Raw genomic sequence first — 72,089 nt, forward strand, 5'->3', positions numbered from 1 at the left:
CCAGTTTGGCGCCAACATCTGTCACAGGTGCACGTGAGCGCTGACGAGTAGGGATGAGCTTCGCATTCGTTACGAACGTATGTTCCATACGAGCGTATGTTCGACTCGAACATCAGCCGTTCGATCGTTCGCCGAAATTCGAACAAAACGGGTCGTTCGCGCCAAAATCGAGTGACGCAAAATGGCCCATAATTCACTGCTGCGTTGAGTGCTGATGATTGGCCAAGCATGCCGTATGTCCCGCATGCTTGGCCAATCACAGCGCGCAAAAAACGAAGAGCCATAATTGGCCAAAGCCTGGGTTGCTTTGGCCAATTATGGCTCAGGGCTTTAGCACACGCCCCACACTATAAAAGGCCGCCTTCCGGGCGGCCTCGTGTAGTGTGTTCCGGCTTGTTACAGAGAACAGTTAGAGAGACAGAGAGATTATCTTTTTAGATAGATAGATAGAGTAGGGTAGTCAGTTTAGCTTGAAATACAGTGTGTAGAGAATATATATACATCCCTAGGAGTTGTACATATATTTATACACTGTATAGCTTAGCTAGATCTGCTCTTAGTATTTGTCAGGCAGGAGATTGTGCATAGCTGCAGTGCTCTAACATGTTGAATTGCCTGCCTGTGTGCTGTGTAGTTTACACAGAGCAGGGTAGTCAGTTTAGCTTGAAATACAGTGGCCCAGATTCAAGAAGCAATTGCGCCCGTGTAACCATAACACTTATGCCTCGCAGATTTTAGGCTGCATTCTTGTGCTTGCCGCTAGGGGGCGCTCCCATTGTGATCAGGGTGTAGTATGCAAATTGCATACTACCAACTGATTCACAAACTTGCGCAGGCCCCGCGCAAGCCAGGTACGGAGTTTCCGTAAGGCAACTTTAGCGCAAGGCTGCCCCTTCTAATAGTAGGGGCAGCCAATGCTAAAGTATAGCCGCCGCTCCCGCAACGTGAAATTTGAATTTCACGTCGTTTGCGTAAGTGCTTCGTGAATAGCGCTGGACGCCATTCACGTTCACTTTGAAGCAAATGATGTCCTTGCGACGTCATTTGCCGCAATGCACGTCGGGAAAGTTTTCCGACGGAGCATGCGCTGTACGCTCGGCGCGGGACCGCGCCTAATTTAAATGATTCCCGCCCCCGGCGGGATCATTTAACTTGCGCGCGCTTACGCCGGGCAAATTTGCCGGCGCGCCCTCGCAGTTTACGGAGCTACTGCTCCGTGAATCGAGGGCAGCGCAAAATATTTGCGTGGGCGCAGGGCAAAATTGTTGCCCTGTGCCCGCGCAAATATAGCGCAGTTCTACCTGAATCTGGGCCAGTGTGTAGAGAATATATATACATCCCTAGGAGTTGTACATATATATATATACACTGTATAGCTTAGCTAGATCTGCTCTTACTATTTGTCAGGCAGGAGATTGTGCATAGCTGCAGTGCTCTAACGTGTTGTATTGCCTGCCTGTGTGCTGTGTAGTTTACACCTAAACGTACTGGGTGTTACTGCACGTGTCCTGTGTATTTGCAATTACGCGCATTTACTGCAAGTGCAATTTTGCTCTTTAATCGCACGTAAGCGCATTTACTGCAAGTGCAATTTTGCTCTTTAATCGCACATAAGCGCATTTACTGTAAGTGCACGTGTCCTGTTTATTTGCAACTAAGCGCATTTAGTGTAAGTGCAAGTTTGCTCTTAAATAGCACGTAAGCGCATTTACTGCAAGTGCAAGTTTGCTCTTTAATCGCACGTAAGCGCGTTTACTGTAAGTGCACGTGTCCTGTTTATTTGCAACTAAGCGCATTTAGTGTAAGTGCAAGTTTGCTCTTTAATAGCACATAAGCGCATTTACTGCAAGTGCAAGTTTGCTCTTTAATCGCACGTAAGCGCATTTACTGTAGGTGCAAGTTTGCTCTTTAATAGCACGTAAACGCATTTACTGTAAGTGCACGTGTGTTGTTTATTTACACCTGAACGCATTAAAATGTCTGGAAGGACAACAAACAGAGGCAGAGAGTCACGAGGGCAAGCAGGCTCTGCATGTAGAGGCAACGCTGGTGGTGGACGTGGTGCATCCTCTTCAGCACGTGGCCGTGGCCGCTCGTCCTTCTTTTCGGGAGCTGGCCGTGTTGAGCCTCAACATGCAGAGAAATTAGTAGAGTGGATGACCAAGCCGTCCTCATCCTCCTTATCCTCTCTCACACAGACTGATCATAGTTTGTCTGGCAAAGCAGCTGCCAAGGCTTCCTCTTCCCTCTGCACAATGGCATCACACAATCCTTCCCTAGTCCCACCGTGTCCTCCTGAGGAGTCCCCCGAACTGTTTCAACACAGTGTTGGGTACATGCTGAATGAAGATGCGCAGTGTTTTGAAGGCTCCGATGATGGAACACAGATAGAGTAAGGCATTGATGTGAGCCCAGGAAGAGGGGGTGGCCGAGAGGGACAGCAATCTGGCAGTGATGTTCCCCCAGCTGGAGCATACTGCCAGGTTTTCGACAGTGATGAGGAGGGAGGGGATGATGAGGTCACTGACTCTACCTGGGTGCCTGATAGGAGAGAGGAGGAGGAGGAAGAGGAGGAGGAGTATGAGGCGCAGGCACATCTCCAAAGAGGCAGGATGCCCTCCAGGGGTCAGGTTAAGGGCACACCAACTGCATTACATCGCACATCTATGCTTGTGCATGGCGCTGCTGTGTCTGAATGGTACAGCAAAAGTTCTTTGGTGTGGGCCTTTTTTGAAACATGTCCATCAGATCGTACCTTTGCTATTTGCAACATATGTCGCAAGCGTATCTCGCGTGGCCAAAACATCACCCGCTTGGGCACCACATGTTTGTCCAGACATATGTCGAGCTGCCATGCAGCTCGTTGGCAAGCATACCAGAAAGACCCACACCAAAGACCAAAGCGGACCTCCCCTTGCCCTTCTTTGACCTCCAACCCCACTAGACCCCCAGTCCTCTCTGAAGCCTGCACTGAAGGTGTATAAATAGGTGTGTCACAACCTATTAGTGGTAGTACATGCGGGCAATCTACTGATAGTACCAGACAAATTTCCCTGCCCCAGCTGCTGAAGCGCCGAAAGAAGTATGCTCCCAGCCATCCACATGCCCAGCAGTTGAATGCTAGCTTAGCAAAATAGCTAGCACTTCAACTGCTACCTTTTCAGTTGGTAGATTCTGCCCCCTTCCGTGAGTTTGTGTAATATGCAGAACCTCAGTGGCAAGTACCCAAATGCACTTTTTCTCACGGAAGGCGATTCCGGCTCTCTACCGGCATGTGGAAGGCAATGTCTATGCCTCGCTGGACAGGGCGGTCAGTGGTAAGGTGCATCTTACCGCTGACTCATGGTCCAGCAGGCATGGACAGGGACGTTACCTGTCTTTTACGGCCCATTGGGTGACTCTGCTGTCAGCTGGGAAGGACGCAGGGCAAGGTACAGTAGTTTTGGAGGTTGTTCCGCCACCACGCCTCCAAAACACTACAACTGGTTGTGACACACCTCTCTCCTCCACCCCCTCCTCTTCTTCTTCCTCTGTGGCCTCTTCCTGTGGTGATGTTTCCTCAGAACCAGCCGTGCTCCGTAGGCGTACTAGGGGCTACACAGGAATGCAGCCCAAGAGATGCCATGCGGTGCTAGAGCTGGTGTGCTTGGGAGACAGGAGCCACACTGGGGAAGAGGTTCTGTCAGCTCTACAGGGGCAGGCTCAGAGGTGGTTGACGCCAGCCCAGCTGAAGCCTAGAATGGTGGTCAGCGATAATGGCACCAACCTCCTCTCTGCCCTGCGACAGGGAAAACTCACCCATGTGCCCTGTTTTGCGCATGTCCTGAATTTGGTGGTGCAGCGGTTCTTGGGCAGGTACCCGGGCTTACAGGATGTCCTGAAGCAGGCCAGGAAAGTCTGTGTGCATTTCCGGAGGTCATATAATGCCACTGCTCGGCTGACAGACCTCCAAAGGGAATACAACCTGCCCAAGAACCGCCTAATCTGTGACATGCCCACCAGATGGAACTCTACGTTGGCCATGCTGCAGCAGCTGCACACGCAGCAGAGGGCCATCAATGTGTACCTGTGCCAATATGGCAGCAGAACTGGGTCAGGGGAGCTTGGTTTTTTTTCACCACGTCAGTGGGCCTTGATCAGGGATGCATGCACTGTCCTGTCACCATTTGAGGAGGCCACGAGGATGGTGAGCAGTGACAGTGCATGCATCAGTGAGACTGTTCCTCTTATTCACATGTTGGAGCACACGTTACGTGGAATAATGGACAGGGCCCTTGAGGCAGAACAGAGGGAGGAAGAGGAGGACTTCCTTACCTCTCAAGGCCCCCTTTATCCAGACACTGTTCCTGCTTGCCCACCTAGCACACAGGAAGAGGAGGAGGAGGAGGATGATTGTATCAGCAGCATGGAGGTGGAGCCTAGCACTCAGCATCGACAGCAGCAGTCTTCAAGGGATCATTTACAGTCCCAAGGAACACGTGGACTTTTACGTGGCTGGGATGAGGTGGCTGCGGATCCTGTCGTCCTCAGTGAACCAGAGGACTGTGCCCCAAATGCCTCTGCAAAGCTACGCTGCATGGCCTCCCTGATCCTGCAAAGCCTGCGCAAGGATCCTCGTTAACGTGCTATCAAGGAGAGGGATCATTACTGGCTGGCAACTCTCCTTGATCCACGTTACAAGAGTAAGGTAGCGGACCTTATGTTGCCATCGCAGAGGGAGCAGAAGATGAAACTTTTGCGGTAGGCCTTGCAGAAGGGTCTGTGTAATGCGTTCCCAGAACCGGGGGGATTACCAAAACCTGGCCCTGGACAACGTCTTGCTGAGGCTTCGGTGAGTCAGAGAAGGAGCGGTGGAGAAGGTGGCAGTCTGACCGATGCGTTCAGACAATTTTTTAGTCCACAGCCCCAAGGTCTGACCGGTTCCAGCAACCATCGCCAGCGTCTGGTTTACATGGTCCGGGAATACCTAGGGGCAAGATCCGACTTGGACACCTTCCCCACCGGAAATCCTCTGGCTTACTGGGTCTTGAGGATGGATCACTGGCCAGAGCTTGCACAGTACGCAATTGAGCTACTGGCTTGCCCTGCATCCAGGGTTCTTTCAGAACGCACATTCAGTGCTGCTGGAGGCTTTGTGACTAGGGTTGAGCGAACCCGAACTGTAAAGTTCGGGTTCGGTACGGACTTTGGGTTTTTCCCGGACCCGAACCCGAATAATTGGAAAAAGTCCGGGTTCGGAGTTCGGGTATGTTTTGGCGCGCTGCACGGCAGCCCACCATTCGTGTTACTACTGTGACTGGGAACTGATCACAGCCATGCCTACTTATGGCATGGCTGTGATTGACCAGTGCAGCATGTGACCCATCATGTGACCAGTCTCTATATTAGATAGAGGCACACAGCACAGATTGTCACTCTGCTTCACTCATGATAGGGAAAGGCTGCTGGAATCTGCTGCTTAGGGAAAGTCTTAGGTGTATCTGGCTCATTGTCACTGTATTTCACTTATGTGAGGGAAAGGCTGCTGAATCTGCTCAGGGACAGTGTTAGGTCTATGCTGGTATGCTGCTCCAGAAATATCAAGAAGCACACTTTATTTCTTTGATATCTGCATCATCTTATGGCATCTGGCTCGTTGTCACTGCTTCACTTATGTGAGGGAAAGGCTGCTGAATCTGCTTAGGGACAGTTTTAGGTGTATGTTGCTCCAGAAATATCAACAAGCACTCTATTCCTGTGACATCTGCTGTGCTTCATATAGTTTAGAAATTTTGTTCAGCTATAGGGGCAGTTTGCAATCTATAGGTGACTCTGAATATTTCAACAGCAGTACACCTGCCACACCACCTGTGCACCTGTGATATACTGGGTTTCTGTCAAGTACATAGTCACGGAGAGTTTCCTGAAATATTTTTCCTATAGGGGCAGTCAGCACTCTATAGGTGACAGAGTATTTCAACAGCAGTACACCTGCCACACCACCTGTGCACCTGTGATATACTGTGTTTCTGTCAAGTACATAGTCAGGGAGAGTTTCCTGAAATATTTTTCCTATAGGGGCAGTCAGCACTCTATAGGTGACTGAGTATTTCAACAGCAGTACACCTGCCACGCCACCTGAGCACCTGTGATATCCTGTGTTTCTGTCAAGTACATAGTCAGGGAGAGTTTCCTGAAATATTTTTCCTATAGGGGCAGTCAACACTCTATAGATGACTGAGTATTTCAACAGCAGTACACCTGCCACACCACCTGTGCACCTGTGATATACTGTGTTTCTGTCAAGTACATAGTCATGGAGAGTTTACTGAAATATTTTTCCTATAGGGGCAGTCAGCACTCTATAGGTGACTGAGTATTTCAACAGCACTACACCTGCCACACCACCTGTGCACCTGTGATATACTGTGTTTCTGTCAAGTACATAGTCAGGGAGAGTTTCCTGAAATATTTTTCCTATAGGGGCAGTCAGCACTCTATAGTTGACTGAGTATTTCAACAGCACTACACCTGCCACACCACCTGTGCACCTGTGATATACTGTGTTTCTGTCAAGTACATAGTCAGGGAGAGTTTCCTGAAATATTTTTCCTATAGGGGCAGTCAGCAATCTATAGGTGGCTGAGTATTTCAACAGCACTACACCTGCCACACCACCTGTGCACCTGTGATATACGGTGTTTCTGTCAAGTACATAGTCAGGGAGAGTTTCCTGAAATATTTTTCCTATAGGGGCAGTCAGCACTCTATAGGTGACTGAGTATTTCAACAGCACTGCACCTGTCCCCTGTGATATACTGTCTGTGCAGTACATTGTTTAGGGCTGGGTTCCTGCTTCTTGCTATAGGTGGAGAAATATATAGGTGAATCTCTGCCTATTTCACCAGCTTACACTTTTTTGTATTTAACATTTTTCAAAATTAGGGCAAGACCCTAAATTTGAGAAATATATAGGTGAATCTCTGCCCATTTCACCAGCACTCCACCTTTCCCCTGTGATATACTGTCTGTGCAGTACATTGTTTAGTGCTGGCTTCCTGCTTATTGCTTGTAGGTTTTCATTCTGAATACAATTACAAATGTACACTAAATTTCCTAAAACCCTTTACAGCATTGGGGGGTTCAATAATTTTGAACAAAACTGTATGGACCTCGTCCTCAAAGGTCAAAAATCATTATATTTTTTATTTTAATTTTTTTTATGTTATTTTAAGTTATTTCATTATCCACATTTATTTCCAGAGTACTTTCCATGCTCTTCCCGACATTTTGCTGCCATTTGCAGCCCTCCAGACCTTTCCCTTAGTTTTTTAGAGACATTTTTGTAGTCAAAAGTCCGGGTCCCTATTGACTTCAATGGGGTTCGGGTTCGGGTCAAAGTCCGGGTTCGGGTTCGGTCCCGAACCCGAACTTTTTTTCAAAGTCCGGGTTCGGGTCCGAACCCGAACATCCAGGTGTCCGCTCAACTCTATTTGTGACCAATCACAGGGTGCGCCTCTCCACCGACTCTGTTGATCGACTGACCTTCATCAAAATGAATCAGGCTTGGATCAACACCAGCTACCAATCACCTGATGCTGATGTTACTGAATAAGAATTTTTTGTTGAAATGTCAGATCCCTTTGAGACTGTGTATGCTGATGCTGAGTGACTGTCCTGTTATGCTGCTGATGGAATATCCTTCTCCTCCTCACTTTTCTTGCTGATAGCTAGTAAGAAATGTTGTGTTTCTGGGCTCCGCCACCAGTGCCTAAGGCCTAATTTTTCTGCCCCTGTTTAACAGGGGCACCTAATAACAATTTTTGATGCAATACTTTGCACGTGGCTCCTTGTTGCGCTCCAATTACAGTTATTGGGAGGGGTTGCAGTGTTGTGTTGTGCCTAAGGCCTAATTTGTGTGCCCCTGTTTAACAGGGGCGCCTAATAACAATTTTTGATGCAATACTTTGCATGTGGCTCCTTGTTGCGCTCCAATTACAGTTATTGGGAGGTGTTGCAGTGTTGTGTTGTGCCTAAGGCACAATTTTTCTGCCCCTGTTTAACAGGGGCGCCTAATAACAATTTTTGATGCAATACTTTGCACGTGGCTCCTTGTTGCGCTCCAATTATTTATTTATTTATTTATTTAAAATGCTTATTGAGAGCGCAGTCATTACCAGCAGGCCTCGATGCGCTCATAGAACCAACATATGAAAAAATACAGAACACATCTCTCATACTATAAGATAACAATATAAAATACATAATAACATTTAAAAAAGCTAAAATACCATACCAATACTAATATCTTACCCTAATTAGGGCCATACACTTGAACAAATAGGAACGTTTTTAAAAATTTCCTGAATTTTAGTAAATCCTTCTCACGTCTTATATATAGAGGTAGAGAATTCCAGAATATTGAGCCCTGCGCATCCAACGTCCTCCCTCCACATTTAGTTCTTCTAAATTTAGGGACAGTCAGATTTGCCTGATCAGCAGATCTCAGTGATCTGTTGGGAACGTAACAGGTAAATTTTTCTTGCAGATACCCTGGGCCTATCTTATGGATGGCTTTATGGACGATACAACCCACTTTGAACAAGACCCGCTCAGCCACCGGTAGCCAATGCAGGGCTTTCAGAGAAGGTGTAATATGGTCCCGACGACCCACACCCGTTAATAACCTTGCTGCGGCATTTTGAATCAGTTGAAGCTTATGCAGAAGGGTTTTTGGACACCCCATGTATAACGCGTTACAATAGTCCAGCCGACTACCAATAAAAGCATTGATCACTTGGACTTTATCCACCTCGTCAATGAAATGCAATGTAGAGCGCAGGAGTTTCAGTTGGTAGTAACATGCGCTTACCACCTGATTTACCTGCGCCTTCAATGACAATTTGGAATCCACAATGATTCCCAAGTTCCGAACTTGGGTAGCCCGGGTCGGGGATGGCATAAACGAAACCGGCCAAGACGGAAAATCAGTCACACTGATTTTGCTCTGATTACTGATAATAATACATTCTGTTTTGGAGCCATTAAGTTTTAAATAATTGGCTCCCATCCAGGACTGTATTTCCTCCAGGCAGGATGCCAAATCTACCTGAACTTCCTCATTTTTAGGTAGCCTAAAATAGATTTGCGTATCATCTGCATAAACATGAAAGCTAAGATTATGGCGCCGAATAATATATAGTAGTGGCCTTATGTAGATATTAAATAATATCGGCGATAGCGCAGAACCCTGAGGAACCCCGCAGGACAAGGAGCTATTAGATGAATAATATGTCCCTAGTCTTACCCTCTGAGTTCTATTCTGCAGGAATGAGGCCATCCATGTCAATGCCATGTCCTCAAACCCGGGCACAGACACCAGCCTTTCCAAAAGTCTGGCATGATCTACAGTATCAAATGCAGCCGACAGATCCAGCAATATTAATGCTGAAGCCTCATCGCTGTCCATGGCCCATAGGCAGTCATCCTTAACTTTAATCAGGGTGGTCTCTGTGCCTCTACCAGGGCGGAATCCAGACTGATATTCATCAAAAATATCATTGGACTCCAAGTGCGGTTGAAGTTGCCACACAACAGCTCTCTCCATTATTTTAGCTAGGAAAGGCAAGGTCGAAATAGGTCGGTTATTACTTAGATCGGACCGTGGCACGTTAGCCTTCTTCAACAAGGGGATTATAACCGCCTGCTTCAAAATACTTGGCACTGTTCCAATAGCGAAGGACATATTAATAATGTCTGCTATAAATGGTGCCAAGGTAACAGCCGAGTCCTTCACCAGCTGCGCAATGCAGGGGTCAAGCGCTGACGACGAAGCTCTAAGTGATTTGAGAATAGTCAGTATCTCTACACTAGTTACCGCCGAAAAACAGGTAAAACGTACCCCTTTATATACAGGAAAACTTTCTGTGTAACAAGAGTCATGTATATTATTTCTTATGTCTATTATTTTTTGCTTAAAATACTCTGCTAATTTCTCACTTAATTCTGGAGAGAGTTCTTCCTTGGTATCTAAACAAATTGGATTTGCAAGAGTGTTGGTGACTTTAAATAATTCTGCGGCCTTGTTTTCCGCCAACCTAATTTTCTCCGTTAAATAAGTTCTTTTTGCTTTTTTTATTTCAGCTTTATATATTTTCAACGCCGCTCTATATGCCTCTAATTACAGTTATTGGGAGGGGTTGCAGTGTTGTGTTGTGCCTAAGGAACAATTTTTCTGCCCCTGTTTAACAGGGGCGCCTAATAAAAAAAATGTAATGCAATACTTTGCACGTGACTCTTTGTTGCGCTCCAATTACAGTATGTTTGAGGGGTGTCCTTTTTTCTACAATTTTGCTTTCACAAAAAAATAATGGCCCCCCACCACCCCTAAAATAATCAAGATATTGCTGCCACACAGCACATGCGCAAGCAGTATTAAATTATTTTTTTCTTATAATAATTTCATGTTGTGCAGGGACATTTATAAACACGTGCCACTACTATAGACACACAGCAGGTGTGATATTTAAAGGAATTTTTTTTTTTTCACTTTAAGCATCATTAAAATCGCTGCTCCCGAAAAAACGTCAGTTTTTAAAACTTTTTTTTCCATTGATACATGTTCCCTGGAGCAAGACCCGGGTTCTGAAAGACGTTTTCCAACATTAAATTGAATATTGGTCTTTAAAATGAGCGTTTTTGAATTCGAACGTTAGAGTCCCATAGACTTCAATGGGGTTCTAAATGTTCGCGCGAACCCGCGGTCTGTTCAAACATTCTGGTGCGAACCGAACCAGGGTATGTTCGGCTCATCCCTAATAGCAATTTAACAGGACAGGCTCCACTCAGAGCAGGCCTTGCCATGGTCGACCAAAGAAGTTGAGTGCACATGCTCAGCGTCATTTCCAGAGGTTGCCTTTGGAAAACGGACATATCAGTGCTACCAGCATTGCTGCAGAGGTTGAAGGGGTGGGTGGTAGGGGTCAGCCTGTCAGTGCTCAGACCATATGCCGCACTGGAAACCCGCAAATAGGTTGCTGAAAACAAGCAAACTAAGGACATGGATTACTGGAACCATGTCCTGTGGTCTGATGAGACCAAGATAAATGTATTCGGTTCAGATGGTGTGAGGCGTGTGTGGTGGCAACCAGGTGAGGAGTACAAAGACAAGTGTGTCTTGCCTACAGTCAAGCATTGTGGTAGGAGTGTCATGGTCTGGGGTTTCATGAGTGCTGCCGGCACTGTGGAGATACAGTTCATTGAGGGAATGCCAACATATACTGTGACCAGTGTTGTAAGTAACGGCGTTTAAATAAACGCTGTTGCCTAACGCAGCCCCTTTTGAGGGGAACGAGTAATCTACCTGATTACTCTTCCCCTCTCGGCAACGCCATTCCCATTACTTGGGCGGCGTTACCGTAATTACATTATAGCGTGCGTGTGGCCACAGAGCTGGCCTGTGTCTGTGATTGCTGGTGGGCGGACCTCCCAATCCGGCTTCAGAGAACACGGATGGAGATGCTCATGCCTTCCCTCTAACAGCAGCGTTGCTGGTGCGGGCTGCACCGGGTAACTTACAGGCACAGTGAGGCATGTTACCGGCACAGTGAGGCATGTTACAGGCACAGTGAGGCATGTTTACAGATGGCACAGTGTCATCTTATACGCCGGCAAAAAAAAAAGTCAGTTACTTTGCTGAGTAACTAATTACTTTGCCAATGAAGTAACTGAGTCACTAACTCAATTACTTTTTCAGACAAGTAATTTGTAACTGTAACTAATTACTTTTTTAAAGGAAGATGAGCAACACTGACTGTGACATACTGAAGCTAAGCACGATCACCTCCCTTCGGAGACTGGACACTTATCCAACATGTTAACGATCCCAAACACACCTCCTAGACGACCACTGCCTTGCTAAAGACCAAAGAAGTTGAGTGCATGTGCTCAGCATCATATCCGGAGGTTGTCTTTGGGAAATGGACATATGAGTGCTGCCAGTAGGGATGAGCTTCGAGTTCGAGTCGAACTCATGTTCGACTCGAACATTGCCTGTTCGCCTATTCGGCGAACAACGAACAATTAGGGGTGTTAGCGGCAAATTCGAAAAGCCGCGGAACACCCTGTTAAAGTCTATGGGAGAAATCTAAAGTATTAATTTAAAGGCTAATATGCAATTTATTGTCCTAAAAAGTGTTTGGGGACCTGGGTCCTGTCCCAGGAAACATATATCAATGCAAAAAAAAAGTTTTAAAAACTGCCGTTTTTTCAGGAGCAGTGAATTTAATAATGCTAAAAGTGAAACAATAAAAGTGTAATATTACTTTAAATTTCGTACCTAGGGGGGGTGTAAAGTCAGCATGTGAAAAAGCGCATGCTTCCCATACATAGAACTGTCCCTGCACAAAGTGTCATTTCTGAAAGAAAAAAGGCATTTAAAACCGGCTTTGCGGCTCTAATGAATTGTCGGCTCTGGCAATTCAGAGATGATTCATTCATAAAAAATAAAAATAAAAAAGCTGGGGGTTCCCCCAAATTCCATTAACAGGCCCTTCAGGTCTGATATGGATATTAAGGGGAACCCCGCCGTCAATTTAAAAAAAAAATGACATGAGGTTCCCCCCAAATATCCATACCAGACCCTTCAGGTCTGGTGTGGATTTTAAGGGGAACTCCACCCCAAATTTAAAAAAAAATGTCGTGGAGTTCCCCCAAAAATCCACACCAGACCCTTATCCGAGCACGTTAACCTGGCCGGCCGCAGAAAAGGGTAAGGAAGACCGGGCTTTCCCAGTGACATACGAGGGTGCGTCAGAGGGGGCGGGGTCACGTGACGGGTGGCCACTTCCCCTATATAAGAAATGTCACAGCTCCAGCTCGTCATTCCGCTGGGCTGTGTCCAGCGGAGAGTGGAGCTCGCCTGCTGCGCTCTTCTGGATGGATGGATCTTCTCATCGCTGGACCGGACCGCTGATCACCCGTCGCTGGAGAGATCATCCGTCGCAGGATAGAAGACAATGTTGGAGCGGGGCCTGGGCCGAGAGTGGATTCACATCGCTGGATTATTTTTTTCTTTTTTATTAATAAAAGATTTTTTTCTACGGTGTCTGTGTTTTTTTTAAACTATTTACACTTCCTTTGTGAAATGGTAGAGGTACAGTGTACCCCATTACCAATTCACACAGGGGGGGGTCAGGATCTGGGGGTCCCCTTTGTTAAAGGGGTCTTCCAGATTCTGATAAGCCCCCCGCCCGCAGACCCCCACAACCACCGGGCAAGGGTTGTGGGGATGAGGCCCTTGTTCCCATCAACATGGGGATATTCTCCCCATGTTGAGGGCATGTGGCCTGGTGGAGAGGGGGGGCCGCACTCTGTCCCCCCCTCTTTTATGCAGCCGGCTAGGTTAACGTGCTCGGATAAGGGTCTGGTGTGGATTTTTGGGGAAACTCCACGACATTTTTTTTTAAATTTATCTTTATGGCCCTGGGGAGGGAAGAGGTGGATGATGCCGGACATCGATGTAGATTGCTGTAGATCTGAGCGGAAGATCTGAAATGACGTGAAGCTCTGCTGATTTTATCATCCAATCATGTGCAAGCTAAAATGCTGTTTTTTTATTTCCTTGAATGTCCCCCTCAGATCTACAGCGACTGCACTTCCAAGTGCACTTTCAGTGCACTTGGAAGTGCACTTGTAGTGCAAAGTGGATTTTCCTTTCGTAAATAACCCCCACTGTATCTTTCTCTGAGATTGTAGGCCACACCCACCCACACAAATACCTTACCGAACAACTATAAATATAATAAAGAGAACAAGTAAGGTTGGCAAATAATGGCCGCAGCACTTTTATTGGATTAAAGCATTTATCAAAATTGACAAAAATCAAACATTATTATTACTGAATCATATTCAACATAACCTCAATACAATCACTCAGTTATTAGAACTCGAGCAATATAATACAGCTTATATCAGAATATAAACATCCCCCCCCAGAAATCCAGGGTGACCCATCCACATATTTTTTTTTTTTTTTTTTTTTTACTATTTTGGACCAGTTTTCATTGGACATTAAACAAAACAAAAAAAAAAAAAACAAGAGATATCCATTACCATTTGCCACCAAAAGAAAGCCCAATTTGTGCTGAAAAAAAAAAACAAGGTATAAGCCACCTGGATACACAAAGTAGCTGTGTTGATATTTACAGTTTAACTAACACATACCAAAGTTGCAAAATGGTGCTTAGGCATTAACATTTGTTTTATCCTTAGTCACTAAGGGGTTTAACCTGTACAACTGCAAAATGTAAGTTAAAGTGGATGTAAACCCCCTTTCATCCTTTCTAAACTACTGCCATAGTGCTGATCTATAAGGATATAGGTGCCTCCTGCATGTATCCTTCCCTGTCAAATGTATCCCCTCTGTCTGTTATAAGAACTGAAAAACTGCAAATTCTGTGGGTGGATCTATTGTCTGTTGTCTGGAGCTCTGTGAGTGGAGTCGTTATGTCAGTAGACTCCCCGCCCTCCTCTATACTCCCCTTGTCAACATGCATTTTCTCCTATGTATTCCTTACACCAAATTCTGCTGATCACTAACTTTCAATCAAAATCCAGAAAAGTAAACACATGACTTCAGAAACGGAGTGGGGATGGGAATTAAAAAATAATGCCTGTCTCCAGGCTAGTGCATAAGATATGTAAATAACCTGTCACTCACAGCAAGGGGGCTGAATGGACTAAGGTTTTACTCTGTAAGTCTTTTATCTCACTGAACAATAAAAGAGGATTGCTCAGAGCTGGATTAACTCTGTGTGGCAAGACTGGGCACAGATAACAGGAAATCTTATACTGTACATTGTGACCTCAAAAAAATAAATACAAATTTTGGGTTTACATCCACTTTAAAGCTGGAGTTCAGATGTACTCTGAGCCCTCTGAGTAAGTTTTTATGCAACATTTTTAGGTTACCCTTAAGGTGCTTCCAATATTCCCAATATGTCCTATTGTTTTATTTTTTTATAAATATTATATTTTATTTTGAACAATATATATACAGACATACAAACATAATTCAATTGAATGCGCATCTCAAAAAATAACATACCAATTTGGAATAAGTATAAAAAATATTTAGGCTCACCATTCCTATTTTATAGTCCTAGTAAAGGTATAAACTTTGACTTCTGCCTTCTTAAGTATTCACACAGAGAGAAAAAATAAAAATAAAAAAGAAAGAAACTCCTCTATTCCCCTTCCATTAGCGCACAGCCATATTCCCTAGAGCAGACAAAGAGGGACCATTGTATCCATGTTTTATTAAATTTCTCCTCTCTACCTTGCATAATTGCACTACCCTTTTCCATAGCATGTACTGTATTTGCTGGCGTATAAGACTACCTTTTACACTTAAAAAAAAATGGCCAAAAAGCAAGGGTCGTCCTATACGCCAGGTCAGCTGCTTGCATGCCTGCTGGATGTGCGGTAATACTGTATGTAGCTTTGGCATACATACAGTATATACCGCTTAGCCAATCCCAGTGAGCGATGTATTCAAATGAATACAGAGCCTGCTCAGATTGGAGTAACAACCTCTGCCAATCCGAGCTGGCTACATAGAGTAGCCTGCTCGGATTGGCTTTGAGAGTCAGAGAGGCATGGGGTGATGATGTTACAACCTCTGCCAATCCAAGCAGGCTTTGTATTTATTAATAGAATACATCACTTGCTGTGATTGGCTCCAGCTCCAGCAAGAAGGAAGAAGAATATTGCTCCAGAAAGAAGAAATATGAAGCGTCGGAAGCCTCGAAAGGGGGATCATCTTATACGGTGAGTACAGGCAAAAAAATCTAAAAAAAACTGTACAATTAGGGGGTCGCTTTATACACGGACAAATATGGTATATCGGCTATTTTTTAAACCACAGCGAAATCGAGGGAGGCGATTCCTGCTTCCATTGCGCTTCGATAGATCTGAAAGATGGAGGAGGTAGCTGATAGGATTAGATCCCAAATCATGATCAGTGATCTGTCCTATAATATCTCAAACTTTAGACCAGAATTCCTTCAATTTCCGACATGACCAAAAAATATGAAGCATATTACCTATTACCATATTGCCTCTCCACAACGCCAACACAGGTTAGTCCTTTCCGGAAAGATTTTATTCAGCAATGATGGAACTCTGTACCACCATGTTAGAATTTTATAACACAGCTCTTGATACTTACTGGCCGTTGAGGAGTAGTGGGCAAAGTATAGAATATAGCCCTGCTGCTCTTCAGATAGTGTAATATCTGAGGCCTCGTACACACGGCCGAGGAACTCGACGTGCCAAACACATCGAGTTCCTCGGCCAGTTCAGCCCTGAAGCCGCCGAGGAGCTCGGCGGGCCGAGAGCTCCCATAGAACAACGAGAAAATAGAGAACATGTTCTCTATTTTCTCGACGAGTTCCTCGGCGGCTCCATCAGGCCGAAAGTGTACACACGAAAGAGTTTCTCGGCAGAATCCGGCTCTGACCGAGTTTCTCGCCGAATTCTGCCGAGAAACTCTGTCGTGTGTACGAGGCCTAAGTCCCTTTCCCATTTCTGGAGAAATCCTGGAACAAAGCCCACAGGTGGATGTATTAACAATTTATATACCTCGAATACCCCATGGGCAGAAGATGCTTTCACCAGGCATAGATTAGAACGGTCTGACCAGTCTCTGCGGAGAAGGGAGCTAAGAAAGTAGGTAAGTCCGCCATGGGTCCAGTGGCATATTAAACATCGACTGTATTTCTGCCCTAGTCTTCAGCCTCAATTCTTCAAGGTAATCGCCAAGGCGAAATTTACCTTGTCTTAAAATTTGTTGAAACTACTGCCTGTATAGCCTGAGGGAAATGACGGATTCCCCAATAAAGGTGAGTAATTTCCCCTTCTGTCTTATAAAAGAGATGGCTTTGTTGCACTACTCTTATGCCGCGTACACACGGTCATTTTTTGTGATAAAAAAAAACGACATTTAAAATGATCATGTGTGGGCAAAATGTCTTCTGAAAAACGACAATTTTTTTTTTTCGAACATGCTTCAATTTTTGATGTTGTTTTTCAAAACGTTGTTTTTTGTGTCATAAAAAATGATCGTGTGTGGGCTAAAACGACGTTTAAAACAACATTTTTAAACCCACGCATGCTCAGAAGCAAGTTATGACGCAAGCTTGAATGGAACAGAGTGCCGTCGTACGTGTTGTATGTAACCGCGTTTTGCTAGAGCATTTTGAAAAAACGATGGTGTGTAGGCAACGTCGTTTTTTTAAAATGAAGTTTGAAAAACGTTGTTTTTTTTCATGAGAGAAAACGTTTTTTTACAAGACAAAAAACGACCGTGTGTACGCGGCATTAGAGTTGCCCCTATAAGGGGATGATGTCGTAGGGTTCCAAGTGCTCTTATGCCTCGTACACACAAGCAGTTTTCCCATCGGGAAAAGTGCCATAACAGCTTTTGGCCAGGAAAACTGTCCGTGTGTATGCTCCATGGCAGTTTTACTGACAGAAAAAACACCGGGAATCGAAGCAGGAAACATGAGAACATTCCCGGCAGTCTTTTTCCCGGCAGTTTCCCTATGGGAATACAGCATACACACGGCCATGATTACGGGCCAAAGCTCTCACTGCAGTTTTCCAGATGGGAAAACCTATGGTGTGTACACGGGGGAAAGTGATCGAGCAGGTTCTCGGTCCCCCCCCCCCCGGGATTCCAGGCGGCCTTTTAACTGCCGGGAATCCTGATCGTGTGTATACGGGGCATAAGACTTAGCCATGGCACACATTGAAGTGGGACCTGAGGCCAGGATTGTTCAATCGCTACCCAGGCTTTATATCCCCCATCTCTACACCAGCCTAGTACCTTAGCAAGGTGCACTGCCTGGTAGTATAAAATCGGATCCGGAAAGGACATACCTCCCTGGGTTTTAGAAATAGCCAAGAGATGGTAGGGTAAGCGTGGATGCTTTTTTGCCCAGATAAATATGATAAAGACACTAGCTTGGACACGAGCAGGTGCCAATGTAATGTTAAGCAATTCTGATTTTTGAATAATAATTTTGAAATTTGAAAGTACAGGTACCGATTAAACTCACTTAACAGATTTGGCAATGTGGTTTCTGGAGATGTAATAAAAAACAATATATCATCCGCAAAACCGGCAGCTTTATGGTCTGTTTTACCTATTGAAAAACCCTGAATATCGGTACTTCTTCGGACATATCACAAAAATGGTTCTAAGGTAAGTATAAAGATCAATGGCGATCAGTGCTATAAAAATGCACTGATTACTGTGAAAATGACACTGGCAGTGAAGGGGGTTAACCACTAGGTGGCGCTGAAGGGGTTAAGTGTGCCCTAGGGAGTGTTTCTAACTGAAGGGGGGATGGGCTGTGTGTGACACGACAGCGATCTCCGCCTCCTATTACAGGAAGCTGTGATCAGTGTCCTGTCACTAGGAAGACTGGGGAAAAGCTTGTTTACATCAGCATTTCCCCGTTCTTCCTCACCGTGACACGATCGCGGGTATGCCCGCGGACATCAAGTCAGGGGGACACGTGGTCGGAGTCACGGAGCTCACGGTGGGTGCGCACGCCGGCAGCGTCCACAATGCTGATTCTTAAAGGGGACATAGATATAGTCCTTTTGCGCAGACATGCCATTCTGCCAACGTATTTAGTCGCGCGGCGGTCGGCAAGTGGTTAATAGGGAAATAGGTTGATAATTAATACAAAGGGGCATTACCTTATTTGGGGATCACTGTAATGTGTGCCCTTAGAGCAGAGATGGGCAAACTACGGCCCGCGGGCCGTATACGGCCCGGCGGACCTTTTAATCCGCCCCCCGGGCGGATCGCTAGAAATAGCATTGTAGTGGATGGCCGTGGCGGAACTACCGCCATAGCGACCCACGCGGGCGCTATGGGGCCCGCAGCTGAGTGAGGTTCGGGGGGGCCCGCAGTCCGATATTTGTTTATGACCGGGCCGCACAGCGGGAGGTAAGCGGGGACCGCGGCCTGGAGAGGGTTAACACAGGCCGCGGTCACCGCTTACCTCCCTCTATGCGGCTGTGCCTGTGTCTCCTCTAGTCTCCAGGCTCTCCTGCCCAATGTCATCTATCATCAGAGGAGGGCTGGGAGAAGCCGGAGACACTGAACAGCATGAGTGCTGTGCAGGGATCCGTTGTTGCTAGGAAGCAGGTCGGATCCAATCAAAACAGCTATTGCTGTCCCCGCACACGCTCTGCTGCCTGCAGTAGCTAGGCAACGCCGACGCTGCCAGGGCTGGGGCCGCTGATGACGTATGACGTCTGGAGACCCCGCCCACCCAGACAGATTACGTCCATTCAAAAAACAACAGGAGGGAGGAAGACACGTGTGAAGTGAAGCCATCAGATCGGGAGACAAGTAAAGGAGACACAGAAGAAGCAAAACAGGTAAACGAGAAAGGGGGTAATGGAGGAGGAGACAGGAAAGTGTAAATCGATAAAGATGAATGGTGGCACTGGCAAAAAGGAGATAAGAAAGGGGGAAGAAGAGGGAAGAACAGATAGAGAAAAAAAAGGGGACTATATAAAGAGAAAAATAAGGAAAACAGAAAAGCAGAGGAAAATAAGAGAAAAAATACGAGTGAAAAATAAAAAGATGATAGAGAAATGAGAATAGGAAAAAAGGAAGAAATGAGTGGGAAAAGGAGACAAATTAAGAGGATAAGGTACAACTGAGAAAAATGTATGAAAATAAACTTTAAAAAAAAAACTGGTGGCACACTGGCAGCAATTGATGGCACACTGGCAGCAATTGATGGCACACTGGCAGCAATTGATGGCACACTGGCAGCAATTGATGGCACACTGGTGGCACACTGGCAGCAATTGATGGCACACTGGCAGCAATTGATGGCACAATGGCAGCAGTTGATGGCACACTGGCAGCAATTGATGGCACATTGGTGGCACACTGGCAGCAATTGATGGCACACTGGCAGCAATTCATGGCACACTGGTGGCACACTGGCAGCAATTCATGGCACACTGGCAGCAATTCATGGCACACTGGCAGCAATTGATGGCACACTGGTTTATGTATGTCTTAGTGATTGATTAACATCACAACTTCATTGATTTGAAATTGATACCCTTATTTTTTGTATGATTTTTGTTTTTGCTCATCACTGCCACACACATGCAGCCATGCATTGCACGTGTGTGGCAGTAATGAGCAAAACTAAAAATCATACAAAAAATCATACAAAAAAAAAAGCTATCAATGAAGTTGTGATGTGAATCAATCACTAAGACAATAAGACATACATAAACCATAATTTTCACTAATATGAGTCACAAATAGTGAAAAATGTTCATTGTTTTGGGAAATTTTGTTTAATAAAAATGTTTTTCTTGTAAGGCAACCTCACTTTTTCATTGTTTAACTATAACAAGTACTCGTACCAGTTGTCCAACAATGATATTTACTGCTTTTTATAAAGAAATACAATTGATTTTATGCAGTATTGAGTTTAGCCTTTTGGCCCGGCCCTCCAAAATATTTTTAGTTTCTCATGTGGCCCCATCGAAAAAATAATTGCCCACCCCTGCCTTAGAGTGTATGTCGGTATAGGCCGATCTTTCAAAAAAATCTGTTTTATAAGCTCAACATATTTGTTACAGGTGAGTTCATTTATTTCTCAAGATATATTCATAGGTGGTAGGGCATTGTTTCTGGTAGAGGTGTTCCACCAACGTGTTGCTTCCAGGTACCATAGATTTACCTTCTTTATTCATGAAATTCCAAAGATGTAAGGCATAGGAGTCATTAAAAGTTGGCAAATTCTCCCAGACGTCAAAATACCTTCTCCATGATGGATAATGGATGGGGTAGAAACGTTGAGGATGAAAATAACTGATGTTTCCACACATGACATCATCCGTAGAGTTAAATACGGGCATGCCCCACAATTTCTTCACCACACGAGTGAAAACCCCTGGTCCTTGGTGTCCCCATATTTCTCCCCTGTAGTTCTCAACAAAGTTCTCCATAAACTGCCATGTCAACTGGTAATGTGAGGAAAGGCCAAAAACACCATTGCTAATAATTGTGGCTTCCTGGGCTGCTATAAAATGGTCCTGGGGTATTGGACGAAGTGAGATGACATCAGTATCCATGTAAATTCCACCGTATTTCCACATTAGGGCAATCCTACAGGCATCTGAGCTCACATGGGTCCAGTAGACTTCTTTTTCAGGGTTTACCTGGTGATTCAGAGAAATACAATTAAAATATATCTTAGCTTATAAATCAAAAAGTAGCTTTTCTGTTACAAAAAACAACAATTTTTTTCAACAATGCTTTCTCAGTTAATATTCTTTATGGGCCATCATATAGCAAACCAGAGCCCTGGTCCACTTCATTAAAAATCAACTCATAGGGGTTAGATTTACTAAAGGCAAACAGGCTGTGCACTTTGCAAAGTTCAGTTGCACTCTATTAGCTAGATTCACATAGACCGCCCTAACTTTGCGGCGGCGTAGTGTATCGTGTTTACACTATGCCGCCGTAAGTTAGCCAGGCAAGTACATGATTCACAAAGTACTTGCCTGCTAAGTTACGGCGGCGTAGCGTAAATCGGGCGGGCGTAAGCGCGGCAAATTCAAGTTCGGCTGAGGGGGCGTGTTTTATGTTAATGAGGGGTGACCTGACGTGATTGATGTATTTTACGAACGGCGCATGCGCCATCTGTGTACATATCCCAGTGTGCATTGCGGCAAAGTACACCGCACGGTCCTATTGATTTCGACGTGGATGTAAATTACGTCCAGCCCTATTCACGGACGACTTACGCAAACGACGTAAAATTTTCAAATTTCGACGCGGGAACGACGGCCATACTTAACATTACTATTCCAGCTGTTTGATGGAATAACTTTAGGCCTTACATAAACGGCGTATCTTTTCTGCTTCAGGCAAGCGTACGTTTGTGAATTGGCGTATCTACTCATTTACATATTCTAGGCCGACCGTAATGGAAGCACCACCTAGCGGTCAGCCTAAAAAGTACACTTTAGGATACGACGGTGTAAGACACTTACGCCGCTCGTATCTGAGCCTAATTTAAGCGGAATACCAGAATATGCTTAAATTTGTGCCGGCGCAGATTCAGACTTAGGCTGGCGTATCTACTGATACGCCAGCCTAAGTCTTTCTGAATCTAGCTATATAAGTGTAGCTGCTCCAGAACTTAGTAAATGAGCAGAAGCTCCACTGATTTCTATCATCCACTCATCTGCAAGCAAAAATGCTGTTTTTTTTTAATCTGCTTTGCATGTGATTGGACACTCTTTGCAACATGAAGATTAACCTCATTAGCAACTGCACTGTGCAAAGTGCACAGTCTATTTATCTTTAATAAATCAACTTCACATTCTCCAGTTTGGAGCTCACGTCCCACCTCAGGCACAGGCCGAGTTCACACACATACACTGTGGGCCAGATTCACAAAAGAGATACAACGGCGTATCTCCTGATACACCGTCGTATCTCTGAGATACAAGTGACTTACACCGTCGGATCTTAGGCTGCAATTCTAGGCCGGCCGCTAGGTGGCGATTCAAATTGCGGTCGGCGTAGAATATGCAAATGACTAGTTACGCCGATTCACGAACGTCCGCTTTGCCCGTCGCTGTAAATTTACGTTGTTTCCGTAGAGATACGCTGCGTAAAACTAAAGCTGCCCTCTAGGTGGTCTAGCCAATGTTAAGTATGGCCGTCGTTCCCGCGTCGAAATTTGAAATTTCACGTCGTTTGCGTAAGTCGTCCGTGAATGGCGCTGGACGCCATTTACGTTAACGTTGAAACCAATGACGTCCTTGCGAAGGACGGAGCATGCGCAGTACGTTCAGCGCGGGAACGCGCCTAATTTAAATGGTCCCCGCCCCATTTGAATTAGGCGGGCTTGCGCCGGGCGGATTTACGATACGCTGCCGCAAGTTTACAGGCAAGTGCTTTGTGAATCAAGCACTTACGCTGAAAACTTGCGGCGGTGTAACATAAATGTAATACGTTACGCCGCCGCAGCGTAGGGCAATTCTACGTGAATCTGGCCCTATATTGCTAAAATGTATTGGGTCGCCTGCCTTTACACGCACATGAACTTTAATGGCATCTCAGTCTTATAGGTAGATTCACAAAGAGTTAGGCCGGCTTATCAGTAGATAAGCCGACCTAACTCAGAATCTACGCTATGTTTAAGTGTATTCTCAAACAGAGATAGGCTTAAACATATCTAAGATAGGACGGCTTACGCCGTCCTATCTTAGGTTGCAATACTGAGGCTGGCCGCTAGGTGGCGCTTCCATTGCGGTCGGCGTAGAATATGTAAATTAGTAGATACGCCGATTCACGAACGTACGCCCGGCCGCCGCAGTACATTTACGCCGTTTCCGTAAGGCAATATCAGGCCTAAAGTTATTCCATCTTGTAGAAGGGAGGCCCGGAGCAAAGACAGAGACAATAGAGGAGGGCCGGGCATGACAGTGTGTCTAGTGACACCAAAGGGTTAAGAAGAAGGGGTGGGGGGTTTAGGAGGAGCAGGATGAGCTGTGAGGGACAGGGGAGTGGCCATATAAAAGGGTTAGGCGGGGCCTATGGGGCTCAGTTGCAGCTAGGGGAGCACGGAGGAAACAGTTTTTCCCACCCTCCCTCCCTTATGTATTACCTGTTGTTGGCTGTGTGTTTTTCTTTTGCAGGTGCGGTGATGGACGGTCGTCACGACAGCCGGGATGGGCGGTAATTTCTGTTGGTCTTTTATGGTGGCAGTAGAAAAGAAGTGAAAATGGGGGTGGGGGGCTCATCAGTATTATGGGCCCCTTCGGTGTATTCCAGCGGAAGGTTAGTTGGAATACTGTAATGGTTGCACTGCGGGCGGGGGTTGTCTCCGAGCGTACTACACGGACTGGAAGCCTAAGGTTAATGTTTGCTCGCAGTGTATTGTTCATATTGGTTATATTGATTCATAAGTGGTGGAGACTGGGGGGCTGCCAGAAAAGACCAACAGCGTTGGGTTAATGTATGTTACTGATATGTTGGATATGTGCGTTTTATTTAAGTTGGAGTTATATCTTATAATGTTTAAATAAAATAGGCTGTTGTGGCCAAATTTTACTCCAAAGCAAAGGTGTGGTCTCTTTACTCTAGAATTAAGTATTGGGTTAAGTAAGGGGTTGGAGTATATGGGGTCTCAACGGTCAAGGTTATTGGGATACATCTGGACTACACTAGTCATGGAATAGTAATGTTAAAGTATGGCCGCCGTTCCCGCTTTGAAATTAGAAAATTTTACGTTGTTTGCGTAAGTCGTCCGTGAATAGGGATTTACGTTTTTTACGTCCACGTCGAAATCAATAGGCCCTTGCGGCGGACGTAGCCGCAAAGCATACTGGGAAATGTAGGCGCACGGCGCATGCGCAGTCAGGTCAATCCCCATTAACATAAAACACGTCCCCTTAGACACATTTGAATTAGGCGCCCTTACACCCGCCCGCTTTAGGCTACGCCGCCGTAACTTAGCAGGCAAGTACTTTGAGAATCAAGTACTTGCCTCGCTAACTTACGGCGGCGTAACCTAAACAGGCTAAGCTACGCCGCCGCAAAGTTAAGCCCATCTTTCTGAATCTACCTATTAGCCTGTATAGTTCAATATTGAGTTGGCCCACCCTTTGCAGCTATAACAGCTTCAACTCTTCTGGGAAGACTGTCCACAAGGTTTAGGAGTGTCTATGGGAATGTTTGACCATTCTTCCAGAAGCACAGTTGTGAGGTCAGGTCATGTTAGATGTTCATGTGTGTGTGTGTGGCAGCTGGTGGTTTATTGTATGGGGGAGGTAGCAAACAACCGACCCTCCAGGGAACTCAACCCCCCCGCGCTGTCTACCGGTAGGTCCACCGGCACACTTGCCCCATCTAGTCAGTGGGAACTTGGCATCTGTGGAGTGGCGGTGGGGATCGGGCATGTGTGGAGTGGCAGCGGGGATCAGGCATCTGTGGAGCGGCGGAGAGGATCAGGCATCGGCGGCTCTCCTCCTCTCCTCCTAGATGACCAAAGGATCGCCTGTCCTTTCAGCCAATCGTGTGACGGGTATCAGACCCGCTTACCGGTTGGGCAGGAGGCGGATCAGTGTTGTAACAGCAAATATTCATTCGCTGTTGCCACATACCTGGGTGGGATTGGAGTGCACTCTCTGCATCTCGAGCCCACCCTATTTTGAAGCCTATTAGAGCCTCTGGCTCTAATCAGATACTTAAAATAAAACCTGGCGGATGTAATTCATGAACCCGGTGACCTGAAAAGGGTCGGACGCATTAATAGGGGGCGGCCTCGGTGGCCATGAATTGATTCCTGCTATACATTAATCTATCCATTGCATATAGAAGAAAGAAAGAGGCTTGAAGAAAGAGGGTGGCGCCAGGGCGCCCCTAATGGATGGGCCGTACATTTATACTGAGATTAAATTACACACAGGTAGATTCTATTTACTAATTAGGTGACTTCTGAAGGCAATTTGTTCCACTAGATTTTAGTTAGGGGTATCAGAGTCAAGGGGGCCACACTTTTCACATATTTATTTGTAAAAAAATGTAAAACCATTTATCATTTTCCTTCCACTTCACAATGTTGTGCCACTTTGTGTTGGTCTATCACATAAAATCCCAATTAAGGATTCATCTAGCGTTACCAGTATTAGAACTTTCTCCTTAGCTCCTTCGCTGTACAACCTTTCTGGCACAATCTTCCTGGTATTCTCCCATCTCTTTCTACTCTGCTCCTCCGTGCAATATTACATTCACTGACAGACTCCAGGACCAGGAAGGACAGGATGGCGAAGGGTAAGACACTTTTTACTTCTTCTACCCGGGCTGCTGCTGCTGCAGCTGCAGTCGCTGCCTTTCAGTCTCTCTAACCCTTTCAACTAGATAGAGACAGCATGCTTTCTACTGATAAACCTAACAAACCTGAAGAGGTTGTAAAAGCAGATAAGGCAGTTAAGATATATGGAGCACAAGGAAACGTTGCCAGGCGGGAGGATGACGTGGTGCACGTGAAGCACGCACGTCTGAGGGAGGGCTTCCCCATGCTACGGGCCTGAGCCGAGAGGAGGAGACGGAAGGAGGAAGATCCGACGGCGTCTCAGCGGCAGCAGCTACGATGCAGAGCGGGAGTCTGCGGAGCTGTTAGAGGCTGAGTACGCCGGACACCTGACACGCTGCTCCACGCTGCTCTCCAGGAACCCAGCCTCCCCCAAACCACTGCCCCCCCGAGGAGAAGGTAGGCACGGTATAGTGCAGAGGAAGGCACGGACGCCTCCATCGGCTGGTCCACATAGCAGCCGCCCTCCACACCCTCTGCCTGCCGTGATATCTGCTATTTTAAATCTCTAAGCTGTGTAACAGGGAAAAAAAAAAAAAAAATCGCCTACCAGGTAATGTCAGCCCTCTGTTTGTTCCTCTCCTATTGAGATGATGTGGGACTGGGGAGGTAGATCTGTGTGTTGGACTCAGGATCGTACCCGGACAGCAGAGTGATGTGGTAAGATGATCAAGCATACCACTGCACTGTAAGGCTCATTCCATATGCAATACATGCTATTTTGCCAGAGAAACTAGCCATGGTAATAGTTTGAACCAACCTGTGCAATACTGTTTTAAGCACCTTATGACATCTAGCCGTTTAGTCTCCATTAAGATACATTAAGATACAACCCGTAACCATCATACAGTCTGTTTCTGAATGCATTAAATGAATTAAATATTCACGGACGATTAATTTGTATCTCAAAAATACCCCATAAATACTGAGGTTATTGGTAAGGGGGCGCGGTTGAAAGGGTCCCGGCTGCCTAGAGACATTGTATCCCCCTCGGCGCCAAATACCGTCAAACCACAGCGGGTAGGACCTGAAGCACGGGCGGAAATATTGGAGCCATTTATTTACTTATTTATTTTTGCCAGCTTTCTGTCTCCCCTTCCCATCCCCACCACTTGACCGTGGGTCCACTGTATGAGTATTGTCTGGTTTGTTATATTGGTTCAGTGGGGGGTAAAACATCCCCAAAATAGTGCGTGGGGGACCTCCCTTGCCCATAGCTCGAGCAACGGGAGACGTTGAACACCAGTGTAAAATCTCCAGAAGGTGAGGTTAAGGCTGCTTGGTATTACCCTCCCTTCCCAAATAAATAAAAACCACTGCCTAAAAAAAAAAAAAAGGGAGGCGGGGAGGCGACCATCTGCTGTTCAAACTGGGGAAACGTATCAGAGGGACAAAGAAGTACAACATGAATAAATCTACAAGGGGGGCCGCCCCTAAAATCCCCAAAGATAATCCCCCCACCAGTACGATCAGACACTACATGACATCTGAGGGGAGCTCTAAGAGCCCAGGCCTGTCAAAAAAAACAGAAAAAACTAGTACAACTAAAAAGGGTGTAGGGGGGGCAGCTACCCCAATCACGGACACCTCAATAGAAAGTGAACATGAGGTTAGTCAAATGGACGACTCCAGACTGGACACTCATATCCCCACAAGGGGGTAACTGGATGGGATGTTAAGGAGAGTGGAAACTGCGATAAGAGAAGAAATTAGCGCATTAAGAAAGGATTTATTCCATATGTTGGAACGGGTTGAGGAAGCGGAAAAAAAAATGGAAAAACAGGACTTAGAATTAACCGACCTAAAAATTCAACATCAGACGATGAAACAAAACCAGAGGTGGTTACAATACCGACTTGAGGACCAAGAGAACCGTAACAGAAGACAAAATTTAAGGGTGCGATCTATCAAGGAGGAGAAAGGGGAAGACCTGAGAAAAATTCTTAACGACCTATTCCTCCCCCTCTTAGATAATGGCTCGGAGGGCCCCCTCAAAATGGAACGTGTACATCGTGTAGGAAAGATGAGAGAGGGAGAAGGTAGATGGCCCAGGGACATTATTGTGAGGTTCAGATATTTTGAAGACAAAGATGAGATCTGGACAAAACTCAGGAGAAAGGCCCCCCTACGCTATGACGGGACTGATATTCAGATTTTCACGGACTTGGCCTGGGAGACTCTGGCCAGGAGAAGGTCTCTCAAACCCCTCCTGGAACAGATGCGCCAGCTTAATATTAAGTATCAATGGGGTTTCCCGGCATGTCTGATTGGCCGCAAAGAGGGGATCTCGGCAAAGTTGATATTCCCCGAGGACTTGGTAGGGTTCTGCCGCAAACTGGACATGCCGGTTTTGGAGATCCCAGGTTGGGATGAATAGTTCATTTTGATACAGATAGCCTCCTCAAGCGGTTTAACGAGGGTTGAGCTAGGATGATCAAGGGGGACGGGGGGGTAAGGGGGAGGGAGGGGGGGGATTGAGAAGGGGAGCAAGGAGGCCAGGTCCGTACCCTACCCATGTAAGATCAACCCCCAGAAGAATATCTCGGGGGGGAAAATGGGAGGGCGGGACGTTTGGAGGCCCTACCTCATCCACGAGAACACCGACGGGTAGGGGAGATCGAGGATCCCTACGGTTCAGAGGCGATGGATAGGCCTAGGTGGGGGGGGGGACGTGGGTGTTTTGGGGGGGGGGGACGTGGGAGGGGGGGAGGGATGGAGAGGGGGGTGGGAAGGGGATCATGGCTCCCAGGATCTGCCTGTAAAGTCCTTCGTGTCTAAGGAGGTGATTTAGTTAATAGAAATGACAGAGGTAAAATTTTTATCCTATAATGTAAAGGGCCTAAATTCAGTAGGAAAAAGATTAAAGGTCTTAGCAGAGATCGAACAACTTAGAGCGGATGTAGTTTTTATCCAGGAATCCCACTTGACCTTGGATACTAACGTCAAGCTCTACTCCCCGGCATACCCTATTTGGTTTTACGCTGACTCCATCTCGAAACGTGCAAGGGGAGTGGCGATTGGGTTCATAAGAGGGTTTGGGTGTACCTTGGAGGCAAGGATGACGGACCCAGAAGGGAGATTCCTGTTTCTTAAAATAAGGATCGATAATATTATGTACACATTAGCTAACATATATGCCCCAAACGTACGCCCAACTCAATACTTAAACAAAATCCTGGGAAAATTGAACAACTTTGCCGAGGGTTTTATAATCCTGATGGGTGATTTAAATTTTGTTCTGAACCCAACAGATGATAGTACGTCTCGTGGGAGGGAGACAAAGAATGTGCATTTACAGAGAATTAAACATAAGCTTCAGGAATGTCAACTAGTGGATGTCTGGCGGATTAACCATCCAAAAGAACATAATTACACGTTTTTCTCCCCCCCCCCACGGGATGTACTCTAGGATCGACTACATCCTAGCGGACCACAGGCTGATTGACTCAATCATGGAGACAGAAATTGGAATTATGACTGTATCAGACCATGCCCCTGTCTCTATGAAAGTCACATTAGCTATACAAAGGAGTCAGCGGCCGATGTGGCGCCTGGATGATAGCCTGATCCATGAGGAAGGAGGGGGAAGCAGGGTGGAGGCAGAATTAAAACAATTTTTCCTCAGGAATGATACAGAGGGTATTACTAGTGCAACCCTTTGGGAGACGCACAAAGCGTACATTAGAGGGATTTTAATCGCTGAGGACGCAAAAAAAAAAAACGAGAGAAAAAGCAAAATTATTACCCTGAGGAAAGAGATAGAGATTTTAGAACGCGAACATAAAGCGCAGAGACTTAAAGAGACTTACCATAAACTAATTTTAAAAAGAGATACACTCAAAGAGATTATGGAACAAGAAGCAAGATATAAACTAAATTGTATATCCAAAGAGAGATATATATGGGGAAACAAACCAAGTAAACTTTTAGCTAAAATGGCCCAAAAAAAGAAAGCCAGGAATTATATCGAGAAAGTTAAAGGGAAAAATGGGGAATTGGTTTATGCAACCAGTGACATCGCGGATACATTTAAAAAATATTATGAGGACCTATACACTATAAAACACCCAAGACGGCAGGAAGGGGAAAGGGAGATTGAGACACGTGTGTTCCTCGATAATGCAGGACTTCCTAGATTAGAGGAGACGGAAAGCCTTACCATTGACCGCCCCATAACCGAGGAAGAAATAAAAAGGGCCATAAATTCCACTAAGGGGGGTAAGAGTCCGGGGCCAGATGGGTTTTCCACCTTCTATTACAAGAGATTCAGTAACATTCTAATACCGAGGCTGTGTAAATATTTTAACGGATTGGGGTCGGAATTTGAAACTAGCAGGGGAGCTACAGCGGCAGTGGTCGCAATAATATTGAAGGAAGGCAAGGATAGCTCTCTCTGTTCGGGATACAGACCTATTTCTCTGTTAAATACAGATATTAAACTCTTTGCAAAAATTCTGGCGGGCCGCCTGAAAGGGGTTATGCACTTATTGGTGCACCCCGACCAGGTAGGCTTTGTCCCCAACAGAGAGGGCAAAGACAACAGCCTAAGGGCAATCCTTTTACTCCAGACCATAAGGCAGAATGAGCCCCCAGGTCTATTCCTGTCAGTCGATGCCGAAAAAGCATTTGACAGGGTAGACTGGGGGCTTATGATGGAAACCCTCACTGTGATGGGAATAGGAAGCAGGATGTCCAGCTGGATAAAAACATTATATCATCACCCTACCGCACAAATAAAAATCAATGGCTCTTTATCGGAATCTTTTGAGATGAAAAACGGGACGAGGCAGGGGTGTCCATTATCCCCCCTCCTCTTTATTCTATCCTTAGAGCCGTTGCTGGCCACCATTCGCAACGATTCGGACATCAACGGAGTGAGAGTGGAAGGGGAGGAACATAAACTATCGGCCTTTGCCGACGATATATTATTTTATGTAACCAACCCAGTTAAATCTATCCCCAAGCTTTCCAGAGTATTGCAACAATATGGCGCTATCTCCAACTTCAAAATTAACGTAACCAAATCAGAGATCTTGAATATTAATTTAAATAAAAGAGAGATAAATTCGGTTAAGGAAGTATGCGTGTTCCCTTGGACCAAAGAACTCAAGTACCTAGGAATAAAACTTGCCAATACAATACAGAAGATGTACAAAATAAATTATATTCCCTTATTAAATGAGATTAAGAACGAATTAAAAAAAACGATAAATAAACCCATATCTTGGTTTGGACGCATAAATATGTTAAAGATGGTGGTAGTCCCCAAGATCCTCTATAAATTCTTATTACTCCCAATTGCTCTCCCCCAGCAGTTTTTGAGGATCCTCAACACCCTGCTATTAAATTATGTTTGGAAAAATAAAAAGCACAGACTATCCCTCTCCATAATAAAACAGGGCAAGCCACTTGGCGGCCTTGCAGTCCCGGACATTAAAAGTTATTACAAGGCGGCGGTCCTATCGCGGGCGGTAGAGTGGGCTAGGGATAGGACAGATAAAAGGTGGGTACAAATAGAGAAGGCTCTAACAAACAATTATCTGAATAATATTATTTGGATCCCTGCACAACATAGAGCACTAGAGCACAAAACACACGATATGACACGAGACACTTTAAGAATGTGGGATAGGACGCAGGCACAATTAGAAGGGAAATTTAATTACCCATTAATGAATTTAAAAGAAAACCCCTATTTCCCACCTGGGGAAAAAAAAATAGGGGGGAACTGGATTAGGAGAAACACAGTGCACCTGGGTGATATTATACAAAACGGAGAGATAATGACCTATGGAGATTTGAAAGCCAAAACGGATTGTTGGAATCTGGATAGGTGGCATTATATCCAGTTGACTCACTTTGTGCGGCACCTCCCCCGCCCATTACGGACGGAGGCGGAGCTGACTTCACTGGAAAAAATTTGTAAATCTACAAATTCTAGGGGCACCATTACTAAATTGTACGGGTTACTGGTTAAATTGGGATCCCGGGGTGAAGCACCTTTTATAGACAAATGGGAAAGAGAGTTAGGGGTTATGAGGGGGACTAATACTGTCTCAAGGATTACTCAATTAACTCATACTTCCGCGATAGATACACGAACAGCTGAAGTAAATTATAAGTGCCTTTCAGGATGGTATATTACCCCTGACAAAGTAAATAAATTTAAAGTAGGTTATACCGCAGACTGCTGGAGGGGCTGCCTAGAAAGAGGAACGATGGCCCATATATGGTGGCATTGCCCTAAAATTCAAACGTATTGGGACATAATATTGAGCCAAATAAAGATTATCACGGGAGAGGAGATCAAGAAAGACCCATGGGCCGTCCTCTTCCATTGCAGCCAAGAAGGCGTAAAAAAATACAAGCAGTCCCTACTCCCCCACCTTTTAAACGCTGCCAAGAGACTTATCCCTAAGAAGTGGCAGGAGACGGAAAGCCCACATATTTGGAGTTGGATAGACGCTGTGGAGGAAACATATAGACTAGAGGAGCTAAGGGATGGCTATCTGGAGAAGAGCACTGAACATAGGGAGAAATGGGGAAAATGGAAGGAATATAAAAAAACATGGAGCTATGCGGAGAGAGTAAGGGTATGAATATGCAGGGATTTCACCATTCTCTGCTTCCTCTCTCATTTCTTTTTAGCAAGACACATATGTCTCTCTCCTCCCCCGCATCTCTCCTAGTCACATTCGACCTACTCTTCTCCATATCTCTATCTTACTTGCAGCCGAATAAAAGAGGACAACCTCCTTACTTAATACTTTGCTTATAGTACTGTTGGGTTTTTGTTTTTTCTCCTTTGTTTTTTTCTCCTTTTTTTTCTTATTCATAGGACGGGTAGGAGACTCCTGGGAGCCATGAGGGGAGGGAGGGGGGTGCAAATATTAAAATATATTTATATAAATATATTTAATAAAAAAAAAAAAAAAAAAAAAAAAAAGACAAAGACAGTGAACAGAGTATATACCACACATGATGCAAACCGTAAATAGAGACGTAAGAAGCTTCGGATCATGAGTTGGTCTCTAGTATATTGGTAATAAGCTGAGGTGGTAAAAAAAAAGAAAAAAAAAAAAAAGATATATGGAGCAGATGTATCTCTTACAGATAATGTTAAGCTGGTTACGCTTTCAGACACGGCTGTATCCCTGCCCTCTTTACAAATAGGGAATTGTTTGCCTGCAGCACAGCAGGGTACGTCAGGGGGTCCCTCAGGCTCCCAAACCGCGGCTTTAATTTCTGCTTTCCGTGCACATTTTGAGACTTGGGCAATAAAAATTGAATCGTCTATGCACACTGAGTTGAGTGCACTCAGACAACAAGTGACAGTGTCTGAAACTGCAGTATCTGAAATTGCTCATACACAAGAAGATCATGCTGCACGTATTATTGCTCTGGAATCTGCATCTGCTGCAAACCTTTACCACCTGCGTCAACACCAACTTCGCATTGAGGACAGCGAAAATCGCAGTCGCAGAAATAATATTTGTTTAAAAGGGATTTCAGAGGATATCGCAGAGCTGTCACTTGCAATCAGGTCCTGGGTAGGGAATCTGCTGCTAGTATTGAATTAGATAGAAGGTGGGGAGGGGGGTGAGCGATCGGGCCAGTCGCCCCAGGGATGTAATTTGCTGAGTGCATTTTTACACTTTAAAGGAAGAAATTATGCGTAAGGCTTGGAGCCATGGTCCTGTCGATTTTGAAAACTCTACTATTCACCTTTACCCAGATCTGTCTTAGAATACACTCTATATGCATAGGATGGTTTGTCCCTTATTAGATCTAATTCGTCAAGCAGGTGCTACTTATACTTGGGGTCACCCTTTTAGTATTCAAGTAACTCGCGGATCTGAGATGTTTGTCCTCTCTGATCCGGAGCACCTCCCAATGTTGTTTGATTTTCTTGGGCAAGATCATATTTTTGTTCCAAATTGGCTTGACCCTCCAGAGGAGCATCGCCAGCCAGGAAGATTAGTCGCCACTACCACCCAGCAACGAGGAAATGGTAGATCTCGACCAGGGCTACAAGATGCTAATAAAGGGTCCAGTTAGTTAGAATAAAGTTGTTATTTTTTTGGACACATGAATAAAGACTTTTTAAATGCTCTCCCCCTTTTTTTCTCCTTTTTTTCCCTTCGCCCCCTTTTTTTTTCCTTTCTTCCTGTTTTTCCCTTTTCTCCACCTTCAACCCAACTTTTCAATCCCTAGCCAAAGTCATTAGGATCTATCTTTAGATTAATATGGGGTTTTGATTTGCTATATATTTATTTATGGGGGGAAGGGGAGGGAGGAGAAAAATGAAATAAATAATCTCTCCAAATTTGGAGGGTTCCAGTGTGTATGTGTATGTGCGTATATGTATGTATATATGGGTATGTATGTATGTATGTATATGTGTATATATGCAGAGCTTTTTTTCTCAGAAAATAGGTGCAGGAACTCAACCACAACCCCGTTCAGATTTCACAAACAGTAGAAGGGTATTAAAGGGGCATTAAATACCAGGGTTGCATTACATACAGGGTGCAGAGTTCAGGGGGGAGTTACACACAGAGTGCAGAGCTGTCACTTGTAAACACAGAAACCAGACTTCTGTGTTTACAAGTGATTGTGGTGAGCAGGCACCAAAGGGTCTGAGCCAAAGGTGGTGGAACTGAGTTCCCCCAAGTTCCCCCTGAAAAAAAGCCCTGTATATATGTATGCATATGTAACAGTCTGGTTCCCCCCCCCTTTTTTTTTCTTCCTATTTGGGTTTGAGTAGGAAATGAAATGTCTTAATATGTACCTTAACTCACCCTTTCAAAGGTGCGCTGGTCTATATATTGCATTTTATTTAGCTAACTAAACTAAGAATTAATTGGGTATACTCTTTTTTTTACTTTGAATGATGTTGCTATGTCTGCTATGTTGCAGGGAACACATCTCGTGGTCTTGTTATATTTTGTTTTTGTTTTTTTATTTTTTCATATAATTTAATTTCTTACCCCTACATAGGACAGGTACAGTTGATGCCTATTGTGTGGTGTATCACACAGTGTACTGCGTTTTGCAGGCACATTAGGATCTCCCAGTGACACTCTTTTCCCCCGCTCCCCCCGTTTTTTTTTTCTCTCCACCATGGCTGCTACAATGGTGGCTCAACCACTTTTGAATATATGCTCCTTAAAGGGTTAAATATTGCTTCTAAGAGAGGGCAAATTTTGTATCAAATGCATAAATATAAAGTTAATTTACTTTTCCTACAAGAAACTCATTTTCAGACTGATTCTCTTCCTACTTGCCCTACCAGACACTTTAACCAGTGTTTTTTATAGTACTAACCCTGACCAGAAGGCTAAAGGAGTTTCTATTGCTGTTCATAAAACCTTGCCTATTGATTTAATTGACTATATAGCAGACCACCAGGGAAGGTATGTTTTTGTCAAGTTTTCCCTATGGGGAATTCAATTTACAGTGGCTAACATATACCTGCCAAACACTAATCAAAGTCAAAGAGTGATGAGATATCTGGAGACATTGTTTGGTTTCATGAAGGGGAGACTCATTATGGGGGGTGACTTTAAAGGGTCACTAAAGGAAAAAAATTTTTTTGCTGAAATGACTGTTTATTGGGTATAGAGACATAAAAGTTAACTGATTCCCTTTAAAAATGATTAAAAATTGAATTTAATCTATCATATAATGTGCCTCTAGTTTCACTTTCGGTTTTAAAGGTACATACATGAAGTTCCGGGTGAGAGGTGAGTCGGGAAGACTCACAGAACAAAAACAAACAAATCCAGGGCAGTGTTTTGTTTTTAAAATGAATCTGATTGGTTCTGAGGAGTTTTAGACACACAGTAATGACAGCTTAGACCACCGTGAAAATCTCCCAGTACCATGGTTATAAGGAAACAGGCAACCAGGAAGTGTGGAGATCACAGCAGAATTACAGCTACTTCAAAGCAAAAACGAACAATGAGGACATGAAACCAGTACTGCAGTAAGGTAAAGGAAGCTATTTAGCTAAAAAAAAAAATTCCTTTAGTGACCCTTTAATCTTCCAATGGACCCGCAGTTGGATACCTCTTCATCAAGAACTGCGGTTTCATTATCTAGTTTGAAGATGTTGAAGAGTATTTTATACGACCACCATCTAATAGACGTATGGAGGATATTGCATCCTAGATCAAGAGATTACACTTATTGTTCTATGGTCCATCAGTCTTACAGTGCCTGCCGCCGAGAATGTGTTTTTAGCACAACAGCATTGCGCTGATTCTCTGCGACATGGTGCCGACATCTCGCACTCGCTGGAATAGTAAAAGCACATTCCAGCGAGCGCGTCATAGAAGCGACGGGGATCCGACTTGGATTCCCGCCAATTCTACACGTGTGCGGCGTTTAGTATGCATTCTGAAAGGGAGAACTCCCCGCTGGATTTTAAATAAAAATCCGGCATGGGTTTCCCCCTCAGGAGCATACCGGCCCTTAGGTCTGGTATGGGATGTAAGGAGACCCCCCTACGCCGAAAAAACGGCGTAGGGGGTCCCCCTAAAATCCATACCAGACCCGTATCCAAAGCACGCTACCCGGCCGGCCAGGAAAGGAGTGGGGACGAGCGAGCGCCCCCCCCTCCTGAGCCGTATCAGGCTGCATGCCCTCAACATGGGGGGGTCGGGTGCTCTGGGGCAGGGGGGCGCACTGCGGGGCCCCCCCACCCCAGAGCACCCTGTCCCCATGTTGATAAGGACAGGGCATCTTCCCGACAACCCTGGCCGTTGGTTGTCGGGGTCTGCGGGCGGGGGGCTTATCGGAATCTGGGAGCCCCCTCAAATAAGGGGGCCCCCAGATACCGGCCCCCCACCCTAAGTGAATGAGTATGGGGTACATCGTACCCCTACCCATTCACCTGCAAGAAAAGTGTTAACACAAATAAACAACACAGGGTATTAAAATATTTTATTAGTCTGCTCCGGAAGCTCCCCCTGTCTTCTTTAGCTCTTTCAGCAGGGGGGGCTTCTTCTTCACCGCCGTCTGGTTCTCTTCCGCTCTCCGGGGGGGCTTCTTCTTCTTCCGCTGTCCGGGGGTCTCCTCCGCTCTCCTTCTGCTCTCCGGGGGTCTTCTCCGCTCTCCAGGCGTCTTCTTCTATTTTCGCCGCTCTCCGCTGTTGACTCGGCTCACCCCGGTTCTTCTCGCGCTGTCCGGTGCCTTCTCCTTCAGCGCTGGCCGCCCGCTATCTTCGTGTGTTAGCTCAATTACTAGCAGGCGGTCAGCCCGCTCTTCTGTGACGTCATCTTCTTCACTTCTCTTCTTCTGCCTTCTCCCGATGTTGACCCGCCGGCTCTTCTCGCTGCAATGACAGGTGCGCGGCTTGCATCCGACTTATATAGGCCTCACAGTCCCATCATGCTCCGGTACCTACCCACGTTGGTAGGTAACACGTGGGTAGGTACCACGTGGGTAGGTACCGGAGCATGATGGGAGTGTGAGGCCTATATAAGTTGGATGCAAGCCGCGCACCTGTCATTGCAGCGAGAAGAGCCGGCGAGTCAACATCGGGAGAAGGCAGAAGAAGAGAAGTGAAGAAGATGACGTCACAGAAGAGCGGGCTGGCCGCCTGCTAGTATAGCGGCGGCCAGCCCTGAAGGAGAAGGCACTGGACAGCGGGAGGAAGAACCGGGGTGCGCCGAGTCAACAGCGGAGAGCGGCGAAAATAGAAGAAGACTCCTGGAGAGCGGAGGAGACCCCCGGAGAGCAGAAGGAGAGCGGAGGAGACCCCCGGACAGCGGAAGAAGAAGCCCCCCCCGGAGAGCGGAAGAGAACCAGACGGCAGTGAAGAAGAAGCCCCCCCTACTGAAAGAGCTAAAGAAGACAGGGGGAGCCTCCGGAGCAGACTAATAAAATATTTTAATGCCCTGTGTTGTTTATTTGTGTTAACACTTTTCTTGCAGGTGAATGGGTAGGGGTACGATGTACCCCATACTCATTCACTTAGGGTGAGGGGCCGGTATCTGGGGGCCCCCTTATTTGAGGGGGCTCCCAGATTCCGATAAGCCTCCCGCCCGCAGACACCGACAACCAACGGCCAGGGTTGTCGGGAAGAGGCCCTGTCCTTATCAACATGAGGACAGGGTGCTCTGGGGTGGGGGGGCCGCAGTGCGCCCCCCTGCCGCAGAGCACCCGACCTCCCCATGTTGAGGGCATGCAGCCTGGTACGGCTCAGGAGGGGGGGGCGCTCGCTCGTCCCCACTTCTTTTCTTGGGCGGCCCGGTAGCGTGCTTTGGATACGGGTCTGGTATGGATTGTAGGGGGACCCCCTACGCCGTTTTTTCGGCGTAGGGGGGTCTCCTTACATCCCATACCAGACCTAAGGGCCTGGTATGCTCCTAAGGGGGGAACCCATGCCGGATTTTTATTTAAAATCCGGCGTGGAGTTCTCCCTCTCGGGAATGCATACCAAATGCCGACGCTACAATTGGCGGGAATCCAAGTCGGATCTCCCGTCGCTTCTATGACGGCTTTGTCTCCATCGCGGCAAGCCAGCTCGGCGCTGGCTCCCGCGATGGGGCTCGTAGGTGCTCAATCTCGCCGAGAAAGGGAGCGAGATTGACACAATATCGCGGTCACCCACTGTATAGTTGAATTGACTTTTTTTTGTGGACCATAACTGTCTTGACTGGTCACCAACATGTGATATTGGTACTATGGTTTGGTCAGACCATGCACCTCTCTTTTTGACATTTAAAATCCCTTCGGTTCCATTTAGAGAATGAAACTGGCGTCTGAATGATGCATTACTGGTAAATCCAGAATGTTCTACTTATATTGCGGAAACTATTTCAAACTTTCTGTCTGACCATGCCCTAGACTCTGCTACACTCCCCATTCAATGGGAGGCCCTAAAAGCAGTTTTGAGGGGGTCTTTTATTCAAATAGGCGCCCGTCTGAAAAAGAAGCGATTAGCAGCCATTACAATGGTGGTCCAAAAGCTTAGAACATTAGAAATATAACACAAGCGCTCAAACACGACAGAAACTCTACTGGAGGTTGCTTCAGCTCGGACATGTTTGCGTAATCTATATGAATCCTTGGCACGTTCATATGAGGGCAAATTGGCTCTGTATCAGTATAAATTTAGTGATAAATGTGGAAAGTCGCTGGCTCTTTCTCTAAATTCACAACAGATTCCTACTTTTATTTCACAGCTTCAGGGACCAAACGGGGAAATTATATCTTCACCCTCTTTAATTATGAAAACATTTAGCCATTTCTATCAGTCTCTATACAATATACCCCTGCACCAACCTTTAAGCTCACTTGCTACTGAAGAGGATAATGTGGCATCCTATATAACAGATACTTCATTACCTACTTTGGATGAAGATACAATAGAAGAATTAGAAAACCCCAATTACAAAGGAAGAGGTCGCTAAGGCTATCACTAACACCCCAGTGAGTAAAAGTCCAGGCCCCGATGGCTTTACGCCCACATTTTATAAGAATTTTGCCTTCCTTCTTACTCCTTTTCTGACTCTGGTATTGAATTCATTAGCGAATGGGTCTACTTTCCCTACACAAACGTTGGAAGCAGATATTTCACTTATTCCGAAACCAGAAAAGGATCTTTCTTTATGTGCAAATTATAGACATATATCTTTAATTGGGGTTGATGTTAAAATTTTTGTTTAAATTATAGCTAGTCGCCTACAACCACTACTGCCTAAAGTAATACATCTAGACCAGGTTGGCTTTGTCAGCGGTCGAGAGGCTAGAGATAACACGATTAAAGCCCTCCTGCTGACGGATTATGCCCGTACTCAAGATATTCCTCTTTGCCTGCTAACGGTTGATGCCGAAAAGGGATTTGACCGTGTTAGTTGGAAGTTTTTACGATCTTCTCTCCAACAGATCGGCATAGGTCCCTATATGATAACACGGATTATGTCCTTATATTTATCACCATCAGCTAGAATTAGGGTGAATGGATCCTTGTCCCCTGCTTTTCCTATTTTTAATGGAACACGTCAGGGTTTTCCCTTGTCACCCCTGCTGTATGTTATTACGATGGAACACCTGGCAAAAGCACTGCGAAAAAAGGATATTCTAACGGGCATTCAGGTAGGCCTCCTCCATGCAAAATTGGCTCTTTTTGCAGATGATTTGTTTCTATTTGTCACAAAACCACATACTTCTTTCCCATCTATTCTCCAAGAATTCCAGATATTTAGTGAAGTTAGCAACTTTAAAGTCAACTATAATAAAACAGAACTTCTCAATATATCCCTATCGCAAACAAATATGAAGCGAATATCGAAGAACTTTCCTTTCAGGACCTGTTCGGAATCGATTCGTTATCTAGGGATCAATATCCCAGCCTCAACATCACAATTATACTCTCTAAATTTTCTCCTGATGCTTCACAAAATTCAAATGACTTTGACATCTTATGCATTTAAGAGACTCTCATGGTTCGGTAGAATTAATACCCTTAAGATAGATATACTTCCTCGCCTCTTATATTTGTTTCAAACGATTCCAATCCACCTCCCGGCTTTATACTTCCGTAAAATTCATCGGCTATTTTCTACATTTATATGGAATTCAGCCTAGCCTAGAATTAGCTTTGGGACATTATCCCTTCTGAAAAACAAAGGCGGGGTAGGGGTACCAGATGTTTCTATCTATCATAAAGCAACCATATTAACACGTATTATTGACTGGTTTCACCATTCTTCATCTAAGTTATGGGTACAATTGGAAGGTCACATAAACCCTATAGATCTCTGTGCCCTTCCGTGGACTTCATCTACTCTATGTAAGGGCCTCTCGATTCCAGCAGATCTCACTAGGCAAACACTACATATATGAGATCGTATGATACCCATTTATAGAATATCAAAACAATTAAGTCCCATGACTCCCTTCTTTGGAACGCCGGATTTTCTACCAGCCTTACACTCAACTGTGTTCGGTCCTTGGTACAAACCGGAAAACATAGAAGAATTGCTCCAGTCCTCCAATCGGAGCCATTTTTAACGATAGACTCTACATCTACAATGCTCTCCTATAACCCTGCGCAGTGGTTACAGAGACATCAAGCTTTATGTTATATACAATCTATTCCATCAAAACATATTTATGCTAGTCCAACTGCATTTGAATATTTGTTCTTGGAAGAGGAACCAGTATTACACCCAGTCTCTGTATTATACTATATTCTCTTGCTATCAACCCATTCTGATCTTCAAAAAAAGGGAGGGGGATAATACAGCGCTACTAATTGACCAATACAAAAAATGGTTGGACACGTGAGCTTTCAACCAAAATGAAAAATAAAAACAATATGAAAATTAATCAAAAAAAGTTCATAGTGTAAGAGCCATAAAATCGAATGATTCAATTGAATTAGCAAAAATAAAGTTCATATAAAGTCCGAGTGAAATATATTCCTCAATGATAAATGATAAATGTGCAGTGAAGTCCTTAATGATAACCGTGGAAGTTAGAAGCTGAAAAATCCTCCACCAAAGAAAGAAAAAAATTGCACCCGATGTGTGGGAAATAAAATCTCCTTACCAGAGAGAAAGACCGGGTTTGCAGCGGTCTTATAGGATATGGGGATGTTTATAGTCTTCCCTGAAAGACTACTGCAGGGACTGCTACAACACCAACATAAGAGATCCAGATGACAAGGTCTCAATCATATCATATCCCCTCCGGTAATGATTTGGCGATGGTATGGATCATATAATGAAAATAATAGGAATCCACATAGTGCATTACTGTATAAATGATTTGTTTAATAAAAAACAGGTGTGCACTTACAGTTATAAATTGATAAAAACGCATGTGGGGAATGGCGTGGAAAGGATGGCGTTTCCTCCGAACCACCTCCGTCTGCTACGAGCCTCCGTCCATCACGTGCCTCTCCGTATGGCGTGATGACGTCACCTCTGCTAGGCCACTCCTACGCGTTTCGTCACTATACGGACGTCTACGGGGATAGTGACGAAACACGTAGGAGTGGCCTAGCAGAGGCGACGTCATCACGCCGTACGGAGAGGCACGTGACGGACGGAGGCTCGTAGCAGACGGAGGTGGTTCGGAGGAAACGCCATCCTTTCCACGCCATACCCCACATGCGTTTTTATCAATTTATAACTGTAAGTGCACACCTGTTTTTTATTAAACAAATCATTTATACAGTAATGCACTATGTGGATTCCTATTATTTTCATTATATGATCCATACCATCGCCAAATCATTACCGGAGGGGATATGATATGATTGAGACCTTGTCATCTGGATCTCTTATGTTGGTGTTGTAGCAGTCCCTGCAGTAGTCTTTCAGGGAAGACTATAAACATCCCCATATCCTATAAGACCGCTGCAAACCCGGTCTTTCTCTCTGGTAAGGAGATTTTATTTCCCACACATCGGGTGCAATTTTTTTCTTTCTGTGGTGGAGGATTTTTCAGCTTCTAACTTCCACGGTTATCATTAAGGACTTCACTGCACATTTATCATTTATCATTGAGGAATATATTTCACTCGGACTTTATATGAACTTTATTTTTGCTAATTCAATTGAATCATTCGATTTTATGGCTCTTACACTATGAACTTTTTTTGATTAATTTTCATATTGTTTTTATTTTTCATTTTGGTTGAAAGCTCACGTGTCCAACCATTTTTTGTATTGGTCAATTAGTAGCACTGTATTATCCCCCTCCCTTTTTTTGTATTTTTTTTGCTATGGTATCTAGTAATTAATACTGGCGGCTTCTATCCTATTTCACATGGTTTTTGACAATTAATTTCATCATTTACGTTAGCGCAGTGTTTTTTCTGTTTACGCAGAGAAAAATATTTTTTTTCCATTCTGATCTTCCCCCGTATACACGGAAATGGGAAAAAGAACTCCAACAGACTTTTACTATAGCGGATTGGCAAAAAAGCTTTATTTTGACCCATAAAATGTCAATAGATACAAGAACTCAAGAGAAGGCATATAAAGTGATGAGTAGATGGTACAGGTGTCCCTCTACTCTTCATCAATTTAACCAGGATATATCTGATATGTGCTGGCGCTGTCATGAGTCAAAGGGAAATATGACCCATATCTGGTGGGACTGTCCCCCGGTGAAAACGTTTTGGAAACATATCTTTGATTTATATGAAAAACTAGTGGATATAACTATCCCCGCAACACCCAGAGTGGCTCTCTTAACTATGATTCCAGGATCTTTAAAGAAAGCAAAGGAGGAAGTGCTTAGACACTTCCTCGCTGCATCCAGAGCAGTCATCCCACGACACTGGAAATCAACAACAGTTCCTTCCCTGGGGGAGTGGGCAATTTAAATGGACTTTATTAGAGATTTGAAAGGTCTGTTGGCAGGGGAAACTGGAAGAGAAGACGTTTTTTCATACTTGGTCCGTCTGGTCCAAGTTTCGTCAGTCATCTGAGTTTCTTAGCTGGGTTAAGGGAAATGTTACCATTGTTTAGCTACGTTTGTGTGAATATAATTGTTAATGTATGTATAACCTTTCCATTCTTCTCTCTTCTTCCCTTGTTTTTTTTTTTTTCTCTTTCTTTTTTTTTTTTTTCCTTTCTTCTTTTTCTCTTTCTTTTGTCTTTATCTGGTATAGAGATCATATGTATTGAAGATATGTAAGAATATTTACTGTATGCTGTTAATATATGTTGATGGTCGTCATAGTTATACATATATATATATATATATATATATATATATATATATATATATATATATATATATACCTGTTGTGTATAGGTAAAACCCTGTAATATCTATATAAAATAATAAAATAATATTGTAAACAAAAATCCCAATAAAATACATTTAAGTTTTTGCTTGTGATATCACAAAATGTGGAAAATATTAAGGGATATGTGTGAGATCTAAGCACTGCTAAATTTGACTTCTAGTCTTACTAGATTTGGAGGGAGATTTACTAAGGCCATTATTGTACTGTTCACCTTGAGAAATCAAAGCCTTGCCTCTACCAAGATGGCTGCCTCGACATAGTGCTGAACAAAGCATAGTAAGTCAGTAATGGAGAAATATCAGTTGCTGGGAGCCCACAGACACTACTGGTGACTAGCCCCCTGTATTGGTGACTTGCCCTCGTATGACTTTTTAGACACATATTTTAGAGTTCAGTTCCTCTTTAATACAGCTGAGAATTTTATTATTATTTGCAACAGTTGCCCCATGTTATTGAGCTTCCCATCTGCATGTACCCACATTTTTTTTACTGTTTCCTTTCCCAGAGCTACCCCAATCCATCTCTAACATACCTTATCAAACCACGGCTTAAGTGGTGTGTTATTAAATAACTGATCCATTCTCAGAGGGAAGAGATACACATTGCTATAAGACGACAGGGTTGGAAATTGTTGTTTTGCTCTCTTTTTGTCTTCCTCGCTGGTAATATTCTCCAGTCCTTTCATGAAGAAGACCACCGGTCGGTCAGGGTAGACTCGTGCGGCTGATTCAATGGCACAAAGTACCAGGGATGGTGGATTCATTTTGTCCGTGGTCTCCATAAATAAGATTCCATTTCCTTCTCTTAGAATGTTGGAAGCACCAAACGAATTGGTGCTGTTCGAGATTGCAAAGTACTTGGAAAGGAGGAGATCCGAAATTAGACCAATTTTAGATTTAAAAGAGGTCCTGCTAACATAGGCTATAACCACCACTATAAAAAATATAGTGCATATTTTTAGTTGTTTCAGCATGACTGCGGAATACTGTGGTTGAGCTACAAGAAAAACAGAATTATATTATATAAAATCCAATGTGCACATTTATTAAAGATAAGCATGAGAAATGTTTGGGTCAATGCCTATTGCAGCAGGGCAAGAAGATGTAGCAGCACAGCAGTATGTTTGTTCCTGAGTATATCTACACCCAACAAAAAATAAATGTATTGTAGCTTACCAGTCTCTATAATTGATATGATGGCTACATTTATTTTATTTTTTAGGCAAGTAATGAAAAATTTATATTATACAGGATTTATATAGCGCCAACAGTTTGCACAGAACTTTACAACATGAGGGCAGACAGTACAGTTACAATACAATTCAATACAGGAGGAATCAGAGGGCCCTGCTTGTTAGAGTTTACAATATAAAAGGGAGGGTCAAGTGATAAAAAAGGTAATAACTGTGGGGGGTGAACTGATGGAGACATGCCTATTAATCCTGCCAGAAATCAAGTGTCCTTGTGACTTTCTGTGCACCGAGCTGAAATCTCAAACCGTATGTGCCTTCCAAATTTTCTACTGTGAAATATAAAACACTTTATTCCCAGTGCCAGGACAAGGTAATCTAGGGTTAGGGCCGAACATGCCAAACTTGCACCCCACCTCCCCCTTAAGATGTATTGAGCACTAATCTTCATGCTTACCCCTTAAGCATAAATCCCCTGAGTACAAATTCACCTCTTGCTGAAAACCCCGCCAGCACAAATACTTGCTCACATACCCCAAATCCCCCACAACAAAAATTCCTCTCCCCATTAAAAGTCACCCCTCCTAGCACAAATACTCTACCCCTCAAATTTCCCTACTGAGTACACATCCTATTGCCCCCACTCCAATCCCCTCTCTTACCACAAATCTACCCCCTACATTTCCCCCCGTAGCACAATTCTCCTCTGCCTTTCATCTCCTTACAGCACCCCCCATCTCACATAAAACCACAGTGCCCAGGGCAGCCATCCCTCCTGCGCACCCCTTGTCCCAGCCCTGCTACCTCCTGTGTAATAGAGAGGAGGAGAGAGGGAGGCTCCCTGCAGTCCCAACACACTTTCTGTCCTCTTGTAACAAAGCAGTCCTACATAGACATAGCTGGGAGCTCACCAGATCTTGCCCAGAAACTTTGGCTACCAGCGTTCCTGTCAGGTTTCTCAGAAGTTGAGAGTTTCCTCTAGCACTGAATTTTGAGAAATATCATTTGTGCAGAGATCAAGAGTCAACTTGTCTCTTGCACACAAGGATGCACACTACAGTGCTACTGAGCCGCAGATGACTCCCCCCCTTTCTGCAGCTGTGTGGGCATGTTAGACATAGGCAGTGCCATAGGAAAGAGGGAGAGGGACAAGATAGGTGGGGGAGCTACCTGCTCATATGAGAAGTCCAAAAATCTGAAGATCTCTAGGATGTAGAAGGGTCAGAGTGCTGGGGGGATATCTGTTATGTAGAGGCGAAGAGTGCTGGGGAAATATGTGGGATGTGGGGGGGTCAGACTGCTGGGAGGATATCTGGGATGTAGAGGGGTCAGAGTGCTTGGGGGATATCTGGGGTGTAGAGGGGTCCAAGTGCTGGGGGATATCTGGGGTGTAGAGGTTTCAGAGTGTTGGGGGGGATATCTAGGGTGTAGAGGCGCCATAGTGCTGAGGAGGCATCAATCTAGCAGATATATTACTGTATATGCACAGGACAGCTTTGTTACTTTATGTATGTAGTATGAAAAAAAGTAATTTAAAAGTACTCGCGCCTGTAATGAATTGTCAGCTCCCGGGCAATACAGAGAAAAGTAATTGAAAGTCATTGATAAAAAAATGCGTGGTGCTCCCCCAAATTCAATTACCAGGCCCTTCAGGTCTGGTATGGATATTAAGGGGAACCCTGCGTCAAATAAAAAAAAATAATGTGGGGTTCCCCCCAAATATCCATACCAGACCCTTTATCCGAGCAAGCAACCTGGCAGGCCGCAGGAAAAGAGGGGGGGCGAAAGAGTGCCCCCCTCCTGAACCGTACCAGGCCACATGCCCTCAACACGGGGAGGATGCTTTGGGGGTCTGTGACCCCTCAAAGCACCATGTCCCCATGTTGGTGGGGACAAGAGCCTCATCCCTACAACCCTTGTCTGGTGGTTGTGGGGGTCTACGGGCAGGGGGCTTATCGGAATCTGAAAGACCCCTTTAACAAAAGGGATCCCCAGATCCCGCCCCCCCTATGTGAATTGGTAAGGGGTCATCCGTCAAGTCACTGGAAAAGCCCAGATTTCCCCTTGCGTCAGAGGGGGGTGGGGTCACGTGACGGGTGGCCCCGTCCTCAGCTACATAAGACCTGTCAGGCAGCCTGGTATGGATATTTGGTGGGAACCCCACGTCATTTAATTTTTACGCAGTATTCCCCTTAATATCCATTCCAGACTAATGTTGCTCACGAATATTCGCATTGCGAATATTCGTTACGAATATGGCATATTCGAGTATTCGCGAATAACTCGAATTTCGCGGCCAAAATTCGCTATTCCGAATATTCGTATTTTTTCAAATTTATTTTTAAAACAGATCACATCCTAGTGATCTCCATCGACGTCTAAAAGCATTGCTGGTATGATTAGAGACCCTGGGCCGAGTAGCTAAGCTGAGGCGATCCTTTTATGTTGCCGAATATTCGCAATCACGAATATTCGTATTACGAATATTCGCAAATACTTTCTCCGCCCTTCTTTTGCATCAGAGCCAATCAGAGTTCTCCTACCACAGTTGTCAGAGGTTAGCAACCTCCATAGCAACCAATAGGAACCTGCCTGCACGACCAGTATATAAGATCACTCCCAGCAGTATTTCAGTGCAGATTCACAAGGTGGCTAGAGAGAGTGGAGTGTTTCTGTGCGTTTTTCCAGTGTATCACATCTTCAAAGAATTTTCCATCTTTTGTCCCGTGTCATCATTTGCATTTCACCTCTTTAATGAGAATAATAACTGTTTAACATAAAGACATTTAAGAGATGTCAACGTAAACGGTTTACTTGGCTTTTTTTTAACTCAACAGAATCAGGGGCCCCAGTGTGCGGTTGATCTTTACCTAACTCAATACAGGTCAGTCTAGAGGAGAGATCATTTCCAAATCTATGGTTATTCAATATTTATTAAACTAATCAATATACAAATTGGTCAAAGTAAACCCTCAAATCTATATAATAATGTATTTATTTTATTAATACCTTGTTGTTAGTTGCAGGGTCCATTACGTAAAACCACACTTTTTCCAAAGGGCAGGTGAAATTGAATGTTTCAGAATTTCACAATCAATTTTGCATTCGCATTAGCGAAATTTCTCAAAAAATTTTTTGGGGTAAAATATCACGAATATTCGATTTTATTCATCTATATATTCGTGATATATCGCGAAATCGAATATGGCGTATTCCGCTCAACACTATTCCAGACCTGAAGGGCCTGGTAATCGAATTTGGGGGGACCCCCACGCATTTTTTATTTACTTTTATTAATGACTTTCAATGACTTTTCTCTGTATTGCCAGAAGCCGACAATTCATTACAGCTGCGAGTACTTTTAAATTACTTTTTTTCCTTCAGAAATTACACTGTGCAGGGACAGTTCTAAGCACGGGAAACAAGCGCTACTTTACAGGCATACTATATAATTTAAAGGAATATTTCACTTTTATTGTTTCACTTTAAGCATTATTAACTGCTTGCCGACCAGCCGCCACAGTTATATGGCGGCAGGTCGGCTCTGCTGGGCGAGATCACGTAGCTATACATCATCTCGCTGAGCAGCCAATAGGGGCGCACACGCACCCCCCGCTCGCCCCTGACGCTGACACACGTGCCCGGTGGGTGCAATCACCGCCGAGCACCCGCAATCGCTCGTTACAGAGCGAGAACTGGGAGCTGTGTGTGTAAACACAAAGCTCCCGGTCCTGTCAGGGGGAGAAATGCCTGATTGTCTGTTCATACAATGTATGAACAGCGATCAGTCATTTCCTCAAGTCAGTCCCAACCCCCTTCAGTTAGAACACACCTAGGGAACATACTTAACCCCTTCCTCGCCCTTAGTGTTAACCCCTTCCCTGCCAGTTGCATTTTTATAGTAATCAATGCATTTTTATAGCACACCAATTTCGTTTGGGAGCCACGTCGCACGACCGCGCAATTGTCAGTTAAAGCAATGCAGTGCAGAATCGCAAAAAGTGGCCTGGTCTTTGACCAGCAATACGGTCCGGGGCTTAAGTGGTTAAAATCACTGCTCCCGGAAATATTTTTTTTGCATTGATACATTTCCCCTGGGGCAGAACCCAGGTCCCCAAACACACTAACAATGACAATAACTTGCATATTAGCCTTTAAAATTAGCACTTTAGATTTTTCATGTTCGAGTCCCATAGACTTCAACCATTTCAGCCCCGGACCATATTGCTGGTCAATGACCGGGCCACTTTTTGCGATTCGGCACTGCGTCGCTTTAACTGACAATTGCGCGGTCCTGCAACGTGGCTCCCAAACAAAATTGGCGTCCTTTTTTTCCCACAAATAGAGCTTTCTTTTGGTGGTATTTGATCACCTCTGCAATTCTTATTTTTTTGCGCTATAAAGAAAAATAGAGCGTCAATTTTGAAAAAAAATTAATATTTTTTACTTTTTGCTGTAATAAATATCCCCAAAAATATATAAAAAATAAACTTTTTTCCTCAGTTTAGGCCGATATGTTTTCTTCTACATATTTTTCGGAAAAAATATCGCAATAAGCGTTTATTGATTGGTTTGCGCAAAAGTTATAGGTGCAGATCCACGTACATCGGCGCATATATAGACCGGCGTAGCGCATCTCATTTCCGTTACGCCGGCTCAACTTAGAGAGGCAAGTACCGTATCCTCATAGTATTTGCGCTCAGATTTGCGCCGGCGCGGCGTAAATTCCGAGGCGTAAGCCGGCGTAATTGAAAGTGGGAAGGACGTGGGCGTGTTCCATTGAAATGAACCGTGACCCCATGCAAATGAAGGGCCGGCCGGACTGCGCATGCGCATGACGCTGACTATGGTCAGATCCTCTCTGCGCATGCTCAGAACTCGGCCCGGCGCAATCAGTGAGATAGGAACTAGGCCCGGCGTACTTAGTGAGATACGCCCAGGGCATAAATAGGCCCATACATACGCCCTTCAATTGCAAAAGTACATCAATTTGTTTCCCCCCCTGAAGCAAGGTGCTTTTGTTCCGTTGTCTGTTGCTGTTTGTTGGTTTGTGTCTTGTCGTGTCGGTGTGGTTTTTGGAGAGTGTTTTGGAGAGTGTTTTGTAAAGATGACTGAGAGGAAGAGGAAGTTAATCTACTCCCCGCGGGAGAAGGAGATCATTGTGAGGGCCATTACCCGATTTGGTCGTTTTCTGCATGGCCCTGAGAGTGCCAACACCACCCCGGCCAGGAGGAGGCAGATACTGCAAGACATCACAGACGATGTCAATGCATTGGGTGGTGAGACCAGGACCCGCAGTGGGATCCAAAAAAAGATCAATGATCTCAGGCGTGTGGTCCGTGGGAAGCTGGCAAAGATTGCAGCACATGCCAGGGGCACTGGAGGGGGACCTGCATGCACTATTAGGCTGGCTGCTGAGGAGCGAGCGGTTGCCCAGTGCTTCCACAGGCAGCAAGTAGAGGGGCTGCCTGGCTTTGACTCCATTGAGGAGGCCGTGAGGACAGGTAAGTGTTTTTTTTTTCTATCTGGTGAGTAGCATGTGTGGGGGGGGGGAGGGAATATGTGACAAGTGTGTGGATCCTCCAACCTGTGTATGTTTTGTGTCATCCACATATGTGCAGGAGGGTGCTGGGCCATCTGGGCAGTCCGCAGCCTTCACCGGACATGAGTCTGAGGAAGACCCCCAGGCAAGCCCGGAGTCCTCTGAGGAGGTTGAGGAGGAGGAGGTTGAGGAGGAGGAGGTGATGTTGAGGAATGATATCACGCTCCATTTGGAGGAGGCTCCCCCTAGGGCTGGCAGCAGTCAGGCCTCCATCGGGGGTAGCCCCTCCCACTCCTCCCCCAACAGGGCTTCCCCCCAGGGGTCTCCCCTACTCCCAGGCCACAAGCCTCATCTGGAGGCAGGAAGGCAACCCGCAAGACCAGGGGGGTGGCAGAGGTTCTGCCGGAAAATCTGCGGAGGGACCAGGCCCGTCAGAGCCGCCATCTGGGTCAGGTCACCCAGACTTTGGGCCGAATGGAGGAGAGCCTGGCCTCCATCAAGGAGTCAGTGCAGGACATGTCTTGCAACTCACTGGCAATGATTAACTGCTTCAATGATATGCAGACTGCCACAGCAGGCGTGGGTCAGGAGGTGCGTGCCCTGACCCAGGCTGTCCAGGCCAACACGGCAGCCCTCAATGTGGGCCTCACCAGAATCGCCATGGCCTTGGAGGGCAGGCCGCCAGGTGGGCAGAGACCAGGGAGCCGGGAGCTGAGGAGCCGGGGCCATGGCCGCCCCAGGCGTGGGTCACGCCAGCGGCGTTAAGTTTTTTGTCTTTTTTTGTTTTCAGTGTTTTAAGTTTTTTTTTTTTTTTTACTGTGATTATGATTTGTTTTATGTTTGTGAATGATGTATGATTGTGGGGGTGACATTCCTGTCGGAAAAGGGGTGTCACCCTCGGTTATGGTGGAGAAGGGATCCCCAGGACCAGGGAGAAGTGATCCCTAGGTCCGTGTGAATGGTGTATGAATGTACAGTGACATAATTGGAGCCTTGGCGTGGCGTTGCTGCTCCCAAGTCCTGCATGGTGGGCTTGTGCTAATCCAATTTGATGAGGATGTGATGTGTCTCTGCTAGGGACCACAGTGGTGTGCATGCATGCATTCTCATTGTGCCATGATGAATGTGTGTGTTTAACGTGCAAATATGCCTACTGCGAGGCGTCTCCTGACTGCTCTTCCCTCAGAAGATAGGGTAGCCTCGGTCAGGGGGGATTGTCTGGTTCGGGGGTCAGGTCATCACGTATGTCAATCTCCAGGCCCCTTCTCACGGCAAAGTTGTGCAGCATGCAACATGCAACGATGATCTGGCACACAAAGTTTGGGGAATACAACAGGGTACCCCCAGCGTGTGCTTCATTGTATCTTTGCTCTCCTGGGGTTTGGGGATTCCGGAATGGAGTCATGAGATGGGGTCCCAGTGCATATGCAGAGTCACCTGGAAGGGAAAAGAAAGGAGGATGTTAGTCATGCATGTGCCCCTTGTGATGTCTGCATCATGGGGGGGGGGGGACAGTCATGCCTGACACCCATGTCACTCACCAACCAGCCAGCTGTCCCCATACATGTTCTGTTCAAATTCCATTGGGATGGGGCTTTGACGGTATATGTAGCTGTCATGGCTGAATCCTGGGTGTTTGGCACGGACGTGCCATATGAGGCATTGGGCATCGACTATCACCTGTACGTTGATGGAATGCCAGTGCTTCCGATTGCGGTATAGGTGCTCTGTCTCACGGAGGGCCGTAGTGCCACTTGTGTGCAATCAATGGCCCCCACGGTGCGTGGGAATCTGGCAATTCTGTAGAAATCACGCATTGCCTTCACCCGCAGGTCCTCCTGGGTGGGTCTGATGATTTGGTTGGCCATGCGTCTAAGGATTGCGGGGATAACCTGGTGCACACATCTGCTAATGGAGGATTGTGCCATCCCAGCCACCACTCCACTTGTACGCTGAAAAGAGCCACTGGCAAGGAAATGGAGTGTTGCCAGGACCTTGACCAGTGGCTCCACTGCATGTGAGCGTTTTGTCTGGCTTGTGATGTCATCTTTCATGGTTGTGGTTAATTCCATGATGGCAGTAGGGCTGAATCTGAAGATGCGATACACCTCAGAATCACACATGCCAAAGACGTTTATGTGCGGTCGGTATATCCTCTCCCGTGCCCTCCTCCTCCTCCTCCTCCGCTATGACCATGGATGCCCCTGGCATGTTGGCATACAGATTGTTGTCCTGCAAGTGTGGCTGCTCAGCTCGTCCCTAATGGTGTTGCTTTAGCTGACCTGCACACGTCTGGTGCAAAGTTAAAGCTGCTTTTATGAGGGGTAACTTTAGACCGGACGTACAGCTGATGCGCACAGCACGTAGCCTGCGCCGGACAAACGTACTTTTGTGGATCGCCGTATCTCCCTCATTTGCATATTTTCATAGCAAAACAATGGTGCGTCTAGCGTATTTTTGCGACCACGATGCGCCGGTGTAGAAAGATTACGTCGGTCGGAAAAATCTGGTTTTCAGTCGTATCTCGTTTTGGGGATACGGCGCATAGATAGGCCGGCGCATAGATAGGCCGGCGCATATTTACACTTACGCCGCGCATCTCGAGATACGCTGGCGTAAGTGCTTTGTGGATCTGGCCCATAGTGTCTACAAAATAGGGCATAGTTTTATGGCATTTTTATCAATATTTTTTTTTTACTAGTAATGGTGGCGATCAGCAATTTTTATCGGTACTGTGACCTTATGGCGGACACTTTGGACACTTTTGACACATTTTTGGGACCATTGGCATTTTTATAGCGATCAGTGCTATAAAAATGCATTGATTACCATAAAAATTACACTGGCAGGGAAGGGGTTAACACTAGGGGGCAAGAAAGGGTTAATTATGTTCCCTGTGTGTGTTCTAACTGTAGGGGGGGTGGACTGACTAGGGGAAATGACTGATAGCTGTTCATACATTGTATGAACAGACAATCAGGCATTTCTCCCTCTGACAGGACCGGGAGCTGTGTGTTTACACACACAGCTCCCGGTTCTCGCTCTGTAACAAGCGATAGCGGGTGCCCGGCGGTGATCGCGAGATGACGTATAGCTACGTGATCTCGCGCAGCCGAGCCGACCTGCCGCCGTATAACCGTCGGCTGGTCGGCAAGCAGTTAACGGTGTTTGGATATTCAAACAAATGTATTGCCTGTTCGCATGTTCTGATGCAAAGCGAACTGGGGGGGGGTGTTGCGCTATAAACAAAAATAGAGTGTCAATTTAAAAAAAAAAGCAATATTTTGTACTTTTTGCTATAATAAATATCCCCATTTTGTTCTTAAAAAATTTTTTCTTTATCAATTTACGCCGATACGTATTCTTCTACATATTTTTGCGCATTAGTTATAGGCATTTATTGATTGGTTTGCGCAAAAGTTATAGCGTCTACAAAATAGGGGGTAGTTTTATGGCATTTGTATTATTATTTTTTTTATGCATTTATTCTTCATCATGATAGAAGCACAGGTTTCGATTGTAACACACATTACAGGGAGTGCAGAATTATTAGGCAAGTTGTATTTTTGAGGATTAATTTTATTATTGAACAACAACCATGTTCTCAATGAACCCAAACAACTCATTAATATCAAAGCTGAATATTTTTGGAAGTCGTTTTTAGTTTGTTTTTAGTTTTAGCTATTTTAGGGGGATATCTGTGTGTGCAGGTGACTATTACTGTGCATAATTATTAGGCAACTTAACAAAAAACAAATATATACCCATTTCAATTAATTATTTTTACCAGTGAAACCAATATAACATCTCAACATTCACAAATATACATTTCTGACATTCAAAAACAAACCAAAAACAAATCAGTGACCAATATAGCCACCTTTCTTTGCAAGGACACTCAAAAGCCTGCCATCCATGGATTCTGTCAGTGTTTTGATCTGTTCACCATCAACATTGCGTGCAGCAGCAACCACAGCCTCCCAGACACTGTTCAGAGAGGTGTACTGTTTTCCCTCCTTGTAAATCTCACATTTTATGATGGACCACAGGTTCTCAATGGGGTTCAGATCAGGTGAACAAGGAGGCCATGTCATTAGTTTTTCTTCTTTTATACCCTTTCTTGCCAGCCACGCTGTGGAGTACTTGGACGCGTGTGATGGAGCATTGTCCTGCATGAAAATCATGTTTTTCTTGAAGGATGCAGACTTCTTCCTGTACCACTGCTTGAAGAAGGTGTCTTCCAGAAACTGGCAGAAGGACTGGGAGTTGAGCTTGACTCCATCCTCAACCCGAAAAGGCCCCACAAGCTCATCTTTGATGATACCAGCCCAAACCAGTACTCCACCTCCACCTTGCTGGCGTCTGAGTCGGACTGGAGCTCTCTGCCCTTTACCAATCCAGCCACGGGCCCATCCATCTGGCCCATCAAGACTCCCTCTCATTTCATCAGTCCATAAAACCTTAGAAAAATCAGTCTTGAGATATTTCTTGGCCCAGTCTTGACGTTTCAGCTTGTGTGTCTTGTTCAGTGGTGGTCGTCTTTCAGCCTTTCTTACCTTGGCCATGTCTCTGAGTATTGCACACCTTGTGCTTTTGGGCACTCCAGTGATGTTGCAGCTCTGAAATATGGCCAAACTGGTGGCAAGTGGCATCTTGGCAGCTGCACGCTTGACTTTTCTCAGTTCGTGGGCAGTTATTTTGCGCCTTGGTTTTTCCACACGCTTCTTGCGACCCTGTTGACTATTTTGAATGAAACGCTTGATTGTTCGATGATCACGCTTCAGAAGCTTTGCAATTTTAAGAGTGCTGCATCCCTCTGCAAGATATCTCACTATTTTTGACTTTTCTGAGCCTGTCAAGTCCTTCTTTTGACCCATTTTGCCAAAGGAAAGGAAGTTGCCTAATAATTATGCACACCTGATATAGGGCGTTGATGTCATTAGACCACACCCCTTCTCATTACAGAGATGCACATCACCTAATATGCTTAATTGGTAGTAGGCTTTCGAGCCTATACAGCTTGGAGTAAGACAACATGCATAAAGAGGATGATGTGGTCAAAATACTCATTTGCCTAATAATTCTGCACTCCCTGTATTGCATGCATGGAAGCTGCATAGGTGCATATTATACATTGGACATATTATGCTGTATTGTAACGTCTCTTTGCTTGCTATGACATTAATGATGGGTGGAAATCTGAATGCGGCTGTTCATTGCAATATTTACTTTTTTCTGTGCTGGGACTCAATAAAATGCATTTCCCTGGATGAATCTAGTTGTTGTGGGAATAATTCACCTTCTGGGATAGAGGAGTTATAATAATAATTATCATTCCATTACCATATCACTGCAGGAAGGAGAGCTACCTGCTTAACCACTTCCATACCAGGCACTTACACACCTTCCTGCCCAAGCCAATTTTCAGCTTTCAGCGCTGTCGCAATTTGAATGACAATTGCGTGGTCATGCTACACTGTACCCAAACAATTTTTTTTATCATTTTGTTCCCACAAATAGAGCTTTCTTTTGGTGGTATTTGATCACCTCTGCGATTTTAATTTTTTGCGCAACAACTAAAAAAAGACCGAAAATGTTGAAAAAAATTAAGTTTTTATTTTTTTCTTTTATTTTTTTTGTGAATAAGTAAGTTTTCTTCTTCGATTACGGGTACTGATATGGCGGCACTGATGGGCACCGGTGAGGCGGCACTGATGGGCACTGAAAGGCGGCACTGATGGGCACTGATAGGCGGCACTGATGAACACTGATAGGCGGCACTGATAGGCGGCGCTGGTATGCGGCACTGATGGGCACTCATAGGCGGCACTGATGGGCACTCATAGGAGGCACTGGGCACTCATAGGCGACACTGATGCGCACTTATGGGTGGCATTGATGGGTACTTTTGGGTGGCACAGATGGGCACTGATAGGTGGGCACTGGGCATGGGTGGACACTGGACATGGATGGGCACTGAGAGGTGGCACTGATGGACACTGAGGGGTGGCACTGATGGACACTGAGGGGTGGCACTGATGGCATTGCTGGGCATCACTTGTGCCCATGTTGCCAGTCAGTGCCCATTTGTGGGCACTGATTGGCATCTTTCTCATTTATTTTTATTTTTTCCTGCCCCTTCCCTGGTGGTCCAGTGTGGGCTTCCCTGGTGGTCCAGTGTGGGCATCCGAGGGGGGGCTGCGCTGATAAACAATCAGCGCGAACCCCCCTGTCAGAAGAGCCGCCGATCGGCTCTCCTCTACTCGCGTCTGTCAGACGCGAGTGAGGAAGAGCCATCAACGGCTCTTCCTGTTTACATCGTGATCAGCCGTGATTGGACACGGCTGATCACGTGGTCAAAGAGCCTCCGCCAGAGGCTCTTTACCGAGATCGGAGATGCAGGTTATCAGACTGACACCCCGCATCACCGATCGCCATGCTGCGCGCCCCCACGGGCGCGCGCCAGCATGAAATCCTGCAGAATGTCAATAGACGTCCAGTCAGGATTTCACAACCACTTCCCGGATGTCAATTGTATATTGAACGGGCGGGAAATGGTTAAACAAGAAGTCTAATGTCAGCTATACCTGGATAGAAATTTGGCCGGTTTAGCAGGGACCGGACAAATTTTGATCTATGTATGGGCACCCTGGTTGTATACAAGCCTATCTTTCAATCAACTTGTTTACAACCAGCCTGAGCAAAACAAATCATTGTCCTTTGTCGGCAGGGGAGGCTCTCTGCACTCTCCGCTAACAGGAAACAATAGCAAGGCATTGCATTGTGTTGATAGGAGAATCAAGCAATTTTCTTTCCTTCCACCAGTAGCAGAAAAATTAAAAAAAAAAATGCTATAAATTACTTCAAACCCCCAAAAATGTAATCTTTTCTGAAAGCAGTGACTCTGGAGACTAAAATGGAGGTAGCTGCAATTTTTTATGTTGCATAATATTTGCACAATTATTTTATTAAATGCATATTTTCAGGAAAATATACACTAATGCCGCGTACACACGATCGGTCCATCCGATCAGTTAACCGATGAAGCTGACTGATGGTCAGCCGCGCCTACACACCATCGGTTAAAAAAACGTTTGTGTCAGAACGCGGTGACGTAAAACACAATGACGTGCTGAAAAAAACCAAAGTTCAATGCTTCCAAGCATGCGTCGACTTGATTCTGAGCATGCGTGGATTTAAATTTAAAACAAGTTGGCTTTTTTTTAACCTATGGATAAATAACCGATGGGGCCCACACACAATCGGTTTGGTCCAATGAAAACGGTCCATCAGACCGTTCTCATCGGTTTGACCGATCGTGTGTACGCGGCATTAGAGGAATTTCAATACAAACATAATATCATATCCAATTTTTGGTCAAATATAAAAAAGGGTTGTGCCAAGTAAATAGTTACCAAACATGTCAAGTCTTGAAATTCTGCAAGACCATGGATTCAAAATTTTGCGAGAGCCTGGGAACCACCGTGGTTGCTGCCAGAGAGGTGCACTTTGAAAGCCTTATAAAAGTGACCAAGTGTCTTGGTTTTAGAACTGCACAATCACTTTTATCGGAAAGTCGTTTTCCGATTCTTAAAGCTCTTTCCAAGCTGATAAGTATTTGTTCTATTTAATAAAGTATGTTTCAAGGTTTTGGTGATTGTTTTTGTTACCTTTAAATCTTTGTGGGAATGGGGAATGGGTACTAATGTATCCCTGTATTCAGTTCTATAGAGTGAGATGGATATCTGGTCACACCCAAAAAAGGGGTTTTCAAATTACACCACTTTACCATTACCCCACCTCCTCTTTGGGGCACATGGAGATGAGAAAGAGGCCCTTTTACCTCAACTTTGATATAAGGTTATGTAGCACTATCCCCTAAAGGGCTACTGGATTCTGTCCCCCCCCCCCCCTTTGTCCTGCACAGCCAGGAAACAACAATTTTTGACATTAATAATAATGTGCGAAAATGGAGTTTTAAGGTGCCACATTTTTTAAATAAACATAAAAAAAAAATAATCGCCAGATGAAAATTCATACAACCGTAGTACATTATACGTATTTTCATTAGGGCTGTTACTGATCAAAAATTTTCTGTTTGATTAATAGTTTTTTTTTTTAATCGATTAATCGACTAATTTTGATTAATTATAACGCACATACAGATCCAACTACTTTTAGCTGATCTCCTTGCAGGCTGATTCCCAGTGCAGCGACCAACCACTGGAAAAATGGATAGCAGGTTACAAAAAAACACACAAAGGCAGTGCTCGATGGGAATAGCATTAAAACTTTTATAGGCTTCAATTAGGTAACAAAATAAATATTGCACTGGATATAAAATCGATGTAGCTACATAAACTGTAAAAATGGTGCGAGTAATACCAAACGGTACCAAAAGCAGTCATAAAAACATGTAGCCAAGTATGATACTGGTATAAAAATGTGTACAACGATGCCACTGTAACAGTCCTTGCGTGTGGCAGATAGTAAGGTCCCGCCGGCATGCAGATATGAAGGCACAGCAAAGGAGCCCTTCAGATGGACACGGCAAGCCCCGCCGGTGTCCGTGATGTTACTGGATCTCCGACGGAACTCCCTGAAGGCCCAGAAGACGGCGGAGAGGTGAGTACCAACCAAAAGAATTTTAATCGATCAAAACGATTTTGATCGATCAAAAAAATTAAAGATTAATTAAAAGTTAATTTGCACAGCCCTAATTTTCATCTCAGTTTCATCACCAGCATGGCTTCCGCAGGAGTTTATTTTTAAAACTTGTGTACAATGTCATTATAAATAAACAAAGACAGAAACATTAAATATACTTAATTAGCATAAGATACCTAATTTAAATTAGGTATCTTATGCTGATTGAATATATTTTATATTTCTCTCTTTATAGTGATATTGTACACAGGGGGGGGGGTTACCGCCACTCCTTGAAACTTCCCCCACACCAATTTTGAATTTCACATAGGCTAATAGGGTACATGATAGGAGGGCTGCATGCTAACTGCCCTCCCTTTTCTGGTCACCCAGGCTTCATAGCTGGCTAAGTGCTTGGTGAGGATATTAAGGGGAACTCCATCTATTTTTATTGTTTAAATTTTTAATTACTACATATCCCCACAGTTGGGAAGGTCTACCTATATCAGATTAATCGACAATACATTACAAAATTAAAATAAGCCGCGTACTGGTATTTAATTGAATAATTTAAATAGATCCTAACTGACTTTAAATAGTTTTGTGCATAAATATATGCACATAAATACTGTTTTACACATGTAATTATGCATGCTGCATTTTTTTGAAAATATTAAGAGAAAATTAGAGATGGGCCAAACACCCTCCCGAACTGTTGAACACCGCAAATGTTCGGATGCGAACAACAAACCCCATTGAAGTCTGTGGGAGCCAAATGTCAAAAGTCCCCATTTTGAAGGCTCATGCCACGTACACACCATCACTTTATGTGATGAAAAAAAACGACATTTTTAAAAACGTCAATTTAAATGACCGTGTGTGGGGGAAAACGTCGTTTTATGTCTTGTGAAAAACGACCAAAAAAAATTGAAGCATGCTTCAATTTTATGTGTTGTTTTTCAAAACGTTGTTTTTTGTTTCACAAAAATTGACCGTGTGTAGCAAAAAACGACGTTTAAAACAACGTTTTTAAACCCGCGCATGCCCAGAAGCTAGTTATGAAGCGAGCTTCAATGGAAAAAAGTGGTGAACGGAACCTCGCTTTGCTAGAGCACTGTGAAAAAACGATGGTGTGTAGGCAACGTCGTTTTTGAAAATTGAAGTTTCAAAAACGTTGTTTTTTACTTCACAGAAAATGTCGTTTTTTTCCATCACATAAAGTGATGGTGTGTACGCGGCATCATATTCAAGTTATTGGTCATAAAAAGGGTATGGGGGCCCAGGCACTGTGTCCTGGGGACATGTAGAAATGCAAAAATATCTTTAAAAAAAATGTTTTTAAAGCAACAGTGATTTTAATGATGCTTAAAGTGAAACAATAAAAATGAAAAAAATCCTTTATATATAGTGCCTGGGTGGTCCCCTTAGTCTGCCTGTAAAGTGGTGCATATGTACCATGTATAGAACCCGCTGCAGCAAAACTAACATTTATAAAGGAAAACAAAGACATTTAAATAGATTTTCCCTGCAAGCTTTCTTTATTTTTTAAACAATGGCTTGGGGAGTCTGCATAACAAGTCTGCATGACAAGACCACAATTTAGTGCACTCAACAAGATTAGAGATTTTTTGGATTCATTTTGGTGTCTCTTTGGCAGACTTTGGATGGAAATAACACATTTTTGTACCAAATGAAACCTATACCAAAACATTATTTCAAGATAAAAACAAACACCCACAAAGCTAGGCAGCCTAGACAATCTTGCAGAGATTTGAGATCCCAATAACATTTAATCAGCGACATCGGCATCAGGAGCTGCTGCTAATCCAGGACTGATTTATTTTGACAAATGTCAGCCAGTCAACGGAGTCTGTGGATAGGCGGCTCTTTTATCTGTCACAAAACCTCCAGCAACACTAAATATCCCTTCGGAAAGCATTCTAGATGCACGGCAGCCCAACAGCTTGGTTCTGGCCAGTGGTCTATTCTCATGACCCAGAAACCCATCGTCTGTTTTTTCCCCTAGAAAATCTTCCACCATATGATGCAAAAGCTGCCAATGGGATATTGAAGCTGAAAGCCCTGGGTGCCAAGGACTAGAAAAAATTGCAATGCATCCACCTCTCCTCCTTTGACCAACAGAAGCCTCAAAACTAGCTTTTCCATGAGACTGTAACCTGTCAGAGTCTGTCAATGCATTACATAAACTCTTCTTTTAGGTGACCTTCAAGATATTTCATCCTGTGCTCTCTCTGTAAGGGCAGATGAGTCCCAAGACTTTTCCCTTGTAAATACCTGGTGGGCATGTCACAAATCAGGCAGTTTACAGGCAGGTGTAATTCCCACTGAATTTCAGCCAACCGAACACTGGCTGCGTATGACCACCTGAAATAGCTACAAACTCTTCTGGCCTGCTTTAGAAGATCTTGCAAACCTGGGTACATGTTTAAAAAATGCTGCATCACCAAATTGGGGACATGTGCCAGGCATGGCACATGTCAACTTTCCCTGTTGAAGGGTAGACAGAAGTTTAGTGCCATTATCACACACCACTATTTCTGGCTCAAGCTTCCGTGGCATGAACCACCTCTGGGCTTGCTCCTGCAGAGCTGAAAGAATCTCTGCTTCGGTGTGGCTCTCTAATTCCTCTTGTACCAAATTGTAATGTAACTGTAATGTCTGCCTTCATTTTGTTAAGTGCTGCGCAAACTGTTGGCGCTATATAAATCCTGTATAATAACACTGCTTTGTAGGGGTTGTTTCTTCCTTTCACTTTCCTCCTTTGTTCTATCCCAAGTTATGTCAGTGACCTCATCATCAGCATCCCCTCCATCATCATCATCACTGGAGCCAAATTGGCAATGTGCTGAGGCTGGAGAAATATGATTGTCAATTTGTTGTTATCAGCGTTCTCCCCTCTCTGTAGGCTCATGTTACTTAATTTCTCTACCTCAGAACTAACATCAGTATCAAGTAATGTCTGTGCAACCTCAAGAAGCAAGGGGCAGATGCTGTGTTCAAATAATTCATGCATGATGCTGGGGCTATAGCAGGAGTAGCTGTGGGCAAGGAGGCAGAATAAGCCACTCTAGCAGATGGAGTGGACTGAGGGGAGCAAACTGTGAACAGGTCTATTCTAACATGAATAAACAAAAGAGAGGACAGAATGTTGTCTAGTAAATCAATTTATTCTAGCGAGTCAAACCAATCAGGAGATTAAATCAGCATAAGTCTCTGCAAGGAATAACTGATACCAACAGCCTACCTAGTGACTACCTTGTGGTAGTTAAGAATGAGCGTGAAAGTCTTTTAGTACTGTAAATGCTTTAGGATGTATGGTCCATACATGCCAGCGCTTCTTAAATTGAATTACGTTATAATTTTTAAGTGCTAACAGTAATTCATAGTACGCCTGGGTGTTGACTCTAAGAATGACATCACACAGGTTAGGGGCCTCAATTGATTTCCACATTTTCGTTATGGTAAGTCTAGCCGCTATAAGAATATTTGCCACTAATATTCTGTATTGAAATGGGAAAGTATCAAGGTTGATACTTAAAAGGGCCATAGCAGGTGATAGTTTTAACAAGTTGCCTGTGAGAGAGATAATAAAGGTGGATATCAAGTTCCAGAAACTGGTCAGATTTTTACAACTCCATAAAATGTGGAATAAGGAACCAACTTGATCCGTACAACTCTAGCATAGTGGTGATGTAGATGGATATATTTTAACTAATTTGTAAGAAGCAGGATGTTGCATTTTAGTTTATTCTCAAAGCATTGTACCAACAATCGTCCAAAAAGGATTGTCCCAAATCTTTTTCCCATTTATACATATTAGGGTTTTTCTCATATTTAGGATACTGAGAAAAAACTTTATAGAAGAAAGCTATACTTTTATGTTTTACAGGTTTGTTAATGGTGAGGTGTGACCAAATTAAAGATGGAAAATGATTGATTACTGTTGCACTTGGATGGTAATCAACATCCTTAATAGATTAATATGCCACGTCCTAGTATTATGTAAATGGAAAACAATTCAGGAGGAATTGAAGGAAGAATGGACTTTGTAGGCACCTTTATATAAAAGTACAACATTTAATGTTTCACAAAGAAATAACATCTAAATACATAAAAGTAGAGAAGGAAAAGGTGTTAAAAACGACAATACAATACAATATTGGGAACACCCAGTAACCTTCTAACAGGAGCTACTCAATAGTGATGTAAGTAATTGGCAATAGAGATCTCTATATAGTAACTGCCTATATTGAGTATAAGAATCTCCTCGATAGGAGGTCCACTGGATCCACAATGAAAGACTTGTGCTCTACATGTTTTGCGATATTCGATCGCTTTATCAGGAGCCTCTAAATTGTATAAAGAGAGAAACAGTTTCAATTAAATTGTCAGATATAATAGCATTTGTATGGTTTTAAACAAAGTCAAACCATAAACATTATAGTGTGAAACGCTCACCAAAGTTTTTTGATGCTGCTTTAAGCGAGTTTATAGAGTTGCCCACCCCGTATGGTGCAGTGCTGATTGACTGATATGGTACACCCCTAAAGGAAGTGGGGTGAAGACCCGAATGATGGATAAATTGGACCCACAAAAGTTGCAGCGAGGCAAAATGTGGGAATGTGCCAGGTAACTAAAAATAAATTTATAAAAAAATTGTAACTATGAAGTTATTGAATATTGCCTATTGCTAGAGCAATAAAGTAACTTTATATGTTAAGACATTGGACAGGAGACCTTTACAGGTACATACATGAGTATCAAAATAAAGCTAATGTGTTGGTAGAAAGGTCCTAGACAAGACGTGAGGTTATGTTGATTACCTCACGTCTTGTCTAGGACCTTTCTACCAACACATTAGCTTTATTTTGATACTCATGTATGTACCTGCAATGGTCTCCTGTCCAATGTCTTAACATATAAAGTTACTTTATTGCTCTAGCAATAGGCAATATTCAATAACTTCATAGTTACAATTTTTTATAAATGTATTTTTAGTTACCTGGCGCATTCCCACATTTTGCCTCCCTGCAACTTTTGTGGGTCCAATTTATCCATCATCCGGGTCTTCACCCCACTTCCTTTAGGGGTGTACCATATCAGTCAACCATACGGGGTGGGAAGCTCTATAAACTTGTTTAAAGCAGCATCAAAAAACTTTGGTGAGCGTTTCACACTAAAATGTTTATGGTTTGACTTTGTTTAAAACCAAACAAACGCTATTATATCTGACAATTTAATTGAAACTGTTTCTCTCTTTATACAATTTAGAGGCTCCTGATGAAGCGATTGAATATCGCGAAACATGTAGAGCACAAGTCTTTCATTGTGGATCCGGTGGACCTCCTATACTCAATATAGGCAGTTACTATATAGACATCTCTATAGCCAATAACTGAGTAGCTCCTGTTAGAAGGTCACTGGGTGTTCCCAATATTGTATTGTATTGTTTTTATTAACACTTTTTCCTTCTCTACTTTTATGTATTTAGATGTTATTTCTTTGTGAAACATTAAATTTTGTACATTAAATTTTGTACATAAAGGTGCCTACAAAGTCCATTCTTCCTTCAATTCCTCCTGAATTGTTTTCTATTTACATAATACTAGGACGTGGCATATTAGTCTATTAAGGATGTTGATTACCATCCAAATAACCGTCAAAATGCATATATATCGAAAGATGATTTTGATTCTGACTCTTCTTCATCTTCATCCTCACAGGCACGCCAGACACACTCTGCAACAAATGTAAACAAATGTAAACCCTCAGAGCGGATCACGTAAGCGGGGGACATCATGTCTGATGTGTGATAGGGTACCCGCCACCGTAATGTCCCCGCTTACGTGATCCGCTCTGAGGGTTTACATTTGTTGCAGAGTGTGTCTGGCGTGCCTGTGAGGATGAAGATAAAGAAGAGTCAGAATCAAAATCATCTTTCGATATATATGCATTTTGACGGTTATTTGGAAAGCGATTTCTACCACCAAACCCTCTTCCTCTAGTGGGATTGTCCCATCTATAGGCATAGCCTTCCTTGAAGGCCATTCTATCTTTGGTGATTTTGGCCCGATTCTTGGAAATAATTGTCTTTAATTTATCCAAAAAGCTTTTTAGTTCCTGACTTTTGTCAGCAAATTTGCCATGTGTTTTAAATTGTTCATATTGAGTATTGAGTATGGCCAATTCCTGGTCCAGCATATTAGTGTCTAATTGGTATTGATTGAGTAATAATTGCATGCACTCTTTATTACATTGGTTCAAAACACCTTTCCAAGAGCTCTTGAGGTCCTGTGAGGTGTTTTTAATCGTAGGAAACATTTGTATTCTCAAGCCCATTGGACTGATATTTTCTTTTCAGAATCACCAGTTCCAGCAGTCCAGAGTACCATGGAGTTTCTCAAACGCAACAACCAGCTATTGCGTGAAGCAGTAACCAAGGCTCAAGCTGACAGCAAAAGATTTTTCGACAAGAAAAGGAGGGGAGAATTGGATCTTAAACTGGACGACCAGGTATGGCTATCCACAAACAATCTCACACCTACCTTGTCTATCTAAAAAATTGGCACCTAAGTTTATGGGACCCTTCCCAGTTAAGAGAAAGATTAATTTAGTCTCATATGAACTGTCTTTGCCTGATTCTCTGAAAATACATCCTGTGTTTCACGTCTCTATACTCAAGCCTGCAGTTACTGACCCCTTCCCTAACAGGGGAACCAGACCTCCTGAACCTGTCCATATCGACGGCTGTGAAGAATACGTGGTGGAAGCTATACTGGACTGTAGAAAGCGACAAGGCCAAAACCAGTTCCTGGTCAAATGGAAGGGGTAGGGCCCAGAAGATAATTCTTGGGAACCTGAAGGTAATTTACATGCCAAGAAATTATTACGTGCCTTTTTTCTTGCTCACCCTGACAAAGAAGCCCGGGAGGGCAATGTCAGGGACTCACCGTTCGATCCCGCCGATCCATCATTCAGGGGAAACAGCAACGTTCCTCTGTGTTTGTGCGCCGTCGTGCGTCTCATGCTTGTGCGCGCGCCAACGACACGCTAATTGGGTTTGGCGCCAAATCCTCTTTAAAACCCCACTGCTGTGTCCAACACATTGCTGCCTGATCTGCAGTTTGTGAGTGAACTTGTATCTGAGACCCGATTACCTGCCTGAACTTTTATTTAAAACTTTGACCCTGCTTGCTGACCACCCGTACCTCTCCAACCCTTGACCTGGCTTCTTTTGACTACCCTTCTGATTGATCCACCGCTGCCCAGACCCACCTGCCTGCACCACGACTACGCTTCAGCCTTCCGCATTTAATCATCTGATTATACGTTGTGACCCGGCTTGCCTGACCCTGCTGTTTCCAAATACCTACTAACCTGTTTACCCCATCAGCTTGTGCCGATGTAGCCGCAGCTCCTGTTCGGGTCGCTGACCCCATCCTCTGCTTCAGTGTCTTCAGCACCTCCACATCAGAGGGACTCATCTGCCTGCCTCTACTCTTCGGCACTCCCACCCTGCTGTGCTCCGAGTCCGCTGTTCCCACTTCAGCAGCCTTCGAGCCAGAGCCGTAAGAGAGGCCCTCCTGCATCTAGACTCTGCTAACCAGGTTCGTAACAATGCTATCCCAAAGATACACAAAAACAAAACTATGCCTCCAGGTAGGCCCATTATATCGGGAATAGGTTCCATTACTGAAAATGCCAGTAGATTCATAGACTTTTTTCTGATGCCCCACGTTTGGGACTTCCTTCATACATTAAAGACACATTAGATCTTCTTAGACGCTTAGATGGCCTCACCATCCCTCCACATGCTCTTTTCATTACGATAGACGTGGAGGCCCTATACTCAAGCATACCCCACGAGCTAGGGTTAAAAGTTACTAAAATGTTCCTTATGGAACAAGACCACAGACAATGGAAGTTTCAGTCGTTCATCCTTCAGTTATTGTCCTTTATCCTCAAGCACAACTGTTTTTCTTTCTTGGGCTCCCACTACCTCCAGGTGCAGGGCGTTGCCATGGGCACATGCTGTGCACCGGCATACGCTAACCTGTACCTGGGGGGGTGGGAGCGGGAGATTTTTTCCAGTGTAAAATGTCATCAGTACCTGGACCAGGCATTGTGCTGGTTCAGGTACATCGACGACATCTTCGTTATCTGGACAGGCACATTATCTTGTTTGAAGGATTTTATGGAGTGCATAAACATCAATGGGTATAACCTAAAATTCACTTTTGATTGGCATGAGAAATAGATTTCATTTTTGGATCGAATGATATAGTTACATAGTTAGTCAGGTTGAAAGAAGACACAAGTCCATCCAGTCCAACCACAAAAAATAAAAAAATAAACAAAATAAAAAACACAGTATAATCCCATACACCCAACTCCATACCCACAGTTGATCCAGAGGAAGGCAAAAAACCCCAGCTGAGCATGATCCAATTTGCTACAGCAGGGGAAAAAATTCCTTCCTGATCCCCCAAGAGGCAATCGGATTTACCCTGGATCAACTTTACCTACAAATCTTAGTTATATTCTGTACATTTAGGAAAGTATCCAGTCCTTTCTTAAAGCAATCTACTGAGCTGGCCAGAACCACCTCTGCAGGGAGTCTGTTCCGCATTTTCACAGCTCTTACTGTGAAGAAACCTTTCCGTATTTGGAGATGAAATCTCTTTTCCTCTAAACGTAAAGAGTGCCCCCTTGTCCTCAATGTTGACTGTAAAGTGAATAACTCAACACCAAGTTCACTATATGGACCCATTATATATTTGTACATGTGGATCATATCACCCCTAATTCTCCTCTTCTCAAGAGTGAATACATTTGGTTCTTCTAATCTTTCCTCAAAGCTGAGCTCCTCCATGCCTCTTATCAGTTTGGTTGCCCTTCTCTGCACTTTCTCCAGTTCCCCGATATCCTTTTTGAGAACCGGTGCCCAAAATTGGACTGCATATTCCAGATGAGGTCTTACTAATGATTTGTACAGGGGGTAAAATGATATCTCTTTCTCTGGAGTCCATACCTCTCTTAATACAAGAAAGGACTTGTCTCGCTTTGGAAACCGCAGCTTGGCATTGCATGCCATTATTGAGCTTATGATCAACTAAAACCCCCAGATCCTTCTCCACTACAGATCCCCCCAATTGTACTCCCGCTAACATATATGATGCATGCATATTCTTAGCCCATAAGTGCATAACTTTACATTTATCAACATTAAACCTCATCTGCCACTTAGTCGCCCAATTAGACAGAGCATTGAGGTCGGCTTGTAAATTGGCAATGTGACAATAAAGCAACCAAACTATATCGTAAAAATACAGCAGGCAACACCCTGTTGCACGCCAACAGTGGACACCCCAAATGTCCAGTACACAGTATACCCTACGCCCAATACATCCGGCTGCGTAGGAACTGTACCTTTGAAACTGATTTTCGATCACAGGCAAATGAACTACGCAAGCGTCTATCTAAACGAGGATACAGTAAAAGCCTCCTTAGGAGAGCCTTCAACAAAGCCATAGGCAGGGAGAGAATCTCTTTACTCTATTCAAAACCTAAACAAGATCAAAACAAGACCACTACCAAATTTATTACAAAATACTCAGTTCAACACAATCAAATTAGAACAAGCATGGAACAACACTGGCACCTACTCAGTGAAGACCCCATAATTAGTAAATACATTAGGGGTACTACTGAGATAGTATTCTGAAGAAGTACCTCTCTCGGGAACAAATTGACAAGTATGATAATCATGCAGTGGTTCAGGGCATTTTCACATGTGGCCAGTGTACTTACTGCCCATGGATCCAGACTGGATCAGTCTTTAATCTGCCAAATTGTGAAATATACAAACCAAGATTCCATGCCACGTGTAATACGGAAGGGGTTGTATACCTCATGACCTGTAGGTGTGGGGCGTGTTATGTGGTAACATTTTTCAAAAAACGCATCTATGATCATCTATAGTTCTCTCAATACGTCAAGATGCTAACCCCGGTGAGCCGCCACTTAGGACTCTATCATAAATTTGACACCTCTGCAGTGAAGTTTACTATCTTAGAGGTTCTACCTCAAGACCCGCAAGGCGGGAATTGGAAAAACGCATCCTGCAGAAAGAAACATGGTGGATTGAATGCTTAGAAGCGACTAAACCACCAGGTATCAATGAGGTATTAACATACAGGCCCTTCTTATGATTGGACCAGATTGTCAATTTCTGGTCCCACATGGGATCCTATATTATGCAATCCCATATTAATAACGCACTAGTGCGATATAAAGTTGGATGCCACATGCCTTGCATTTATTTGTCTACTGTTTTCCATTTCTGCCCAAGTATATTCTTTAGAAAGCTTTTGAACACCCAGTAGCTTCATAGCTTTAAAAATTAAAAAAAAAGTTGTTAAGACAATTCTATATCTATTTGGATCGCCTCAGCAATAATGAATATGAATAATGAATATGTTCTTGCATACATTAGTTATTTCTGTATAAGTGACAATTATATTCTACGTACACTGCATGTTGGAAGTTTGTCATTGGTTGCCAATTCTTAGGCACCCTGCCATCTTCCCAGCATGATATGATTTATTACCTAATTGTTTCTATGCAATTCTGTATCTATATGCAAAAGCATGTATTCTTGTTACAATTTTCGTGTTTCTTGACTGCCCACCCCGTTGCTGTGCATAGTGACTGATTTTACTGAACTGCTTTGTTCCCCGTTTAGGATCATGGACCTTGACAGCGGGTTTAATGTGTGGCCACTCAAGCCATCGGTTTAGACAGGCCAGCTACTCTCAATCCAGGGAGCTGGCTGGTGTTTCTGTCATTTCTGGTGGCAAAATGAGAGACACCTAATTTTAGGTAGTCTCTTATAGTATGCTCACTTTAACGCCATTGGTGCGAGCTCATGCGCGCAGTACGTCCCTTTGGCCGGCTCGCGTTACGTTGGTCGTTTCCGACGTGATTACGAGCGGACGTTTCCGACGTATACCCGAGCGGAATGCGTATATAAACGGAGGTTTGACACTACTCCTCAGATGCTGTTGAGGAGTGGAGCCAAACTCTTCAACCCGCTGTTCTTGTCGGTCCTGTACGACGTTTTTGTAGGCGCTGGACACTTGGAGGTGGGTTACTCATTTTTAATAGTAGTCCAACCTGGATTCTGTTTTTAAGCCTGTTTTTTCTTTGTTGTGGTCTATTATCAATCATGGCAAATTTATCTTTGTATCTTGTCAGATCCCCGAGAGGTGGTTACAGTGAATATCTCCTTATCCTGATTAGCCGTTCTGGGGATTGTACTTTTGCCTTATTGATTCATCCCCTTTTCAACAAGCAGCGAGTAAGAGCCCTTTCTTCCTTTTCTTTTCATTTTGGAGATATTTTAATATTTGGCAAACTCACCCAAGGTAAATAGTCTTACTGTCTTACTTGTTACATTTTTACATCAAACTAGGACATATTCATATGTACCTACAGTTTTCGATTACCTTCATAGCCCTCAGCAATCCATTTGTTCATCGAGAGTCGGCCTCTACACAATAGTCAAGGGCTCGGAGGGCAAATACATAATTTCCCTTGGTGATTTCCCTTTCAACAGATAACCACAGCTTATCATCATTTGGGAAGAACCAGTATTTAATTTGGTCCAAAAGTTGTGCGTAGTAGTATTTATGCATATGAGGTAAGTTCATACCCCCTTTGTTTTTAGAAGATGTTAAAATAGAGAAAGCTACCCTTGTTTGTTTTTTGTTTTTTTTATTCCAGACGAGGTTTCTCAATATAGTATTTAGAATCTCAAAAAAGCTTGAAGGTTTTGGAACAGGTATGGATCTAAAAAGGTAGACTATCTTGGGTAGGGTTTGCATTTTAAATGCTGCAATTTTGTCTATCCAGGATAGGTGCGTTTGTTTTATATTTTGAAAATCTTTAGAAATTAAGTCTAATAACTTAGGAAAATTAGCTGAATATCGTTTTTTGTGGCAAATGTAGGCTTGATACCAGATAGGTGAACGAAGATGCATAGTTTACTAAAGGAGTTAAGTACTGATTGTAGCACATGCAGGGATTTGTTGGGATTAGTTAAAGATAGAATGATGTCATTGGCAAATAGCCCAATGTTATGTATTCTATCACCTATCTTTATTCTTGAAATATTTTCTTTGGACCTAATGGTTTCCGCTAAGGGTTTAATTACCAAAGAAAATATAATGGGTGAGAGTGGGCAACCCTGTCTGGTGCCGTTCGAGAGGTTAAAAGTCTTAGACAGGGGTTTTGTCCACACGCATTTGCAAACGCGTCTTACCGACCAGCCTGCAGAGCAACTGGTTATTTGGTTGTTCTGCAGGCTGGTCGGTAAGGAGGCTTGGTTTTTCCCTAGGCATTCCCCAGGTTTTGTTGTTATCTGCTTTAGCCTTCCAATGCCACTTACTGCGATTGCCAGCTATAGATGGGGGCGGTGGACACGTTTATGTTTCACCTGTGGTACTTATATTGGTCCAGCAGTGCACCAACACCTTTGCAGCCATTGTGCTACATGCTGGGTGTTTGGTGTGCTCCTGTACCTTTAAGGAGGGGTGGCTCCTCTTCAGTCCACCTGCCCCTATCTATCCATTAGAATGCATGTGCCTCCACTGTGGGGACGCTCATTGTTTAGTGTTAGAACCACATATTACAGGGTGCCTTGGCGCGGCTCTGTGGCTCACGCATGCGTTTGCAAATGCGTACGGACAAAACCCCTGTTTTTAACGCATACTGTTAGACAGGTTAATTGACTGTTCTGCAGGCTGGTCGGTAAGGAGGCTTGGTTTTTCCCTGGGCATTCCCCAGGTTTTGTTGTTAAAAGTCTTAGACAACTTTCCCGAGGTGGAAACTTTTGCTGATGGTTGTGTATGCAGTAGCATAATTGCTTCATGGATAAATCCTGAAAATCCAAACTTCTCAAGAGTCCTGGAGATATAGGGACAGATTCAC

General features: G+C 44.3%; 1 protein-coding gene across 1 annotated transcript; it reads right to left on the reverse strand.

Moving 5' to 3' along the window:
- Positions 1 to 20,539: 20,539 nt before the first annotated feature.
- On the reverse strand, positions 20,540 to 44,883 carry LOC120936054 (alpha-1,4-N-acetylglucosaminyltransferase-like). The gene is made up of 2 exons (XM_040348153.1): positions 44,234 to 44,883; positions 20,540 to 21,252 (listed from the first exon to the last, which is right to left on the reverse strand). Exons 1-2 carry the CDS (start codon positions 44,672 to 44,674, stop codon positions 20,677 to 20,679), a joined length of 1,017 nt encoding a protein of 338 aa, XP_040204087.1. The 5' UTR covers positions 44,675 to 44,883; the 3' UTR covers positions 20,540 to 20,676.
- Positions 44,884 to 72,089: the final 27,206 nt, after the last annotated feature.

The sequence above is a fragment of the Rana temporaria genome, chromosome 4 (assembly GCF_905171775.1).
Source record: "Rana temporaria chromosome 4, aRanTem1.1, whole genome shotgun sequence".
In the NCBI taxonomy this organism is placed as follows: domain Eukaryota; kingdom Metazoa; phylum Chordata; class Amphibia; order Anura; family Ranidae; genus Rana; species Rana temporaria.

Coding starts and splice junctions, on each gene's coding strand:
- LOC120936054 (XM_040348153.1), bottom strand. CDS start 44,674: ATGCTGAAACAACTAAAAATATGCACTATATTTTTTATAGTGGTGGTT. Junction 21,253..44,233: donor TTAAGCCGTGGTTTGATAAG/GTATGTTAGAGA, acceptor CTGAATCACCAG/GTAAACCCTGAAAAAGAAGT.